Genomic DNA, 60,948 nt, shown 5'->3' with positions numbered 1-60,948 from the left:
CTTTGAGCTTGACACTCTGCACAAGCTTAACAAATGCTGGTCCAGTAGTCAAAGATCTAACACTTTTTTTTCCTCAGAGTACTAGAGAAAGAACTCTAAGCCATATCGGCAGAGAGCGGAAAGCTATGCCAGCACAAAATATAGAAAAAGGTTCCTTCTCATTAAGATTCAGAGGCACAAATGCATGCATACAGGCACACACACCGGCTTAGAGGAAACTCGTTTATTGCAAGCAGGTAGAGTGTCTGTGCCACAGGTCCACAGTCCCTTAGTTCAGCTCAAACAACGCCAACACTGTCCTGCTTTGTATGCAAATTGTAACTTATAGCTCTAGACAACCAGAAATAAACAAAATGCTGACATCAAAAGTGATCAGCCTTTTTCCATGCACGAGAGGAAAGATACAACAGGAAATTAAAAAATTAACAGTCAGCTTACTCCAAACTTAAAATGATTGGTGGCCCACCATTTCATGGATTGTAAGCATATCGAATGCTTGACAAACCCTCTTTCTACTCTTGCCCCATTTTTGCAGCAGAATAGCAGAACTGGGGAGTTTATCAAGTCCTTGACCATCACCATACAAATCAGGAAGGCTGGGTTCACCTGAAGGTAACAAAATGTGCAGACTTACCCTAGTTTTACTCTGTCCTGCTTAATGACAACGTTGCAGTTTCTGACCTCAAGAGGAATAGAAAGCAAGCAGAGTCCTCAAAAGACACGGACTGGACGCATGTTCAGGAGGAAGCATTTCTAATTAGAAAAGAATAATCTGTGGAAATGTCTGCTACATGTGGAAAGCTGGCCAGTGACACAGTTTTACATAAATGCATAGCTTAACAAACTGGCGGGGCACAATGCTTAGGCTGGCGATCAGGCACTGGAAGCAAGCTGCTTTTCACCACCTGCCCTGATCTTTGTCGGTTAACTTTAGTTGCCGACCTGGAGTGAGCCGATCTCACTTTTGTTTTGTTTTTCTAGGAGAAGGTATTTTGTGTGATAAAAAACAGTCAGCTCTTTGGACATAAATCTGTCAAGAGGCAACATGCCAACATCCCTCAGACATATGCAGGACAAAAATCAAATATTAAGTAGTCCTTACACTTTCCCAACCTACCTCTGTGGGTTTCCCCAACATCCTTTGCCTTTCCTATTTGGTATCATGTATGGCTACAACTGGTATTCTGAGGAAAGGGTTAGGCATTTTCTTCTAGGCCCAATTTACCCAGTCTTGAACTGTTGTCTTCACTAAGATGTCCAAACAGAGCATGAAAGGTCGGACTGGACAAATCTCTTGCAGCTGGGTGTCTTAATTCCTAAAGCACAGCCCTAAACAAAGCCATCCATTTGGATCATCCTACTTGAGATCTGCACTTGAGATCCGACAAAGGAGTCTCGGTGCTCCTATTCTAGCACTGGAGCTGCGAGTGCTCCATTTCTGCAAGGGACAAAACCCAGGGAGTTGCTGCTGGATGCCTTCAAGCATACTTCTAAGATCTATGGTTGCTTTCAATAATTTAAGGCTGCGGGAGGAGAAACAAATGCAGTGCACCAAAGGAGGGCTAATGTCTTGCCAAGTCTCACTATGCTCTTCACAGCAAGTGAGCTACCACTCACATTATTTTAGGCAAAACTGAAAACACACAAAATGGTGCATGTGAATAACCACCATTATCTTGGCAGGGAGTAATCACATTGTCTGACATGTTTCTTTCTACTTTTATACCTAGAAAGTGACCGGATTACTAAAAACACAAAAATTTGCCAGAAACGAGATAGCAAAGATTACCTGCTGATCCTTCTACAGCCAAGCTGAGCCAATCAACTTCCTTGTCCTCTACTTAGGGATCAGATAATCAAGATCTACTTAGCAGTAGCTGACAAACAGAACTTCTGTTTCTAATGGCAGCAGATGCCAACTATGTTCAGGAGCTAACACAAGCTAATATTTGATAAAAGGCTAGCAAGCTTTCCACTCCTTTTGTGGAACCTCAATACTTACCACGTTCTCAATACAACTGAGGCAATGAAGAAATCATCTGAGCCAATTTGGATCCTGAGTGTCTTTCTTGGCGTTGCACCTCCCCAAAAAGTAAGTCCTCCCTGTTTTCTAATGGGTGAGCGCTCAGCTGTGTGTTACACCTTGCCTGGAAGAGGGTGACGAAGGGGCAGAGGAGGAAAGTACCAGATACTCTTTACTGCATTGGATTTTCAAATGCCAAGCAGGTATCACAAGTCAAGGGCCTTTATTAATCCTGTGCCTGATTTTTGGTAATTAATAGCAGGAATGAGAAAATTCAACCAAGTGCTGAAGAGTGCAGAATGAAGTCCTCCTCCTCAATGAAAATGAATCCCAGGTTCCCTGATGGACACTACTGCCCCTTCAGTCAGTCATGTATGTTATGATTCTATAGGGGATAGCGAGTTGCTGACAGTGTTGCACCAGTGTTATTATAGACGATGATTCCCTTTTCATCAGAGAACACTGTAGATAAAGCTTTCTGCTCTCGGAGGGCCCATCCAGCAGTTATGAACACACCTAAAAAGTCTTCCATTTTGACAGGGTTAGAAAAGACTTCCCCAACCTGGTGTTTCCCAAATGTTGGGCTACAACTATCTTAATCTTCTAGGTTGAGGAAAGCTAAGTGAAGCTGCTCCAGAACCACTGCCTTTGTTAATTGTTAATGGCCACCAGACAAGTACCTATTATTAAATCTGACACGGCTATCTTCCCAATCAGTTTGTTGTGACCATATTTCTTATTTGTTCTAGGATAAAAGTTATGGAGCTGCCACAACAACAGGGATAAGATCTATACTTGCTAAGAGGTTCTAACAAGCCTTGCCAAAGTAGGAAGAGGGAACATAATAAGTGCAACGATCTTTGTTTCCTCAACAGTATCTCTCCCTACCTTTGGTATGAGATTGTCAGCTGAAATTAAAATATGCAAAAACAGGATCCTTGAAACAGTACATTGGAAGTTGATTCAGACAATCAGTTAATATAGTAAGGCCACCATTCCCCTAACCCCGCCCTTTTGGCATCATGACACTTCCTTTGAAGAACTGGACAAGAATCAAGAATAAAACCTGCTCTCTCTTGGAAAACACACATGGTCTATCTGGAACCAGACAAAGTTGAATGACGCCCTCACTCTTTGCCTCCTATATATTACAGGATTCAAATAAGGAGTCCAGAAGATTGCCCTACATTAGCTTTATCACCTTAAGCACTGCCATCAGCTCAGTTTACCTGAAACCACATTAATTGTATGCACTTAAGAGCCAACTAGTTCATAAGAGATATATGGGACTGTATTATTTTTTAAATAGCGGCTATGCAAGAAAAAGTCAGCCAGATCTGCAAGGAAGAGAGAGGAAAGCAGTTATGGAAGTGGGGGGACAAAATACCCTCAAGCTATAACTGGTGTCAGCAGCTTTCCTTTTTGTGCAAATAGCAGTTTTGGAGCCGAAGGCAGGATCTTTCAGGAACTGCATGTATACATAAGCACAAACCCCTTGCTCCATGGTCACTACCGCCTCTCCTGTTTGCTCTTCCTTGCTTTTTCTTTTCTTTTTTTTAAACAGATACACATAACATGCAGTCAAACATTTTATATTTCATCGGGAGGATGAAAAAGGATACCCAAGTTTAGAAACTTAATGGCAAGGACATTTGGACAAAAGCAAGAAGAAGATAAGCTTTGTAAGCAAACTGCAGCTTTGGGAACACCAAGTCACCCATTCACAGAAAGCAGGATGGGGGCCACCTGGTTTCTTTTTCTTTTTATGCCATCCCTGGACTTCACAGACCACTCCAACTATATAGCTATCAAGCGTCACCTTCTGTTTAGCTCTTTTTCAGATAATTTGATGAAGCCTTGCAACATTTCCATCCCCCTGGCAGGGCCTCAAAGACCAACCTAACATTCTGGATACCACTGAAATGACAATGATTGCAGATTGTCAATGTTTAGAGAAGGCTATACTGCCCAGTGGCATTAGGAGTTTGGGTTTCCTAAAACTGGAAGGGGTTGGTATAAGAAAAGCGGAAGGCAGCTTCAAAGAAGCAACAGAGAAGTTGCCATAATTTTTCCGAACTGCAAACTGCATCTATATCTGAAAAAAGGGGTAGGGGTGGGGGAGGATAGAAAACTGCCTTTAAGCAATCTTCTCCCGACCAATAGCAAATGAATCCATTAACAAGAGAGAAGAGGAAATGCTACCAGCAGCTGCTGGTTGCCGTGGCGACACAGTACGTAATGCTGCTTTCACTAGGTTTCCCCCACATACATATCAAATGCACCAACCTGGTGATGGAGAGAAGGACTCACCCACACTGACACCTCAGCTCCCTCTCTGCCCCCCTCCCGAAAACCAAACCCACACTCTGGTCATTTTAACATCTGTCGTTTTACACATATGCCCAGGTAACAGTGCAGGATCAAAAGAGCTCCTTGAAGTCACATGACGGCGACGGCAGCAGGAGGGGCCTGGCAGTGGCATCAGTTCATCCTTTCTGCCAGACAGTAGGCAAGTCTCTCGTCCTCGGTGCCATCATCAAAAGTGCACGGCCCCAGGAGAGATGTTGAACATGGAGGGATCAAACTTCTGGCCTCGGAATGGGGAGCCTTCAGCATCCCAGCCCTTCTTGAGCATCTCATGGACTTTCTGTAATTGCAACACAGTTATGTTTAGGTCATGCAATATACAGAGACCAGCTAACCAGATTAATCCTGACTTGGGTTGGTGCACTGACTGCCTGTCAGCTGATCATGGCTTCTCTTAATCTTGACTGCAGATCTTGAACAGCGTCATCGGCCATAGTTTGGAAGAGGTTTCTTTCAAAGAGTCCATGTTTACAATGTATAGGGTTTGGAAAACCAAAATGGAGAATGCTTCTGAACTATTCCTTCTGGATATCCCAAGAGGAGGAGAGAAAAAGCAAAAAGGCATATATGCAGCAGCATGTGTGTGCTGAGGCCAGACCTGTCCCCATCATGATACATCATGGCGGCTGAGATAAACCATGAGTTACAATGATATCTGAATGCAGTCACGGTAGAAGTAGCAGCTTACCTTTTTATTGTATCCTAATAAAGGTAGGAGTGAAAGCTGTTGGCTCTCCAGGCCTTGCAGTGGTCAAGTCGGTCCACACAGCAAAGCCACAAGCTTGAAGAACTGTTTGGTGGGGGGGTTTTGCTTACTTAATGCCTTTAAACATGGATTTTTTTTTTAAAGTATACCCATTTCCATTTCCATTTCTTTGCTTCTTCCTAATTTTCTAACTGTAATTTTCTAACTCTGGCATTCCAGGTTAAAAACAAAAAAGGGCAATAGTTCACACTTATTAAAAACAACAAAACCTCTGACATGGTTAAATTATTATACTTCATTAATTTCACTGATTCACTATTACAGTTAACTAATGTATTTGTCTAATTAGCATAAGTATGAAAAATGCTGACTGAAGTATTTTTCATTCCCACAAAAACATTGGGCAATAAAATGTTGTTCTAATAAGGTGAATGCTTTAATAATATATTTGATTATTTGTCTGCTACTTTACTTTACTGACCTCTTCCCCTCCTCCTCTGGGAATCAAGCACCTTCTGTCTAGTTCTGACAAACACAGCTGTGGTATTTTTACATACCATCTCAGTAGTGGGTTAAAGGATACCTGGCCATCTTTCTTTTCTTTCCCCTGAATTTCTCAGATCAGGGTGACTTAGCAGCAGCATGGTACCTTTAAGTGTGCTACTGGAAGTGATCAAAAATAGCAGCAACCAGTGCACTTCAAATGCACTGGAGCTCCAAGCATATTCCTGCCAAACCAGTTGCATAAGTGTGTTTGTGGGTACAAGCAATATGGAGGAACATTCATGCTAGGTAGCAACAGAAAGTGTGCATCAAGACAATTGTGTGCTGCAGATTATACCAAAGAAGCAAAGAAAAAACTAGCAGGACTTACTATCTAGTGAAGAATTAATTATGATACAGCAGGACTTCAGGTTTGCAGGATATATTTTGTTTTTATTGGAAACCTGAGGTCTACCACCCAGAGACAGGTACAAAATATGGGCAGGATGCAGATCCAGGTTCAAAACAGAAACCCAGGGCCTGAAGCTGTTACCTACTGCACTGGGGTGGCCAGCATATACAAATCTATAACTGAATTACTATAGATCAGGAATTCTAACAGAAAACTCTAAAATTGGTTAGCAGAGCTTCATAGGTAACTAATTAATGCTCAAATTTTATAGGTGAGGAGCACAGAGATTGAGATAAGCAATTAGCACATGACCAACCAGAACAGACTTTAAACAAAATCAAGTAACCTGCAAAGCATGGATAAGGACTTAGTCTCTTGAGCCTCAAGGGTGCCCACTTTGGACTTTACAGTGATGTAGGAGAAAACAGTTAAGTGTGTAGAAAGAACCTATTCCTACAAGAACTTCCTTGATTGCTGGAGGTCAGTGCAATGAATCTTTGCTGCACATGCTGACTTCTTCAGAGAACAAACTGTCTTTGGCAATTAATATAGTGTTCTCAGTTGCCAACCTGTGTTTAACATACACCTGTTTTGGAAACTTAGTTTACATAGAGGGGCTGGGGTTTTATTAAGCAGGCATTTACGTTCTGAGTATAATGGATACAAGTTTGGTTGGAATTATTCTTCATAATGTTAAAATAAAACTGATTTATTCTGCATTTTTATCTGGATGTTTTAATGTAATTTTTCTTGATTTTCAAACTACTGGCTTCTGCTTTCTGAATTAGTTGAGCTGAAAAGAATACCAATGCTCAAATACAACAGAAGGTCTTGTTAAACAGATGTAAATATAACAAATGCTAAGATCAACTGATTTACTCTGCATAGAGGCTTAAGGTTAGTAGTGTCACAGCCCAAATGAGAAAACATTCAAGTGGGAATGTAAAACGTGATTTGTCCAGAAGTGGATACTTTCCATATAGCTTGCAGCTCTTTTGCTATGAGCAGAGCTTTACCGGAAATAGCCTGCATGCCCAAGATTATGACAATAAATATCAGTTGGCTACTGTTATAACACACCAGAAGCACCACTGCAACTGCCTCAGAAAAGTTACCCATTAAGATGTTGAGCAAGTACATGTCATGTGGAGTGCTAAAAATAGGATGTAAGAATCAAGCTTGCAAATGAATTAGTTTCTGCAGAAGCTAATTTTATTTTGGTTTACAGGGAAAAACATTCCTCATAAAGCTAGTAATCTGGAAAAGATTCTTACTTGTGGCCTCCCCCCAGTAAGAAGAGGCAGCAGTTGGATAAGTGGGCATTTATAAGTTTGATTTAATTAGTTCTACAAAATTCAAGCCACATTTAGGATATTTGCCCTTGTATCCCCATGAATACAGTTTTCCTGGAGCTGAATTAAAGGATCCCAAAACTTGCATTGTGCAAGTAGTAATTAGGACTTTTGCCTACTAATCTCCCCACCCCATATTTACCCATCTGCCTCACACTTCCCTAAGCAGTCAAGAATGAAACTGGGAAATGCCTTTAAGGATCAAAGCACCAGATTTCATTTAAGCCTAGCAATTGCTCTTACAGAAGGGAACAACCAAAGTGTTCCTGTTATCCAACAGTTCATATTGCGATTGCTCAACATGAAGCACATTTTTAAAAGAACCAAGAAACTGTACAGTCAGCAAGCCAAATTATTACCAGAACACAGCACAGTACAGTGGGTTTTAGGACACGTACCATCTCGTGGCTTTGTGGCTTGCCCTGCAGCTTCTGATGGTAGTCAAAAGATAGTCTGTCAAGTACAGCATGCTCTTCTTCATCCACTGTTGCCATAGATCGCTCCTTATTGATTTTATCAATGTCAATCTGCTCTTCTCCTTCTAAAATGGCACTCCACCAGTATTCGCCTACCTTGCTCAGGTTAATCTGGGAAGAAGACAGACGCAGCATTAGCTCAGAGCCAGACAACCAGCAGCAGCCTGACCTGCTCAGAGAAGGATGGCAGAAGGTGGTCTTGCAGGTAGCCTGGTATCAAGTCATATAACATGGTTGAAGCCATATATAAATTGACATTAGTATCACTATCCCTCCTGTTCTAGTTTGTATTATGCTATCTAGGCTACATTTATTGTGCACACACTTGTTAATTTCCTAAACTTTTGACCACTGAACCTATTTCCTTCTTGGTCGTGACCAGTCTGAAAGTAAACACAATCTCAAGGCAAGTTTTTCATGTCATTTCTGCCCAAAGATTAGCTGGTGGACAGACCACTTCAGAAATGTTTCTTTTACTATATAAGCCAGGGCCCTAATTTCAATTGCCCTCACAGAGAAGAGAATGATAAGAAAGGTGGCTTTGTCCATTTTGTCTCCACCCATTTCCATGTTCAGCTCTGCTCACCACCAGCATGCAGTCCCAAGAGATTATCTCTAGGGGAATGTGATCAACAGAAAAGGATCTGCCTGCTGCTAATATAATCAGACCAATACAATTTTTAAAAGTACATTCCTCATTAGAAGATGCCAGGATCATTCAACAGTCTGGTAAAATGGGAGGGATATTTCAAAGAAATAGAATCATAAAATAGTAGAGTTGGAAGGGGTCATGAAGGCCATCCAGTCCAACTCCCTGCTGTTGCAGGACACCAAGTTACACCATCCCACTCAGATGGCTGTCCAGTTTCTTCTTGAATGTCTCCAGTGTGGGAGAGCCCACCACCTCTCTAGGCAGCTGGTTCCACTATCGTATTTCCTGATATCTAGCCTGATCGAATTGATGATTCCATGTCCTACACTCTGGCATCAGCAAGAAGAGATCTTGACCTTCCTCTTTGTGGCAGTCTTTGAGGTATTTACAGAGGGATATCATGTCCCCCCGCAATTATCTCTTCTCAAGGCTGAACATGGCCAGCTCCGTCAGTCTCTCCTCAGAGGGCAGTGTTTTCAAACCCTGGATCATTTGTGTTGTCCTCTTCAGGACACTTTCTAATTTTCCTGTATCTTTCTTAAATTTTGGTGCCCAGACCTGGACACAGCATTCCAGACGAGGTCTGACTAGTGAGGAGTATAGAGGAACTACTACTTCTCGTGATTTGGAAGCAATACTTCTGTTGATGCATCCCAAAATAGCATTTGCCATTTGGCGGCTGCATCGCATTGTTGGCTCATGTTTAGCCTATTGTCCATGATTACTCCAAGATCTTTTTCTTGTCCAGTTCTGTTGGGCCACGTATTCCCCATCTTGTACCGATGCATTTGGTTTCTTTTTCCCAGGTGGGGAACTTGTCCTTATTGAATCTCATTCTGTTGCTTTCAGCCCAGTGTTCGTTTATCAAGATTGCCCAGAATCTTTATCCTGTCTTTCAGGGTGTTTGCTATTCTACCCAGTTTTGTATCATCTGCAAATCTGATTATCTTTCCTTGTACTTCCTCATCTAAATCATTGATAAAGATGTTGAACAGCACTGGGTCCAGGACTGAACCTTGTGGCACCCCACTAGTTACCTCCATCCAATTTGAGAATATGCTATTGTGTCTGATTAAGCAGCCAATTTTGGATCCACCCAATAGTTTTTCCATCTAGTCCAGTTTTTGCTAATTTGCTTATCAGAATGTTGTGTGGCACTATGACGAAAGCTTTGCTAAAGTCTAGGTAGATTATGTCCACAGTGCTCCCTTTGTTCATTTGGGAGGTTACCCAGTCAAAAAAGGAGATTAAATTAGTCTGACAGGAATTATTTTTGATAAATCCATGCTGGCTTCTGTTAATCACTGTATTTTCTTCAAGATGCTTGCAGATGGATTTTTTAATAATTTGGTCCAGAATTTTTTCAGGGATTAATGTCAGACTAACTGGTCTATAGTTCCCAGGTTCATCTTTTTTCCCCTTTTTGAAGATAGGGACAACATTAGCCCTTCTCCAGTCATCTGGCACTTCTCCTGTTTTCCAAGATTTATTGACGATAATAGCCAGTGGTTCTGAGAGTTCCTCCATTAGCTCTTTTATGACTCTGGGATGGAGTTCAAAAGTAGACTCCTTTGATGGGATCCAGTTTTAAAAGAGATTTAGGTATGCAGAGTGCAGCCAAGCCCAGCTCCTGCATTTTACATTGGAGCAAGTGCAATTCATTCCATAGGCATCACACACAGGTAGGCATAATATAAATGGATGTAACACGGAGGCCTTAGGAAAACCTGCTGAAAGAGATGCTAACTACCAGTTGTTTGGCGTATGGATTAGCATCAGATTTACATGCCTCTGCCACAGCAGACCAAAGTATTTGTCGCATATTGCTCTACTAGTGCTGAATACCTGAAACTTCCAGAAGGAGGCACAGCAAGCTTACACAATGAAAAGTGTTCAAAAGAACATGTTACAACATCCATAGACACTGCCGATCCTCATATGTCCCCACCCAAAAAATCTTCCAAAAAGAAGTTTTATTCATTTGATTACAACGCACGTAACTGTGGGAGTGATTTTCCCACCCTATCTGTAGGGTCAGTGCGAACAACTGTGAGATCAGTATAAACAATTATCACTAGCACGATGCCAGCATGCATCCTCTTGTCTCTGCTGGCAGAAGTGGGCAACTCCCAGGCTTCCATTTAAGTACTACATCCTGAAACCAAAAATACAGAGCAGAAGTGAGCAACTTGAGGCCCTTGGTCCAATTAAATGCACCCTGCATCCTCATTTCAAAAGCCTCCAGGCCTATGGCAAGCACACTCTGCTCCTTTCCTGGCTGTCTACTGAGCAGAAAGCAGGAGGGGCAGAGAGGAGGTGGCAGCCGTGGAAGAAAGTGGAGAAAGGAGAAAAGGGGTCATTTTTGCCCATGGCTTTGCCCATTGCTGGTTTCAGCCCCTAAAGATCACTTACAAAGGAACATGGCCCTTAACAGATAAAAGAAAGCTCATCCTGGATACGAGGTATATATGGAACTTCAACTGTGGGCCAGTATAGAAATGATGAAGAGGAAGCAGCAGCAGCAGCAGAAGAAAAGCAAGGTTAAGTAGCCTTCTTTCCTTCATATTTTCATACTCCAACTCCTATTACCTCGGATATTTAATCATCTTGGTTGGGTTTAATAGGAGTTGTGATCCAAAGTATCTGGAAGGCACCAGATTGTCTATGCCAATGCAGAAACCCTTGCAGGCCCAGCCCTCCATGTTTCCACAGCATTAACAACAAGCACACTATCTCAATAAACTGTACTAATCTTAACTTCCAGACAACAGTTGGGCACTTCAATCCAAGCAGCTTGATTGGTTCCCAGTGACATCATCCCCCATTCCATATAGCCCAGAAACTCAAGACTGTGATTAATTTGCATAGATAATATATAGCCATAAATTATGATGGCAGAAGGCCAAGCATTTCAACTATTATTGAGCTGCAAATGGACACAGCCAATTGGCTCTTGGCTTCAGTTGGTAACATAACCCACTTCTTACTTGGGTGACCTAATAAAACATATCACAAACTGGGAAACGGTACAGAAAGGCATCCAGAGGTTTCAGCACTTTCTCTGTGAGGAAAGGTTAACATTTGTGGTTGTTTAGAGTGAAAATGGCTAGAGAAACATAGCCAATCTGCAAAATGGTGAACAGTGTGGAAAAGTAATTTCTCCTTTCCTCATATTACTAGGGGTTACCCAATAAAGTGTAGATTGGGAAAGACAAAATGAAGTTCTTCACCAAACAGCCTGTAGCCAACTTAGAAGAGTCAAGCGCTGCAGGATGCAGGGATGCCTACTTATAGATTACTTTTCAAAAAGGATCAGACAAATTAATTGATAATTGAGAAACATAAAACTAATAGCCATAGAAATGGAATAAAACTTCTATGTTCAGAGGAAGAACACCTCCAAGTATGCTGGCAATGCACAATGAAGTTGGGGCATTGCTGTTGCAACGAAAACCTTCCAGGCTCCCAAAGGGCATTTCTCAGGCCACCTGCTGGGCTAGAACTGTTGGCGCTATCTAGCAGTGCAGCTCGAAGAGACAAGAAGAGATGAAAAGAGAATCTTGCCTAAGAAATTATTACGATCTCAGCTCATGCATAGTGCTGGAATGGTTTGCACAAAGAGCAGGACTTCACATTTCAGTAACCTAGAAAGAAACTAAATTCCACCAAGTTTCATCTAAAGTACAAAGGAGTAGGAGGGAATGTAGATAAAACAGGTTACACATTTAGCTGCCACCCCTGCTTGATCGGGTCACATGGCTTGTGTACACCTAGGGATAAAGGAATCTGTTCCATGACAGAAAGAAACTGTCTTTGGAAGTGGTCAGCAAGAAAAGAAAACTGCTCTTTGAAAGGCTGCTGGAAGGAAAACAAAAAGTCACAAATTCCATATGCTTGCAATGAAAAGGTTAAAAAAGGTGCACATATTTGTATTATTTAAACAACTTGTTTGTTAAAAGAGAGAGCGAGAACAAGAGCATTTACACCTGGCCATGACAGGGTGTTGGGTTCTCCAAACATGGAGCACTGAGCGTGGAGTGTTTTACTTTGGAGGAACAAGCCACAGGGAGAACCCAGGGCTTGCTGTAGGGTTGTTCTTGCCCAGAATGGATTGTTGTGCAGCCTAAATCCAGGAGAAAGAGTTTACTGTGTATTACAGTGATCAGCTACACAACCACTTGGCAAGTGTGGCAATGAGCATGCCACTCTTCTCACCTACCATCTTGCTTACCAAACTGTGTCTAGCAACAAATTGTGCTGTGACAGCTTGTGCCCCCTCTCCTTCCCCAGCAGCCAACCCCCCACCTTCATGGTCCTTTGCTGCACCCCTTCTCAGAAAGGCAGGTTACCTTACCTGTAACTGTCATTCTTCGAGAGGTCATCTGTGCATTCACATGTATGGGCTCCTTGCGCGTGTGTGGAGCGGTTTTCAGGAAGATTTCAAAGCTGATTAATTAATATTTGGCAGGAGTCAGGCCCCAAACAGGGTTAGCATGAGGGTGGAGCTCCCGCCGAGACCTCAGTTTGAAACTGAGATCGCCATCATGATTACATTTATGACATAGAAACCCACGTGTCAATGAAAGACACCGTAGGGGTTGGCGGTGGGTATGGTGATCTCATTGGTGCCGAAGTAGGAACTAGTTCCACATCCCAGGGAGGATTCATTAAACAGGACCCTGAAATGGCGCTTCCGTTTTTTCTCTGATTTGTCAAGCCCAGATATTTGTCCTGCTTTGTTATTTCATCATGGTTTCCTGTTTCCTTTTCTCCTTGCATTTTTTTAAGGAGAATTACAGGAGTCTGTTTTTTTCACAGGCTGAGTCAGAGCCTTTAAGACAGATTTTGAAGCCACTAGATCAGCAGGGGTGCATTGTGGGTAAGGTTTTACCGACCGATTTTCTCATGCATTACTGCAACAGTTCTGTCCTAGAGCTCTTTTTCCAGGCATCCCTCTCTATTCTTCCTGGCCTGATTAGTGAAGGTCTGGCACTGGGGACACGCGTCAACTTGGTGTCCTTTGCCCAGGCATAAGAGATACAATAATTGTCAGTTGAGGGCATTTTCACACCGCACTTCATACACTTTTGGAAGGCTGGTCACTAAACCATCAAGAAGAGGTAAGCTTCGACAAAGTTGGAAACAGAGTTGAACAAGAGGATGACAGTAGATATATACATATTTGGGGGAAGTTGGAGGGGAGTGGGAAGGAATGCAGAAAGGATTTAAAAAAGAAGTTATGAGTGAGATAAAGGATGGAAGGAAATCAAAAAGAGATTTAACAAGTAGAAAAGTTGAGGTAAAATATTTTTCTGAAGACAGCAAGAGAGGAGAAGCCTTGAGGCACAGTGATCGGCAGCCAAAAGCAAACTGATGAAGGGCAGGAGCTCAACCTATTTATACCAGGGATGGGGAGAGGTAGAGCTCCTGTCAAAACCGTTCAGCTAGGAGAATCTTCCCGAACATGGGCACTGCACAGGGGCAGCACCCATGTGTGTGATGCACAGAGACCATGAAGAAGTTTTTTCTAGCCCATGTTAGTCAGCTGTGTGTAATTTACAGAAGTAATTTTTAAAGGAACTTGTTATCCTGCCAACTTTGAGTGTTCAGTGTGTTTTTCCTCACTCCCCACCCCAAAGCAAAGTTTTCAAAACAATTCCCTTAGAGAAGGACCCTATAAACAAAGTTACTTGTGCATTACTTTGACAGTGTAGATTGTCCAATCCATTACCTCGGTGTCATGTGTTAAATTTATTTCCATTTCATCAATGGAAAGGGGTCTTTCCACTGGCCAGAGAGGCCCAGGAGGAAGCAGAGGGGGCGAGGCCAGCAGCCTCTGAGGCTTATTAGGCCATGCTCAGCGGAGCGTTGTCCCTTGTCTGTGTCCCTTAGCTGCAGCCCAGGCTGCCCGGGGACTCTCTTTCCTTAGGTCATGTTTGGGTTTTGTTTTTGTTTTTAAATAGACTGCTCTATTTTTCTTGTATTATTCTGTCTGGGAGGACTAGGAGAGAATAGTCAAGTAAGGGTAGTGTAGACAGACAAGACAGGAGAAGAAGTTAGGGCCTGCGAGAGGTGGCCTGTGTCAGGCCAGGAGACCACCATGGCGGGAGCCACAGGTGTTGCTGTCAAATGTGATGCCTGTGCCATGTTTTTCCATCTCTCAGGAACAGCAGGGATGCATTTGCCCTAGGTGCAAGCCGGTGTCCCTTCTGCAGGAGAAGGTGAGAGGTCTGGAGGATGCCCTTGCTTCCATCTGGGGGACAACAGAGAGCGAATGATTCCTGGACATGGCCAAAAGAGCTCTCCAGACCAACCCAAAGCAGCCCTCTTCTGGGCAGAAGAATGAGAGGGGCTGAGTGGGAAACATCGGGGGAGACATGGAGGCATGTCACCCACAGGAGGAGGAGGCCTGCATGGACTCCTGCTGCCGACCTGGAGCTGGGAAACAATTTTTCTTTGCTTGGGGAGACTGGAGCTGATGATGGCCTGGGGAACCGGCTTGATTGGGAACTCCAGCCTGAGGCCAGATGTGGCCAGGGGGCCAAGGTCTTGCACTTGGTGCATAGGAATGGTGTCATAAGTACAGGTTGGGGGACAAGTGGCTGGTGAGCAGCACTTTTGAAAGGAATCTCAGGGTACTGGTTGACTGCAGGCTAAACAAGAGTCAACATTGCGACGGGCAATCAAGAGGGTGAATGCCACCCTTGGTTGCATAGCGAGAAGTGTGGCTTCTAGACTGAGAGAGATACTACTGCCACCGTATATGACTCTGGTGCACCCATAACTGGAGTATTGTATTCAACTCTGGGCTCCACATTACAGGAAGGATATAGCCATGTTGGAATTGGTGCAGCGTAGGACCACAAGGATGGTGGCCAGATTGCAGGGAAAGCTGTATGAGGTGAGACGAGGGGAACCGGATCTTTTCAGAGGAGACTCTTGGTGACATACAGGTAGTGAAGGGGTGTCACGTGGAGATGGCTAGAGATCTGTTTTCCCCTGTGCAGGAGGGCAGGATGTGTTCTAATGGAGCAAAGCTCAAGGAACCAAGGTTCAATTTGCATGCCAGGAAGTACTTCCTGACAGTCAGGACCCCTAGGGTATGGAATGGGCTTCCATGGGAAGTGGTGAGGATGTTCAAGGATAGGCTGGACATGCACACTGTAGGCCCCTTCTAGCTCACTCTGTTTCTATGTTTCTACGTCTTTTTGCTGAAATCTTGCCACTCCAGCTTGGCCTTGCAACTGAAGCTCTCATCTTACTATCACTAATGACCTTGACCAGGCATAGAAGCTGGTGTTTTACCATCCATTCTCCACACTAGCAATAGCTTAACCAAAACCCCATTTCTTTGGCTAGTAGAGTCCACAGCGTTTGCTCTGTGACTTGCAAAAGTGACTTGCTCACCCTGCAGCACTGTGGATCCCACTGCAGAGGTGGATACCAAAGTCCTTATCACCATCCTTCTGACAAAATCCCTATACAGAAGCATCCATGCAAAGCATCACAAGAGTCTGGTCATGATGCATCCCTTGCCCTTGGCAAGGCAAAGGGAACCAGAATGTTCAGGCATATTTTTGGAATGAGACTGAACATCACACATTCACAGAGCTCAGGATAAATCCAGAAGACCAAAACAGCATAATTCTGTTTTTTTCTGGTTCTCCCAGCAGATGTTATTGTGGGGCTGCTCTTGCACTACCTAACGGAACAAGGAGAAGTTGCATAGGCTGAAAAAAGTTTAAGTCAAACACAACACAAAGCAAGCACGCAGGCTTTTCACCTCACAGCATGCCTTTTTGTGACAATCTCATAAGTATCTTGGTTGGTCAAAGGAACAGAACCCTTGGTTATGACTGCTGAGCACAGTATCTTCTTGGCCCACCCTCAAACAGTCAGATACTGGTCCATGAAGAGCTGCCGGTCTCCAACCATGATTCCTCCTTTGTAACTCCAGGCATGCAAAGATGGAGTAAGCCCTATACTATTTACATTCTTTTCAGCGCCAGGTTAAAACCTTTTTATTTAATTGCTATTTTAAAAATTAATATTTTATTGTTAACAGTTGCTTTTTTGTTTCTGTTTTTATAGAATTTTATGGAATTTGTTATTGTTTTATTGTTTTAATTGTACATTTGTGAGCCGTCCCGAGATACCGAGGCATGTGGTGACAGCATATAAAAGTTTTAAATAGATAAATAAACTACATGGGCAATAACATGAACTATGTCAAAACTGCACAGCACTGCCACCTGCCCCTGCAGTCAATAAACTTTGAGGTGGTCCTGGATTCTAATTTGTAGCATACACATCTCCTTTGAAATCTTACATCTTCAAAAGCTCTGTAAAACTGAGTATCATAAAGCCCTTATACAATATATGCTGTGGCCACATTTGGAATATTGAATTTAGTTTACACCATCCCATCTCAAAAATTGTGCATGTAGAGCCAAAAATGGAAAACCAAAACACCTCCTACTTCAATCCGCCCTTTCCTCAGATTCTTATTTTTCAGTTCATTGCCTACTCTGTACTCTTCCTTCACACATCTTTCATTTGGACTTCTTGTTCCCTAGCTTCTCTGTTTCCTGAATCTCTTCTTGCCTGCCCTACAAAGTGACTATTCTGTGACATAAAATCCTCCCAGCCAAACAGACAAGTTTCCTTTACCTCATGAATACAGAACTTCAAATATTATGACAGTTGTGTTCCCAGAGTAGCTGGCATGTTTCTGAACATTCCATGCCAATTTCCCAGGTCACGAGTTCATTTTACAGACAAGAGTTGAACAGAGAACTTCCCAATTCACAGTTTAACCATGAATACAGTTGCTTTTGCAAAATTCTAAAGATCTGGTGGGAAAAGAAAAAGATATGTGATGGAGGGAGCATGAACACATGCACTCACATGTCTCTCATAGTTTAGTATTATGGTAAATGCAGATCTTAATGAAGACAGAGAGACGTATACTGACAAAGGAAGGAAAAATAGCATGCTGCAGGTGAACAGCAGAGAAGCTGAGAAACTGAGAGCAGAAAGAACAGAAAGAATATGAATAAAGGACCAAGAAAATGCTGAATAGCTTTAGGTAATATCTCAGCAGTACCCTCTTCCACTAATAGAGTCTACTATTTTTCAAAATCCAGCTTCTTTAAAAGCAAAGAAATGATAACTGAATCATGAAATGTGTTACTCTTACTATGCCTTTCTCGTACCCAGCCCTATGATGTATACACTGCCAGCTGGCACATTTGCAGGTCAATTCCAAGCCTATAATAAGGTACAATTTAAATGTTTCCTGAAACTACTTTTTCCCTTTTCTCTGGAAATTGCAAATACATTTAATATAGTGCACTTTTACTGAAGTGTCCCAATAGCTAAACCACTCATTATGTTGAGTGGATTGTCAAAAGCCAAAGTTGGTGACTGCAGCACTGTGAAAAGTTAGGCTTGTGCTGTCACCATTCCAATCAAACAACACACCATCCCATCTGTGGCACAAGATGGTCTAGTGTGATTTCGCACTCCATGAACAAGCCTTATGCCTGCACACTTCCCCCACCTTCTCCTCTCACATGTTCCAATTCAATTAATGGCATAGCCATCCATAACAGTGATCTTAAAACTGGAGGAAGATAGTCTCCTGTCAACTATTGATAGTCTCCTATCAAGTTCTGTCTTCAATGTAGGGAGAGGGTTGGGCCACTCCAACTACTGGGGAATATTACTCAGTTTGGTTTCTACTTAGGGATAAGGGAGAATTTTGTTTGGTCTGCATTTCTAGGGAAACTAATCTAATTTATACTTCCTGGATTAAATTGTGCACTAGAACACTATTATAATTTTTCCAAAATTTGTGGCGAAATTCTTGGCTCAGAAACTGAAAGTTAGGGCAAGTTGTGCCCAAAATGTGCACGTTATGGAAAGTAGCACACACAATGTTCATGCAGTTTTAAAAAGAAATCCAGGCTGAAATAAAAATGGACAGAATGGCCTTATCCCTGAATACATGTAGAACTGACAAGGACCAGATCAATTTGACCATCCCTGTTTTTGGTGCACTACCTAATATTAACCTTTAGTTTTGCCAATAAAAACCAACATGTTTCTCATTATCCTGTTCTCTGCTTTGCCAGAGGTCTGTATGCCAGTGCCATGTTTCATACAGACAGTTTGGTACAGTGGTTAGAGTGCTGGACTGGGAACATGGGAGATCTGGGCTGGCCATGAAGTTCACTTGGTGTTTGGGAACAGTCACTCAATCTCAGCTCAGCCCACCTTACAGGTTTGTTGTTGTAAGAATAAAATAGAGTGGAGAAGAATTATGCAAGCTGCCTTGGGTTCCTTACAAAAGTAAGCAAAGCGGGATATATAAATGCAATGTAACAATATTTTCTGGTCTGCACTGATCTATATTATAGATTTAGTAATATTTTTGGATCTATACTGGAGGGGGATCTGACCAACTGCTAAATTTTATGTTTTCAAAATATGCAGCAACAGCCATTGTTGTTCTTGCTCCCAGCCTCTGCATCCTGGAAATTTTTTTATACCTAGCAGAGACTCACTGAACACAGTGTTTCTAATTCTGAATTTCATCACAAGATTGGGGTTTCAAGACCTGTCCAATCCTCCGTCCGCACCTTCCTACATTTTGTTTAAAGTCTAGCCTGGAGCAAGGTTCCAGAGAAATTAAAAACTTGCTGCTTGCTCTTCTGTGATTTTTTTAGTTGCTTCTGCTTTATTAAAATATTTCAATTTTGTCCTCCTTCTATACAAGATATAGCTATCTGGTACATGTCTGAGGTCAAGCCAGAGATATCATGTGCACACACATGCATACAGGGGGGCAGGGGCAGAATTGTGTGTGTGTGTGTGTGTATGTGCCTGCATCTGAACCAAACCTCCAAACCTGGATTGCAAACCACTATGGTTTGTGCTACAGCAGTAATTGAATCTGAGCATGCTAAGGAAGACAGAAACTAGAGAGGAGAGTGCACAAACACAGGGTTATATATGTACCAAGCTGATCTCAACCAAACAGCAAGAAATAACTTCTTTCACATTTAAATAATACAGTTTTGAATTCTGAAAAATAATCTGGATAGCAACCTAACTTCCTCACAGCTTTTTCCTCAATTCACATGCTTCTATAAATACTAACAACTTGCATAATGTTTTTACTCACAGATACCACCCATAATTGTCCTGTCAAATCGTTCCTTTCAAAGCAAATATATAGTGCACAGAAGGGATTATTTAAACTGTTTCCAGAAAATGACAGTAATGTGCCATATCATGTATAAATTTTCAAAAAGGTTGATTGAAAAGATTTCAGATTAAGTTTTTTCCTTTAGTCAACTTTTCACTCAGTCATCATCACAAACCAACCAAGTGCTCATGCTTCCACACTTTATATCATTTCAAGGTTCCTCCTGCAAAACTTAACTGTGGTACAGCTGTCTTTGTCCCATAAGACGGGAAGGAACTCTTCATATCAATACAGAACAAGATGATAGTGAAAACAGGCAGCCTGTTTCTGGGAGCCTGGAGGGGGAACAAAGTGTTGTGCCCAACACCCAACACGGTTATCTAAAAACAGCTCCTATGAATCTATTTTAATCTCAGAGGCTGACACACTAACTAGTGTAATAGCAAAAGGTCTAACACAAAAGCATTATATTCAAGGCCAAGTGTGTGGAGAAATGTTATCATGTTTCCTTGGTCATAGCTTTTGGAAGAAGGGCACTATTGCCCAAAGTGGTTGGTTTTGGAAGAGTAGAAATATTCTAATCAATTTGAGAAATGCACTTTCCTCTTGAAGTACCCCTGGGTTTGTATTGCTCCCTTCCTGTTCAATGGGGCTTTCATCATATCAGAAAACAGCACCAAAACTATTTTGGGGACTTAAAGCAAGCTTCACTGCACATCTAGATGTCTCCTGTTCTTGTCCCTGTGCTCGTAAACAGATGATGAAGCCAATAAGAGAACAACTCCAGCTGAACTTTGCACTCCCCCACTTTATAGGAAGGAATTGGATGGAGGGAGCACAGATAAAGAAAACACTGGGTCTCTGTTGCTGCTTATCCTGTTTTATCTTGTTTTCTTTCAAGTACATGGCTTTTAATGCATCTGAATCACTGGAAGTTACCTTCCACTCAGCCAAGAGGAGAGGGCTGCTGAATCAGTATAGGATAGAAACAGCAGGCACAACTCATCCACCTTCACCCTAACCCTAACCCTGCCTAATTCCAGCCTGTTCCTGACTTGCTCGTGTTTGATCCTGTGTGTGCTAGTCTGCTCCAGCCCTGCTCCTGTGTGTTCTTGCTTGCTTGCTCCAGCTGCTCCTGCCCTGCTCCAGCCCCCTCTTGTCTGGACCACCTTTGTGTGACTGCTTTCCTGGCATCAGACCACTGGACTTTTCTGGACTGTGCGCTCTCTCTCACCTGTATAACATTGGACTGCCTGCTGCCTTGGCCCTGACCCTGGACTGCTGACCACACCGCCAGCCACTAGCCCTACTAAGCTACAGGTATCCCTGGTCCCAGTGTTCTGCCTGCCCCAGCCACCACCCATATCCCAGCCTGTACAACCACAGAGAGCTGCCACCAGAGAAGGCAATACTGCATTAAAAAGACACATGATGTAGACAGGTACAGACAGGCAAGCAGATAGTCTTTTGTACACTGGGAAGAGTTGCTTCTTCTACTCCCATTGCCCCATCAGGCCACCCATATATGAAACTGGAAGTGTTTATTTTATTCTTCATTTACTATGGTTTTATCTTGCCCTCCCTCCAAAGTGTTCAAGGTGGCATACGTTGTCTTTTACCACTTATAACTACTCTGTTAGGTTAGGTTGTAAGGGGGGGGGGGGGACACACCAAGGTCATCCACTGAACTTCAAAGCCTTAGAAGGGCTGATGAAAGTAAGGACAAGAAAAACATACCAACAGTGGAGAATAAGGACTGATCTAAGAACCAGAAGGGAAACAAAGCGCATGGAAATATATGATACAAAGTCATATGGTGTAGCAATTGTACTGAAGCTAAACTGGCAGGATCTGGTTACTGCCTTGATGAGAGACCACAGGGCTTGGAGGAAATACAGAGTATCAAATGTCAAAAAATAACTATCTTGCGTATTCTGTACGGTTAACTGGTAATCTGCATAGCAGAGCTAAGCAATGTATTAATTACAGTCTTTAATAAGAAAAGCTTGGCCCTCCCCCATCAACCTAAAGCCTTTCTAAAATATGTAGAGTGTGCATACGCACCTGCGCACACATTCAGAGGGAAAAGATTAGATAGTGCTTACCAGGATGCACTTTCCTGGTTCCATACTCCAGACAGAGTTCTCAGTGTTGATCTTGTGGGTAAGCGTGCCTTCCATGAGCACCCGATACCCATTTCCCTCCACCACCGCCACATGAATTGAATTACTGCCAATGTCCACAGAAACCTGAAAAACAGAGAGAAACAAATCAGCAAGGCCATTCTAGCCCTCACCGCTCTCTCCTGGGTAAGGACTGAGGACAGCAATACAATCACAATGCAAGACAAAGGAAAGCAATGAGGTGTATTATATATTTCCAGCATTTATATATTTATTTGCCCTTCTATTTGCAATAAAACTTCCAGGGCAGGGCAGGGCCGAGCACAAATTGTAATGACTATGTAAACACACAATGGTAAGCCAGAATTCTGAAGAATGCTGGCTTATTGTGAGTAGAGACTGAAGGTGGTGTGTATGTGTGGTGGGGGGGGGGGGTTCCATGGAAAAAATGGGGGCCTTTTTAAAAAAAGCAAAATTCAGGGTTTTTCCCCATTTTTCCAGCCCCCCCGCACACACATCTATAATCACGTCCACTACTGTCTCTCTCTTCTGCCTATTATTTCTCCCTCAGTCTTTTGCAACCCTGCACAAATTAGGCAACAGATAACCTCAGTTATAACTTTTATGTTATCTACTCCTTCTTCCTGCTCCCATTGACAGCTGAAACCAACAAAGAAATTGACCAGAAAAGACTACCCATATTGAAGAGCACACTTGCAAATAGCTAGCAAAAAAGATTACAATCCTATTTGTGCATGTCTGGGGCTCCAAAAAATAAATGTAAAAAGGGGGAATAAGCAACGGTCCTCCCAAAGTGCCATTTCAGCATCAATGGCAGGGCAGTCACTAATGAGGTCATGAAAACAAACAGCACATGCTTTTTCCTTTTTCTCTCCTTTCCTCTCTCTGTATCTCTCTTTTAATCAGCCCACTGCATTTGAATGGTCTGACATGACCAGTCATCATGGGCAAGAATGACCCTACAACAAGCCATGGGTTCTCTGTTAGCTTGTTCCAGAACATTAAAACACCCCATGGGAAACAGTGTGGATTCAGTTGACAACCAAATGGCAGGTTGTCATTCTGGATGGTACCCCACCATGGCTGCCTGGTTTATGTGATACAAATTCAATCAACCTCTAAGAGTAGGAAGGAAACAAAGGAGGAAGGTGCTTTATTAAGAAACTGAGCTACAACTGCATTTGAGAATTTAGAAAGATACAGTTTTAACAGGTAAGGTGGAGATGACATGCAACAACACGTGGCAAAGAAGTAAACGGAAAACTAGCAACTCATCCAGAACATAAGACTAATAAAAATAAAGGTCAGAAGGATAATTTTCTAAGAGGCATCCTCCATCCTGCCTCACATCAGAGGAAACGCTTTACCTACACTGCTGCCACAACAATAACTGAATGCCTTCGTCAAAACTAATGCTTTATTGAAATGAAAATGCATGCATGTATGATGTGTATGATTTAAGAGCTCTATGCAGGTGACTGATTGATTTGCTCTAATTTATAAAGAACAGGTTTTTAAGGAAGTTGGAAAAATCTATTAAACCGTTAGAGAATGGAAGAACTATGGAAGAATGGAAGAGTCATCGGGTGAACCTGGGCAATGGATATGGATTTTATAATTGTATAATTTTGTTGTATTTTACATCATGGACTCAAATTTTGATTTTACTGTGTGTTGCCATGGCTTTCTAACAATTCAGCTGGTAAATTTAATAAGATTATATACAGAATGAAGCAGCAACAGTTAAAACTCCAATCTGATCACAGATGTTCTGCTTAGCGTTCAACTGGCTTCAAAAGCAATCCTATGCTGGAAATGACGGGAGCTGGAATCCAACCAGATCATCAAGTTCCTCACCTGAACTAAGGTTTGCAACTTTTGTGTACTACTGAGACTATGGGTGTGTTTCGATGAGTCTATTTACAGTATCTTCACCCTCTCTCATTCATAGAACTATCCTGCGGAGAGTGAGGGGGCAGTCCAAAACCACAGTGCTCTTCCATGTTTTCCCACCACTTCTGACATCTTTTTCCTCACAGCTGAAAATCCACTGGGTAGGAAAAGACAGAAGGGCTACACAGTCTCCTTTGATTGGTAGCTAAGAGCCCACAACTAGATGTGTCTCACGTATACTCAGAAGATAAAGAGTCCTAAATATTAGCCTGAACCAGAGGAGGAGGGAAAGCACATAGCTTTGATACACATCAAGTTCACAATCTAAATAGCATTTCCTCAGCTGATCAATTGTTGAGAAATCACAGAGGGTGAAGGAGCATATAGTTACAGTTCCTTCCAGCCCCCTCACAAATGTCAATCACAACGCACATTCAAAGCAGGGAAGCAAACATAGCATTAAAAAAAAATGTTAGAGATGCTGGCTGTGGCATAGGCCTAGCTAGTGCTACAACCAAATCAGACAAGTTTGATCTCAAAATGCAAGTTCAGTTGCTGAAGCATCAACAAAGAAAATTCCATCGGCACCAGAAAGCTCAGAACTTGCCCCAAACAAACTAGCGTTTCATTATCAATTTCTTCACATAGAAATGCTTCTGCAGACATCCAGAGAGAGCATGAAAACAAATTTTAAAAATACTCTCTCTAAAGAAAGATGCAGATGCCATATATGCACAAGATGGCTATGCTTCCTATTTGCAGGCTTCCATAGAACATGCACACTAGGTCGGCTAGATTAAAATAAAAAGGAGAAAACCCCAATTACTCACTGGTGTTCTATTGTACTGAGGCAAAAGACCAATCATTACTGAAATGAGATATTAACTCAATTTAGCTTGGATACCATGTATTAAGTAAAAAGAGCATTTTAAGCCAGTTCTGTTTTCTGATTACGAAGATTCGTCCTTCCTTCAGTGAAACTGGGCTGCTGCCTGGCAGATGGATTTATATTCAGGGAAACAGAAAGTAAAATGAAATAGAAAGTAACATGAAGTGACTACAACAGTCATCATCAAACAGTGGCTTTCAGGGACGGTAGGCGTACTCATGCTGGGCTGCTCATTTTAAAAAAGGACTGCAGGTGAAAAATAGAGCTGAAGCCATACCACATTTATTTCTGTCCTTTTTCCGTAAGCTAATTGAACCGTGCCTCATTTTGCCTAGCTCTTCTGGACATTTTAAAACAAAACAGAGGATGCGTAGCCATTCTGATGTTGCTGGACTAGAGATGTGAAAGTATGAAGAAAAAATTAGGAAAAAATAAGGTTATGCCCCCCCATTAACCTTTTTGCCCCCCACTCCAACTGAATAGTTTTGGATTGTTAAATATTTTCTTTTAGAATGGTGAACAAAATGTTCAGAAAAAGGGGTGCATACATTGCTACCTAAACTTTATGCCCTCAAAATTATTTGTAAAAATTACACAATTAGAACACTTTTTAAGAAGATTTAAGATGAAACATCCCTGGACTTTTTAAAGCTGGGGGATTTTTTAAATTTCCAAAACAATTATTACATTGATTCCCTATTAAGCTTATTAAATTCTAATGCACCTTTTCCTACCAGACATTTAGAAATGTTACAAGTTATACTCAGCTTCACAACATGTGTCATTTTGTTGCTCACTTCTCTTTATGGAGTAATTCCAAAGTGGGGTACAAACAAACAACATAGTAAAATTCTACTTGCTACTTATTTAATTTCTATACCACCCAACAGCTGAAACTGTCTGGGTGGTTCACAAGAGCACAGATAAACACAGGAACAGAGTGAGTCAGAAGGAGCCTCCTGGGCCATCTAGTCTGACTCCCAGTTCCAGCCGACTTCACTCATAACATGACTACCATGTGCCTGTCCCTCCTATCCTTAAACAGCCTCACCACTGGGGCTTCAATCACCTCTGGTGGAAGCCCATTCCATGCCCAAGGGGTCCTAACCATCAGGAAGTACTTCCTGGCACCCGAAATCTTGGTTCCCTGAGCTTTGCTCCACTGGAACACATCCACTGCAGGGGGAAAAAACATCATGACCCACCTCTGTGTGGCATCTGCTCACGTACCTGTATGTCGCTAACAGGTCCCCTCCGAGTCTCCTTCTCTCAAGGCTGAAAAGACCCAGTTCCCTCACTCTCTCCTCATATGGCTTACCCTGCAAACCAGCTACCATCCTAGTGGCCCTTTGCTGCACTGTTTCCAGCCTTGCTATATCTCTCTTATAATGAGGGGCCCAGAATGGAACACAATGCTCCAGCTGTGGGTGCACCAGAGTCATACAGAGTGGCAGCAACACCTCTCTCGATCTAGAAGCCACGCTTCTGGCTATTCAACCAAGGGTGGCATTTGCCCTCTTGGCTGCTGCACCACACTGGTGACTCATGTTTAGACTGCAGTCAACCAGCACCCCGAGATTCCTTTCACAGGTGCTGTTCTCCAGCCACTTGTCCCCTGTACTTAAGATGTCCATTCCTATGCCCCAAGTGCAAGACCTTGCACTTATCTGCATTGAACTCCATCCTGTTGTCCCCTGCCCACTCCATAGTCTGCCAAGATCCTTCTGCATCTGGAGTACTGCTCCTCAGTTATGAGGACAGCTCTGACCAAAAAAATGTGCATGTAACCCAACAGAGTAAAATTATCCTGACTGGAGTCACTATATGTTAAGCGTCAATTAATGCCTTTCCAACAAGAGAACTTTTCTGATATAACACAGTTGTGTAAGCTGAAGCTGATGTACAAGACGAAGTGTGCTCAATTCAGCTGCCTTGAATTGATGGAGGGGAAGAGAAACAAGCCATTTTCCAGACTGGAAAAACACACACCACACACCCCTTGGCTTAACTGATTCTGTGATAGCAGGAAGTACAAATAAGCCTCTCCTCTAACCACTTCAGTCAGTATGTCTGCCTGAGTACATCTCTCAAACTCCCCTTCACTAATAAGGCTGCAGTAGAGATCGGCTTCTCTCAGGCTGACAGAATAAATTGCATCATTCTCCTGTGCTCCCCTCAAGGAAAACCCTGGATCATGAAGAAAAAGTGTGGGGGGAGTTCTACGAGTCAGGAACCTTGTGCAGATACATGCTAATAAATGTACATGACAGAGAGAGTCTCGTATCTATCGGGAAAAGGCTGTTTCCTTCTCAGCAACCATCACCCTAAGCATAAACATGCTAGACATTCTTATTGGAAACCCTCAGAGCAGTACCTGAAGGCAAAGGTACTATCAGATTAAGCCGTTTTGACTTCTGAGTTCACAAAACATTAACTGATTCCTATTTTTTTGCGACGAACAATAGCCACATGGAGCAAAATGGATTTTGCTTTAGATACAAACATTATCCTGACGTTAAAAAAAAACCTCCACAAAGATTAGCTATGCTGATCCATGGGAAAGAAATCTGGAATCTACAATTTGGCTTTTATTAGGACCAACCAAAATTCCACAATATTGCACAAGCTGCAAAAAGAATCTTCAAAAAGGATCTCGCTTCAAACACTGGAGTAAGGAAAGCATTATGGAACTGCAATTCTTCTCTATATGTAATGGTCACATAAAGACATTTGGGGACAAAATTTCAAATTGACAATATGACCGAACAAAAAAAAATCATCAAGATTCCTGTATATCTCCTTTCCGAAAGGATTTATAGTCCACGGTGCACAAATATTTCATGGGAATGGTTAATTCAAGCACCAAAGATAATGATTCCACAGCTTTCTGGAAACTGACATCTAAATTTTCTCCCAAGGATGATTCTCCTCTGCACTCCTTAATTGCATCTGCTATTTGGGGAACACTTTAGGAAGATACATGCCAAGGGTGTTTATGAACTCCCCTTACAGAACTTATGTTTGTAAGCCGTCCTGAGATACCGAGGCATGTGGTGACGGGATATAAAATTTCTAAATAAATAAATAAACTTAGCAGACTTTCCTGAATGGCCTCCAGTTTCCATTAAAGAAATCAAATCACTGACTGATCCACCTAAGCGAGAAAAAGCCCTGGATATTGATAATATTCCTCCAGAACATTTGAAAAATAACACAGACTGGTGGGCACCTCCTCTTGGCTTCACTGTTTGCTTGCTTATTGACCACTCAGTAAATTTTGCAAAGAATGGAGACAGACAATAAAGGCAGGTTGTTACCTGTAACTGTCCTTCGAGTGGTCATCTGTGCATCACACATATGGGTGCTGCATATGAAGCACCCGTATGTGCTGCATACGCAGCACCGAGGGAATGAACCCCAACCAGCAGAAATAATTCAACTGCTTCTTACATGCAACTGGTTTTCAAAAAGGGGGGGGTACTAATGAGAGGACAATATCTTTTGATTTACCCTTCCCATTCAAGACAAGAAAGATAACAAAATAAGCTATTTGGATTGTCCCATAGCAAATTTATGGGTGCAGGCAAAAACTGCAGGTAATCATGAAGTTATCCATCCTCATTACTTTTTGGGGGAATACTTGCCTAGCAATATCCTTTCCCTTAACATCCAGCCTGATTTAGAATTGCTATGAACTCAAACGCTTGCTTACTTCCTGGTGACATGATTGTAAAAAGGGATTACTCTATTGTTATTTCAGGATCACAGGTAACCTGCAGAGATCTCTGCCTGCACCTACTATCTTCCCCTGTATCAGCGGCATGTGACATGGATGTGTGTCTTTATATACTTGGACACCTTTCTTGATGTCCACCAAGGTGCCCTTTCCATATACCTTTTCATTTTAGTTTAAATAATAAATAAATAAATAAATAAATAAATGTTGTTTAAACAACTTATATGCCGCCCCATTGCATGAGCCTCGGGGCAGCTTACAATCATTAAAATCCCATATAAAATACAAAAAATTCTTCAAATAAAATACAAAAAATAAAATAATTAAATAGTGAATCCACAATGTTTCTTACTGGAAGGTATGATCACTTTAAACTGCTGCTGCCTTTTTAAACTTTGTTTTATTTTTGCTATAAATGACTGTGGACTACACATAAGACTCAAATACATTCTTGGGAAACAAAAATGGTTGCGAACCAATGCTTCCCTTTGTAAGAAGCCCTAAAACAGCTTTAGAATGCCATATGTGCCATGTATCCAAAACAGTTGCCTACCTCTACCCTGTAAATGCCCAATAACCCTTGAGATGGTCTGAGCAGGCCTTGCTTATTATTCTACAACCAATGTCATGTTGCTGGACCTTCTCAATAGTGGTACCAATCCTCTGGAACACCCCCCCCCCATGTGTTGAGACACAGATGCTGTGGAAAGCATTAAATGCATCTTGAAGTCATACCAGCTTTTCTATCATTTTTCTCTGACTTGTAGTGGATTATGACACTAAACCATTCTATTACTACTTTATTGTTGTAATACTTCAGTTTTTATTCTATATTCTGCTTGCACCATTTTATCATTGATTTTATATTGTATTACAATGCCTTCTAGAAGTATTTGCCCCTCTTTGAGTTTTCCACATGTACTACAACCTTCAACTGAAATGCATTTAATTGACACTGTTACCAACTGATGTAAACAAAATACTCAATACTCTGAAGGGGCCAAATATTTTTATTGTGGCAAAAATTTAAGCAAATGAAAACAGACTGGCACGTGCATAAATATTCACCCTCTTTGCTACAACATGTCTAAATAAGGTTTAGCACAACCCAATCTCTCCAGAAGTATGTATACGATTCCAGTGCCACCTGATACCAAATTAGATATACCTGTTACTAAAAGGTCCCAGAGCACATTAAAGAGACTATTTAAACAAACATGACCATTAAAGACTAAAGAGCTATCAAAGCAACTCCAGGATAAAGTTGTGCAGAAGTACTTTTCCTCAGCAGCAACTGGGAAACTGGTCAGGACTGAGAGCAAGATGGATAGGGTAAAATACAAATCAAATCCAGAGATAAACCTGTTTCAGTCAGCATGAGATCTAGTCTGGGATGGAGGTTCACTTTCCAACAGGACAATGACTGTAAGCACATAACCAAAGTAACATTGGAGTGGTTTAAAACCAAGAGCTTGAATGTTTTAGAATGGTCCATTCACAGCTCAGACCTTAACTCAACTGAGTATCTTTGGCAAGTCTGCTGCTGGATATTGTTCATCAGTGCTCCCCCATCCAAACTGACAGAGCTGAAACAGTTTTCCCTGGAAGAAAACAGCAGGATCCAAATGCTCAAAACTGACAGAGACTAATCCAAGAAAATTCAGAGTTACAGTTGCTGCCAAAGGTACTTCTACCATGTAATGACCTGGGACATCAATACACAGGTAGCCAAGAAGTGACAGTTTGTGTTTCTCAAATTTCGTGTCAAAATAAAACTATTTTACATCTTCTCAGGATTCAGTATCTTGTGTACACCAACCAGGAACAATGCCAATTAAATCCATTTCCATGCTATGTTGAACACCACAAAATGTGCAAAAGTCAAAACCTCGAATATTTCTGCAAAACACTGTCTCGTATGTCTTGTGAGCTGCTTAGAGATTTTAGGTTACTAAGTGGCATAGAAATAATATATTATTATTTATAATATATATTTATAATATAAAAATATAATATAAAAATTAGGTGTGGCCCTCTGATGGACTGTCTGAAAGAGTAGCACAGGTCAGCATCATTCTCCTCAGCAAGATGAGATGAAATTAAGGTGCTATAAGGTATCATGTAAGCAAAATATTGGGGAAAGAAGGAAGCTTATCAGCCACAGGTGCATACATTACCTGCCTGCCTTTCCGAATGTGCTTGGGCACTGGAACTTTAATCTCCACATCACTATAGTCTTGGGACCAGACATAATTCTCTCGCACTGCTCCATTGTAACTGTCCGGATTTGCCTGGAATTGCTCCTGTTTCCTGGAAAAAGAGGCAAGAATCTGAGTATTCAGTGGAATAAGACAGAACAGAAAACAAACATATAAAAGTAAATCAGGAAAAGCTGCATGCTACAGCAGAGTTTTGGATGTACCATCATCCACCTAAAAAAAAACGCCAAGAGCCTCAGACAGTCTGTCCACATGACCTGACATCCTTCTTAGGATATGCTTCTCACTGCTACAGTTAACCAGAAAGCCACATGACAACTTTTTAGTCCCCTTCTCCCACACATACTTCCAATACTTACCAGGCAGAGTGAAGCTCTACAAGGCTGACAGATTTCCCAGGTTAAACTGAAGGGTATCAGCTGTCATGCCACCAAATGGCATTTATACTAAGATGGCTTTGCAGAGCTATGACTAGTGATAACCCCTCTCTTGCTGAAAGCAAGGAACAAGAGCAACCACTAGTGCCAAAAGGGAGTCACAGTGAACATTTAGAAGGCTGTTGCAATCTCATTAGGGCACTAAGCCACACTACCATGGCCACCTGACATACTTTCTGAATCTAGTGTAGCTTGGAGTAGGGAAATCTCCAGGCAAAAGAAAGCTAAAAAAATTATGAAGCAAAAGGGTTGCTGCTGTGGTCAGTCTTGGTAATGTAGAAAGCTCAGCATTTAAAACGGGGACAGGACAATACATTCCAGAGAACACCCTACAAGATGGGTGAGCAGAGGCTAACTTTCCACTCTGCCTTTTTTAAAATGACATCTGGATTTGCTTCTACTACACGAATGTGCTGAACAGGGTGACATATGACCATGGCAACAGAAGATCAGAATGGAATGGTGGACACTCAGTGCTGCCCTTTCCAGGTCCCTGGAAACGAGGCACATTCTCCTTGGCCTTGTAGCATTCAGTGCCAACACATAGAAGCAATCTCATTTTCCACAGAACAGGTCTCCTCCCACACAACCCAACAGCAGCCAACAAGGAAATATCCCAACAATTACTCTAAGCAAAAGAGCATTTGGACAGACAGAAACAGAAGAGCTGCCTTATTTTCTCTTGGGTTACTCCAGATCAATGTTACAGACTTTGTTTCACATATACAGTCTCAAGAAATAACATGTATTTAGACAACTCAGAATCCTACCAAAATTTCCAAAAAACCCTTACAAAGTGTTTTCAATAGCAGAACAGTATAGTCTTGAGGAGTGGGGGAGGGTGGAAAAGCTAACTGTACAGTTCTCCTGTAAGATGTTTCATTTCACTAACATTTCTAACATATAATCCACATTTTAGGGAAAATTAGCTTAGTTAATTCAGAAGAACTGTAGGTGTTCAACCTCTCAGAAAAAACAACCCACTTATGTAAATTACACATGTACAAGATATTTAAAACAGGGGGTTTCCCTTAGTCAAGGTCTACAGACATAGAGATATCTGTGTTTACATACTAGTTCTAAAAAGCTGAAACTGAAGACAGATTACCACATCTAGTTATAGAAGAATGTGGATCTTATGTTAAAGTCACATTTTATTTATTCCTATTTATATCTTGCCCTTCACAAAATTCCAGGGTGAGTTACAGCATGAAAACCACAACACTAAAATATAATAAGCATAGAATAAAACCAGTAGTACAACTATTTCTAAGATTATATTAGTTGTGTTGATTGTTTCTTCATGGAATTCACAGAGTTCCCCATCTGGTCTGCATCCAAATACTGACCAGACACAGAGCACCTGTTTAGCACATGATATGCTGTTGGTTTATATGGCATTCATCATTATGGCCAATTCGAGATAGTGGGAAAATCAGAAAAACAAATGGCACAGCTATTCCTGAGCTTGTAAAGAGTAGAGCACATGGTGTACCTCAAGGCATTTTACTCTGAAAAGTATAAAGCCTAGAACATTAGAAGTACTGAAAGGACCAAAGGTTATTACGAATATTATTATGGGTTAAAAAATGTCAAAAGTTTTACCCCATTATCAAGACTATAACAGTGCGATGTACCCCCCCTCGCCCCACCAAAAATAGCCAGAAGCAGAATCGCTTTCTATTTGAGGGTGACTTCAACTATCCTCAAAATAACTAGATGGAAGCAAGTCAAGGATAACAAATTCAGATGATTACAAGATTACCAGATACAAGGTGAGTATATTTTGAGATATTCCGTCATGGAACTAACTAGAGAACTGAGTCTTGATTTAATCTGGAACAGCAGACAGAATCTGGTGAGCCATGTAAGCTCACCAGAACTGTCTGGAAATAGTGCCAAAAACACAATCAAAATTCAATATGAATAGAAAATCATCCAGGAAGCCCAATCCAGTCTTACTTAGTTTCCATTTTGTCTTGTACCAGTCCCCGTCCCCATCCTATCTTGTCTTTTCAAGACAGACACAGAGACTTACAATGGAAGCTGATAGTTTGGAAGCTAAAGTCCATTCAGAAGCTTGAAAAAGACTTCAAACCACTATGGCAGAGGCTTTAAAATGTGCAATAAATGGTTTTTAATTAAAATAAATAGCATAGTTTAAACAACAAACATGTGGAAATTATGAAAGACAAGGATGTCTCCCTTAGGAAATATAATTATTTTCTGAATGAAACTGGAAGGGGTGAGAAAGAAGCTAGCAAACTAAAAATACTTCCATAATAAAACAAAAGGAGGACAGTGAGAAGGAAAGAATTACAACCATTACCAGACACTCCATTTTATTTCTCTACTTTTGCTTTCCATTCCCCACCTCAGTCATCAGCACATGCACCCATGAGAATTGTCAGACCTCAATTAACTGTTTGGGGGTTTACACCCACTCCCAGGATATTTTTCCCTAGAGGCTTTTCATACTTCCACAAAACTTCAAGGTTCACCTGTGCTTGCTGATTGGTCTCTCAAGCGTGTGGATGGCAACATTTTAGCTACAGCAGGTTTGACTCTCAGATAATAAGTTCACTATTAGCATATCTATCTCTTTATTATAGTAATTATATAACTAAAATAAAGATATGATAGACATGCACCTTCAACCCTGAATAAAATTACAAAATGTTTTGCTAAAGATAGAACAGAGCCTTAGCAACACAGCATTTCCCCCAATTTAATTCTTCTGACAACAAAATAGAAAGCAGGACACACATTTCTTCACAGACATTTCAAAATAGCAATACATACGTCCTTGCCTGAAGACTTGCAATCTGATTCAGCCATCTCCAACCCAGAGTCCTCCAGATGTGTTAGACTGCAGAACCCATCACACCGGCCAGCATGGCCATAGATACTGAAGTTCAATATAGGTTGCTGTGAAAGATGGAAGTTACATCCAAACACATCTGGAGGGAATCAAGTTGGAGATGACTGAAAATACATAAAAGGGAAAAGAGCAGGAAAAACAGAGAATAAGAACTGCTACTAGATCAGATCAATAGGTGTTCAGCATTGTGTAGCCAATGAGCGGGCTCTATTTAACTTGCCATTGGACTATCCTATGGAGGGGTCCTCCTTGGGGGGTTTTCCCTAACAATTTTGTCATACTTTTAAATCTTGGGATTCTCCCAAGCCTGTTGATACTACCAAGTTGTGTGTGGGTGGTGCCGTTTTGTCTATGTAAGGATTCACAAAGATAATTGTGACTGCTATTAATATGTACAATGTTAAAATATGCTTCAAAATTCAAAAGCAGAGGCAACAGGAGCATTAAATGGCATAGGGAGAAAAGGGGTACTGAAGCAAAATTAAAGACAAAGCCACAAAACTGGTAAAATGGAGAATTTCCACAACAGAGAGAAGTAAACCACAAAGCTGATCTCCTCACATCCACTTCAAGGCACAGGTTTTATTTAACCCCTGCTCTTTATAGTTTTAATGCTTTACTGTTTTAAACGGCTGTTGTTAATAATAATAGTTAGAGAGTTCAGCAACAACAAGTTTACATCAACCTGAAGCATGCTTATGTAAATTTCCACAATAAAGCAAAACGGCAATATGACCAGATCTTATGAAATTTGCTGGAGTCAAACAGTAAGCAGCCTGCATAGAGAGAACAGAGCAGACAGAGAATGCCATTAGGGTTTGTCATCCGAGAGAAGAGGGAGAAGCACACAGTTCCTTACTTGACATGCTCCCTTAAAAGTGACAAGTCTCCGAGTTCCTTAGTTCCTGTTGACATTTCATGTGCACAGGCAGGATGAGCTAACAGAGTGCAGCAGCCAACAAGCACTGTTTGGAGGAACACGCATCGTAATATCCAGGGACACTGAGATCCCAGAGACAACGGAGCCAGGTCTGCTGACAAGAAAGCAGGCCACAGAATACATGTGAACAAAATGAGTTACGGGCAACTAACCTGTGCTATGCAGGTGTCGTCCAAAATGTCAAGTATCTCGCGTTTTCCCTGACTATTGATCATGCTAGCAGCAACTGGTAGGAGTTATAGCCCAGAACATCCCAGATGGTGAAATCCCAAGCAGATGGTGAAGACCCCTGAGAGGCTCTATCCAGACATAGGGATTGGGCAACAGAATGACAATTGACTGCGATGTGAAGTACAACACCGTAACTTCATATCTATACTGACAACTGGATCGGAAAATCCAGGAAAGCACTCTAAAAATGTCAACTCCTTTTGCTTCACCAGTTAAAAGGATGAATTCATTGCTACAAAATGAATTAAGAAAAGGATGGAAAGTAGCAAGAATCTTATTACAGCACAGTTGAAATACTATTTACAAACCTGAAATATCCCTATCTCAAAAAGATATTAGGCTTCAAAAAAGGCAACTAAAATTATCAAAGAGCTGGATTAGTTTTCCTGTGGAAAAAATGGTAATAATGGAGGCCTTTTGGATTAGGAGAGTCAACTTGGTGTGGGAAGGTGGCATAAAACATAGGGTTTTTAAACTTATGAACCAGTTGAATAAAATTTGTTTTCTCTTGTAATAATTAAAGTTTATGACTATTCACTTAAAATAGCAGGCAGCCATTCACTTAAAAGGGCAGACACATACACAGTGAGTTAAGAATGCCTAATATGGAATTTACTTTCACAAAATGTGGTGACAGCCAATACCTTAAGGATCTACTCCTATGTATGTTTAGACAGGAAAAAAAGAATCCTACAACTCCAGCATTTCCCAGCCAGCATGTTGCAATCTTAGGACTTTCTTCTGTCTGAACATACATAGGAATGTGCCCTAAATAGCTTTTTAAAGGACAAGTGGGACCTGCAACAAGTTCAGGATTCCAGACACATAATTCCATTCCTACTCTCCCTTGGTTTTCCATTTCTTCCCTCCCTAGCACCCAATAGCCAGGCATCATTCCATAGCAAGTAAGCATGCTTGGCCCTCACAGGGTTGGTTCCCCCTCAGCCCCCAATTAGCAGGGGATTAATATGTATTTTCAATATACTTTCTATGAACCCTACTATTTCCCTGAGAAAGGAATTATCTTCCTCGTTTGTGGATAGTGCAATTATATAAGTAAAGGCACTCAGCCCCAAACACTGAAAACAGGTGGAACTGTGGTTGTGCATCCATATCGATAATAGGTCTAACCAATCAGCATTAAACATGACCAGCTAAAGGAAACCTACTGGCCCAGAGGAAACACTATTCTGAATACCACTTCCTGAGAGCAATAGGCATGGCTCTCTCCATCATGCCCTTCTTGTGAACATAGATTGCATGGACCTTGATTTGGTCCATCAAGGTCATAATTCATGTTGTGGAAAGTCAAATTCACTTTTCCACGACCTCAATGTTTACATGCTTGCTAAAAATAGTCTTGGTAGAAGGCTTCACTATGGCAATATCTCTATTGCATAAAAGAGATAAGGAAATGCACATCTAGTCTACAGTAGTCATTAGAAAAGATCTGATACATCAAATCTTGGGTTGCAAATTATACCCTACATTCCTCTTACCTTTCCAAAATAATTTGTCTCTTTCAACAGTTATAGATTGGGACAAATATTTACTGCCATGAGTAAGATAGGTTTTCAACCAGAGATTACTGTACACATTATAATGAAGGATTTTTAAAGACTGATCTAATGCTTAATTTAAGGAGCACATTTTAAATTTATCTATCCTTAACAATTGTCGGACTTTCATCACATTTAAAGATCACCACTGTTACAGGCCTATTTATCTTTTTTGAAAAATCACACTGATAAAAGTAATTTAATTTTCTTGAGACCTCAAAATTGTAGCCTGTACTAGGCGACTGAACAAGTTTTAATCAATAAAACTTAAAGGGTGCTTAGCATGTTGTGCTTAGCTATTCATATAAGTCTTGCTTTGCATGTGGGTGACAGAATTAAAGCTGTTTTCATATTATCTTCAAGACATGACAAATTGACCACATGAATCATCTTAATGAAGTTGCTGATTATGGGGATTTCATACACCAATGGGTGAGAGGCTCAGTTGCACCAGAGATGGCATATTGTCCCCACCCACCATCAACTCAAGTGATTAAAAAATATATTGCACAGCCAACTAGAAGCATTCTAATATCAGGAACTTCACTTATATAGGAGATTTAAATGACTATACCTTGACGTATTGATTAAGTTTTTGGTCTCCAAGTCTTTTAGAAAATCATTCTTCTAAGCGTTTTTCTCACACATATACTCTCTCACTTACACACAAGGTAATGCTTACTGCAAAAATAAAAGCATCTGAGAGACGGTGTGGTGATTAGAATGTTGGATTGAGCCTCGGGAGATCCAGGATCAGGCTCTTACCCAGCCATGATGTTCACCAGGTGACTTTGGGCCTATCACTGACTCTTTCCCTAGCCTTCCTCACAGTATTGTTGTGAGGATGAAACAGAGAGGAGGACCATCACATAAGCCGTGTTTGGTTCCTTGCAACAGGGGAAAAAAGCAGTATATAAGTAAATGGTACATCACGCAATGACATGTTTAAAATGTGAAATGACATTTCAATGCTTCTAGCATAAAGCATCTAATTCTAGGTCATGAGCCTACACCCTGCATGACTGCAACCATGTCCCTTGGGAGGGGGAGATGGGGGGGGGCAGGTCAAGAATCAAAGGTCTCCACTCATTGACTAATATCTCAGTTACTGCTCCCGGTATATTATGCTGTCCTTTACCAAAGGTATTCCCCAGAACAAGAAGGAAGTTAATCTGCAGTATTGTTAGAGGGACTATGTGAAAGTAAGAATCATTCTGTTCCACTGCCTTCTTTCCAGTGCTGAAAGGTCCCTACCATGGTTAGAAGCTTTAGTGCAACTCTGAGCACATATCCAACACAGTTTAGCATCATCAGCATCAAGGCTTACCAATATATTAGTAAGTAAATATTTGATGAATGCATTCACAAAACGGAAGGACTGCTAAAATAGATCAGAGGTTTGGATTGACCTCTGCTTAACAGTATGTGCCACATTCCTCAGGCATCAGTCCCCTTAACCGCCAACTTCAGTGGACTGTGGTAATCACTAAAGATGGAAAACAGGGACACTCACATATAAAGGGGAGCTTTCTGCATTTAATGCAAAACCAGAAAAACCCCAAGGGACTAAAAAGGATTTTGCATACATGTTGCTCTTATGTTACTTTAGAATCCTGCCAACATGAAGAAAAAAACCTTAGTCTGGTCTATAAACTGTTAATTATAACCCAGCAGATTCCCCCACCATCTCCCTGGCTCAAAAGAAGCATGTAGAAATCTCTCTTATTGACACTAAGCCTCAGGCAGAATTGTAAGGCAGGGAGCTGATCCCCTGCCCTTCAAGGATGTTTGGAAGTGAGTGCCAGGTTGTGAGAATTCCCCCATTCTGTGTGTGGCTTGGAGAAAGCATGAAGAAACACTCATTGCCATCCAGGCTTAGATGCAATATATGAGTCCAGGTCCAGCTTGCAAAGCGTAATAACAAATGGGGCGGCGGGGTGGGGGGGGGGGGGAAGTACAAATGGGAGAACCGGTCAACTCACACTCAAATCTCTCTTGCAGACTACCAATATTTTCTTTTGTTTTTCAAAGGGTTCTGAAATGGAGTAAGGATAAATAGGGTGCTGGAACCGACTTTACAAAAGTTCTCTCATTGGATCTTCATTTCCATGGAGACAGTTGTTATGGCAGCACAGAACAAACCTGGCTGATTCCAGCTTCCTAAAATGCTTGGAGACTTCAGGAGCCAAAAGGGCTAGAGGACAAACAGTACAGGAAAATGCGGAACATTTCATCTCTATAATGCACATGCACTCATTCTCTCCCCTGATTATAATGGATTTCAGAAGGATAAAGTAACACACTTGAAGCCTTGATTACTTTGAGAAGCTACAGCTAGGGCTGAAACACGGCAGTTTGCTTTTCAACAGGCATTAAGAGCCTATGCTAACCACACCAGGCCTTCACTATCTGCAACATGGTCGTTCTGCAGATTTACAAGTTCGAGTTCATCTTGAACTGAACTGATCATGAAATACAACTAGTCTTATTCCACCACACATTCGATTATATTTCACCACTTTCACGGATTCAATAAAACTGTTTGCATTCAGTTTCCAATTTCCAGTACACCTTGTAGGGTCTGTTCCACTCACGCCTCTGACTACTCAGTCAAATCTCTGTCAACCTGTGGAACAGGGAAATCTCTTGGGCAACTGTCTTCTAAATCCCAGTCCCATCTGCTCCTTGGTTAATTGAAGGATTATGGAAGATGGAGCAGCAGGGTCTATCAAGGCAAGAGTGGTGCCCGAGAGTAAGCCACAGTAGTTGTTTGCTCACTAACCCAGAGAGGTCCGCTTGGCGCCGCCATTATTTGCTTTTTGGCACTAGGCGAAGACCTTTTTATTAAAAGTTATTTTAACTGTTAATTTATTATTATTGTATTTATAGATTTTAATATATATAGCTGAGATGGTACCAGTTTTTAAATTATTGATTGTACTTTTATGTTTATTTTGGATGTTGTGAGCCGCCCCGAGGCTTTGTTGCAATGGGGACGGCATAGAAATGTTTTAAATAAATAAATAAGCCACAGTAGTTGTTTGCTCACCAACCCATGTGAGTTCCCCACAGACTATCAGAGGCTCTGCACCTTGCCAAAGGTTGTTTTGCCCTTACTCCTTCTCCTGCCATGTATCCCATAGACTTTATGGCACAATCTGTCTCATATGTTTGTCCTCAACCAGGGGAAACCTTTCCAGCTTCTTGCCCTGCTCCACTTTTCTGCATACTATTTGCACTTAGCATTTGTGCTTCAGAAGTACATAAATGGGTTTGAATGTTCATTTCTCTCACTCACAGGAGCACAACTACTCACATTCACCTAGCTATTTACTTTCTTCAACAGTTCAGATCAATATTCCCTTGGTCTGAATTGAAATCCCACATATCAATTCCACTCTCACTGTATATTTTGAACTGACACTTCAGACCTTCCCTGTATCCAGAAATCCAGCTAGAAATCTTGGGGCCAACAGGGGTATTTACTGCAAAAATTGGGTGGAGTGGTTCCTCCTATTTAGAAATGCAGGAGATGGATAAGCCCTTCTCTGAAAACAGCAGAAGTAAGAGGAAACCTTTGCTAGCCCAGTTATCATCCAGTTATCAACCAGATGTCTCCCTCCTTTAGATAAGCAATAAAGTGGGCAGTGCTGTGCAGCTCCAAGCATTTCCGAATGCAAATTTTCTGCAGGCAGCCCAAATTGGCTTGGACAAAGTTTCAAGTCTATAGTTGCTTTGGCAAATTAACTGCTATATCTACCAAGAGAGAAGGTGCCATACATCCACATCAACACTCCTCCAGGCCTTCCTGTCCTCCACCATCCCTCGGAGTCCACTCAAACTCACATCCACTGCCCTGGTGACTCCATCCAGCCACCTCATCCTCTGCCGTCCCCTTCTTCTTTTGCCATCTATTGTTCCCAGCATTAGGCTCTTCTCCAGGGAGTCCTTCCTTCTCATTAGGTGGCCAAAGTATTTGAGTTTCATCTTGAGCATCTGGCCTTCTAAAGAGCAGTCAGGGTTGATCTCCTCTAGGACTGACCGGTTTGATCTCCTTGCAGTCCAAGGGACTTGCAGGAGTCTTCTCCAGCACCACAATTCAAAGGCCTCAAATCCTTTTGTGCTCAGCCTTCCTTGTGGTCCAGCTTTCACAGCCATGCATTGCAAACAGCATCTAGAGAGCCACAAATTGCCTGCCTCTGATACGAACAATTAGATTCTGGAAGTCTGTTTGGTTGATTTGGGATTATAGTTTTGCAAGGATTCCCAAACTACCAGATATTTGCTGAGTGGTATTGAGAGAATGCTTTTCTGTCTTGTAGCCCACTGCATGGATTGATTTGGTTCCCACATTGTTTTATACAAACATTAGGCCAAGGATTGACCCATGCCTGGGCTAGCTACCCACCCGCCTGTGAGCATGGTGCCCACAAAGGAGTCGCTGATGTGGTACCCACATGCACCTGAAAAAGGCTTAACAATTACTTTAATTGTTTATTATTTTCTTTGCGACTAACAATAAAAGGATTTTTATGAAGAACATTTCACTTTCTAGCAATTTACAGAGATTTCACCAAAGCAGAGGAAATAACAAAATGAATATCAATTGGAAGTTTGGCATCTAAAGGCCATCTCCCTTTTTATCAAAAGATATAAGAGAGTAAATGTTATGACCTAAGGCAGCTGCACTAGCAGCACTACCACCACCACCAAACAAAGCAAAACATTAAGGAGGTCCCATAAAGCATCTTTGACCTAAGGGATAGTTTTCACTCTGAAAAGGCTGAAGTCCCTTGCTTTAGGGATTAGCTACCATCAACTGTTCTGCTGGATGAATCACAGAAGAGAGAAGGATTTATACAAGGCTAATACCAGACAGCTGATTCTGTTTAAGCTGAACCCTCCCTGTCTTCCTCCACCAACTGCTCTGCTGGAAGGGCTCCAAATTCAAATGCATTTTGAATGCATTTTATATTGTTTGCGATTTTTATTCTGTTACTTGTAAGCTATTTCAGTTGAAATTCTATCCTGAAAGATAGTATATACATAATTAACCAGGATTATAATTTGAATAATGTATCAGGAGTCCTCTAACAGGGAATTATCTTTGGAGAAAAAAGGCAAGATATGCAAGTGGCAAGTTATGAGCAGAGGACCTTTAAGGCATGGTGCCAAAATTAAATGTCAAAATACTGTAAATACTGTAAAATAAATACTGTAAAGAGTGAGAGACCATGATAAAAAAACAGATCTAGGCAGCTGCAGAACTGGGAACATTCCACTGGGAAGCACCTCTGGGGCATGCAGGAAGTGTGGCATGCCTCTTAGAGAAAAGGAAGCCTTGGGACAGAGTTGGAGAGCTTCAGTTTAGGAGAATAAGCAGCTGATGGCATCTCACGTAAGTCCAGGAGATGTGCTGCTGGTCATCCATCACAACAGTGTCACTTAAATGACACCCTTCAAAATGACAGAGAAAGAGTTACTTGCACTTATTTCTGCAGCAGATGTAGGTACCTGTATCCTCTTCTGCACTGGAAGAGGTCTAAGTCTCTCTCTATCTGTGCTAAGATCTTTGGTACTCAGCTATGAGGTAAAGGATCATCGGTGGACTCATGCAGCTAAGTGACATCATCTTGCATGCAAAAGTAGGAGACAAAATTGAGTGCTTTCAATCACTTGGAGCTATGGGTCCTGCACAAGCATGCCTGATTTGTTCTTAAGGCAATAATTATTAAGCCTACTAGTGTTACATTTGCACTAGACCCTAGGAAGTTCACTGTAATTCTAACCACCTGTCAAAGACACTGGTCAGCTGAATGAGAGCAGATATGGCAGTGGCCACAAACCCAGAAATGCTGAAACTGGGAGGAGAGGGTGGGAAAATGTCACTTTTAAATATAGGGTTCAGCACTGCTCATACTTATCTGATGGTAGTGGCGATGATGGGTGGGTCTGTGTGTTCTGTCTTGTTCTATTTTTGTCTGAGTGCCTCATGATAGAGGAGGGAGATGAAAATGTTAAAACCATAAACACATCTGATGTCCACTCCTATTTGTACCCTGATTGCCTCTCTTCACACCCAATGATCCATAAATTCACTCAACCAGCTCCCCACTGGTGAGTGTAACTTTTATCATAGCCAATGCAGCATCAGCACTGCCATGTTTCTTCGCAACCTATGGGGAAAATAAGGACTTTTCCAGTCAGGATTGCTGGAGCTTGGAAAATTCCTCGCTGTTCAAGATGTTTCTGAGACTTAGCACAGAACTAGAGGAAAGAGAAGGGGCTTTGTCCCACCAAAGGCAGCCAGCCTTAAGCACAGAAAGATGTGGAACAAGAACTACTCCTTTTTCTGTGAGGAGGAGAAGCAGATTGTGAGGAAAAACTAATTTTGCCAGGTTAGTAAGGCTCAGAGCTAAGGTCAGAGCCTCTGATCCGCAATGATTTCATTCAAGTGGTCTAGAAATAATTTCATAAATAAAATAAGGTAATTCCCTGCCTGGCACATGACTTACTTCCTCCCCAGATCACAAGCCCTGAATAGGTACAATAGGAATTAAGTCTTCAAGATTCAGGTTGCATATCTAGACACTTACTAGAGAATAAGCCCCATTAAAAAGAGCAGGATACATTTCCAAGTAAACATGTACAGAATGACACTATTACTATCTTTTCAGAAGAAAGAAGTGGGCCCCCAGTAGCACAGAATTAGATTAACTACAAAAATATTTTTACTAGGAAATGGCTAAGTTACACAAGGGTTTTATGAAAATTGTTTTAGATGTATCTGCCACCCTTCTGTAGACCTTCACCAAACCACAACATTGCTAGCATGACAGTTCAGAGAGCAGCATCCTTCACACAAAAACTAACTGGCATTTATTTCAATGGTCAAACATTCTCTCTTTGACAGTGGCCCATTACTGTAAGAGAAAGAAAGAGAAGCCCATCAAAGTAATTAACAGTGAGGTCAGAAATACTACAATGGACCAAGATAGAAGAATTTATAGGTGAAACTTTTATTGATAGATAGGTAGCAATGGAACACATTCAATCCAATGGTCCCCCACTTCTCAATTTCAGCACAAGCCAGGGATACTGCCAAGTAACAGACACCCAGACTTCCTCATATAAGAGTGTGCATATACCAAGTGGAAACAAGCCCACAAGTCCGCAAGCACTTTTACTAGCCCAGTGGCGATTGGTGGAGGAAAGAGAAAGAGGGAGGAATGTCTATGCTGAGCACAGAGGAGGAGCTTTCATCCCACTTGATTTCTATACTACTCATCCACCTGCATGGCCCTCCATGTATTTGTCCGTGCAATTCCTAGTCACCTAGAGCCAGAGGTCTAATGTATGCCTATAATAATCCTCACAAACCCAAAAGGTCAACTCAGGCTGACTGCATTGCCACATTTAAGCCACAAATTTCTGTATTGGTTTCCCTGAATACTCCTATTTATACTTGTTATTGTTCTCTTTTGTATAGCTCTGGCATCTTTGTCAGATACATGAAATGGCAACCCATGCAGAATGGAGAAAATATATACCATACAGTGATGTATCTACTGCTACTGTTTTGCTGTTTGACCTTTCAGGTCCAATAGTGTTTTTCCCCTTTTCTCTAATTAGAATGCCACTCTGCATCATGTAAAAAGGTCAAACCTATACCACAAATTTGTTAATCTTAAAGGTAATAGAAGATGAGTTTGTGTGTGTTACAGTAAATGCTGCCCCTCTAAAGTCCTTAAAAGAACAGTGAGTTACAAATACATATACCTTCAAGAAAAATACATTGGCACCATCTACTGCTGACAAGAAGAACTAACAGAATGAAGGAAATGGGTTCCAATAGAAACCAAGAACAAAAAAGAACATACAATTTGCTTCTGAATCATGAAAGGTTGATTAAATACCTTCTCTTACAGGAACAGTACAGGCACCACTGAAATATTAAACATTTTCACCATAGGGCATTTTCATGAAAGATGCTTCAACTGGGCCATGTGCCACCAAGATGATCAGTGACAGGCCGGACCAGGCCAGTCCCACAATTAGGCACTGTGAGGTGGCTGCCTCAGGCAGCAATTGATGGAGGCAGTGGGACAATGTTGGCAGACAGAGCTGTGTGTGTCAGGTGACCTATCTTGCTGCCCACAGGTGTGCTGGAGGATGTTGTCCTATCAACAGTATTGATGAGAGATTCAGCTAGCAGTGCAGTCAACTTCTGTACACTAAATGGCAAAGTATACCATCCTGTCCTTGGTTCAGACTTATGGCTGGAAGTCTTGAACTAATACCTCCTCTTCGCATCCTATCACTCTTGTGATGTTCCAGGGTCACAAGAATAGGAGTTGAACAACCAAGGAATAACAAATGCTGATGAGTGCCATAATTTGCCAATGGGTGGCAGAGGTTACCACTAAATACTTGACTTAACCTTAACCTAATATTTAACCTACTTGGTAAAAATATTGCAAAAATACATGCACAACCTTTGCATTTGTTATATTGTGCAATAAAATATTGAAAAGAAAAAAATTAAGAAAATTAAATACATTAAAAAGAGCCAACTTCTAGAACAATGCTTCCGATTTCAGTTTCCAAAATGGATTCCATCTGGTTGAGTTTCTAATCCAGAAACCACACCAGAAATACAAAATGACAAGTCTGGGGTATAATCCTGTGGAGGCAGATTCTGTAATTATCCAAGTCAGAACAGCCTTTATATTGATCAACAGTGCTGCCACACTTGAGTTATTTGCCAAAGTAGGTTATAGTAGAGCCCTCTTCCCACCTTTAACAGATCTATATACAGTTTGGATATTGGTACCAGCCAAAAGATCCATTTCTGCTTCTTCTATGCCAACAAAATCTCAGCAGAAAACCAAACACCAGAGGCACTTTCACAGCTCCCTCATGGCAACCTTCTCCCAGCACAAACATTCTCTCTGCTATGGAACTGGCAATGTACATTCACAACACATGGTTGGCTAGCACTTCAGGCACATGCCAGTGCCAGTCACATATGTCATTCAACCTAGATGTTAATCTAGATATACCCCACAACCTCTCCATACATGTTCATGTTTCTGAAGTGTCTGTGTTTTTAAAGCATTTCAGCATAAACAAAATTTAGTCACACACTTACATTTCAGTGGTTAACTCTCCAGGCAAGTATTTCAGACAAGAAACACTTTACGCTCTGGACAGGATCAACTGTCCAGCTTAGACAAACACCATCCTATTATACCTGCTCACTTCAGCCGATTATCACAGCAGCCTAAATAAAGTATGAATGATGCTGCAGAAATGACTTCAGGAAAAACAGAGGTGGGTGACTTTCAGGGGAGAGAAGATGGATCATTTAACTTCAGTCTCTGGCTTCTCGGTGGAGCTCTGATCAGTGACTGAAGCAGGCGGCCAGATGAATTGCTTGCCATATGTTTCCAAACAAATTGTTTAATAGGTCACTGTGCAAACATTCAGCCCATAGAAAGTACCTCCAGCCCATATGCTCCTGGTGTCAGAAGAAGAATAATGAAGGCTACCTGATTTCGAGTTATTAATGGCAGAGAGCCTACAGTAACAACTCAACTTTACTGACAATGGTTATTTAAAATACCACCTCTGACAGAAAGAACAGCTCTGTGCAACCACCAACTGAAAGCTGACCTGCATTAGGAAGTTGAGGCAAACAAGCAGCAGGCCATGTGCTTTTAGGAAATGCATTAGATGCAATGCTTATATTCAAGAACTTGTTGGACAGAAACATTTCAAAGGTTGTGCAAACTATACAGAAGTTAGAATTAGCACTGGAGGCTAAGGAAGACCTGTCTGTTTAGGGATGCACACCAGCACTAATTTCTAGGCAAGCCTTTTTAGATCTAGACAGCCCAAAATCATGTAAAAGGGGAACTTATTTGAATTACCCACTTCTAAAGCCACAATGCTGCATTGACGGGGCTTATTTTGGACAAAAATATCCTAAAGTATCTCCAATTCAGTCAGCATTATTTTAACCATTTTTTATTTAAACCAGTCACATACTATTCTCTTGCCTGCAGCAACAGAAGCAGCAGGAGAGATATAAATGTAGGTGCAGCCTATGTTTAAACTTGAGTTTCATGTCCTCATTTTCAGAGTTAAGGACTCTGATCCCAAAGCAAATAACTGCAAGGCAGAAGAACACCCCCTTTTATGGGAACGTGGAAGTAGCTGTCGTATATCCCGTTTCTTTTAGAAGAAATTTTGTGACAGAGGATTTTCCTTTTTTTTTACAAGGATATTCCTGGTAAATATCATGAGGAGCCCTATCAAAATAAATCCCTTTTAAAAGAAAGTAAAGTTTAACAGCTAGATATCAAACCTCTGTGCTCCCAAGCACCTTGAATCGTGGGACAAACCAACGTACATGGAGAAGGGGTGTCTAGAGCACTGTGACAGCAAACAACCCTTGCCATTTCAACCCACAAAAGTGCACAAGCACACACTGGCACAAGTACAGCTATTTTAAACAATGAAAATCATGTGCACGTTTGGAGTGCAAGAAATTAAAAAGAAAAAAAAACTATGAACCAGTGACAGTCCTTCCGATATATCATTTGGGCACTTTGAAGAGACTTTTACTAGCTGTTCCATTCGAAAGTGCTTTTCTGTGAAAAGCAGAAAATAATCAGTAAAAGAAGCAAAAAGACTGCGGTGAGTGCGAAAGGGTTTGCAATTCCAATGGGGAAGGCAACCACAGTGAGCCCTGCCACAGAGACCCCTGGGAACCCACAGGAGGACCAAGGAGACACAAGCAGGGGAAAGACCCACAACCAGCCCCCGTCATCTGTCAGGCACACCATGGGTTGCTTCACAAACAACCTACCCTGGGCAGCTCATTCTCAGAATGGGTCATCCCAATGTGCTAATTCACAGGCTAACTTAGCTCCTGCAGTAAATACTTCATTATGTGCAAAGAAAAAAAAAGCATGCTGCCACATGTATTAGGCCCATAGTTGTACTAATATGTGTACTAATGACATGTTTGGAATCCATCCTGACAGGCAGCTAAAAATAGATGTGTTTCTAAGCAGAGGCTGGGTCATCTGAGAGATCACTGAACTAAGCTTCTATTGTAGGCTTCTAGAGGGCTCTTCTGAATTGAATGGGTATCTTGTTTCAGAGTCTACTAACAACATTTAATTTATTTTGTTTTGTTTTTGATAATAGTCTTCATTTGTCAAACATATGCCAATGAACTGCCGGTCCCAACAACAAGGGAAAGGCTTTTGGAATTCCAAGTTTGCAGCTCTACTTCTGGGAGTCACAAAAAGCTTCCAGGCATGCAACCTTTCTCAGTCACAAACGTTCTCACAGGTGTGTTGACCCTGCTATTCCAGTTCAAACTAATTTTGCTTGGAATCATAGCTCCTGCCATTCTTTCCAGATGAGCTCTAGTTATCCTCTGTAGCCATAAGCATGAATGCCACAAATACCCCTACTTTTCCTTTAAAGGCATCTACTTCCTCTATACCACACTCAAAAGAGCAACATAATGCATGTCAATCCTTATTTCTGAGAGAGCTGAAAGTGAAGTGGTTGGAGTGCTGAAACGGAATCTATGAGATCTAATCCTCACTCACCAAAGCTTACTGGCTGATTTTGGACTAGGCAATGTCCTTCAGTATAACCTACCTCACAGGGTTCTTGCAACAGTAAGATTGAAGACAATTATGTAGCCACCTTGAGTCCCTTGAAAGGAAAAAGGTGGGATATAAATATGATGAATGAATGAACAGACTTCAAGACAGACTCATTCTTTCAGCACTAAGCCAATGCCTAACTAGATCCACATAAAGGAAACTAGCTGGATTGCCATATTTTCTCATGGATCAAATCCCACTGTTGGCTCCAATAGATGCATTCAATTCCCTGCAGAGGAATCTTGTCTGTTGCAGAGCACCAGATGTTGATTCACAAGTCATGAAGACATACAAGGTCATATACTAGCAAAATAGAGTAATTAATTCCTTAACTTGCAAACTCCTCTATGGACTAGAACTTTAATATAATTTTGTCAATCTGTACATTTGTTTGTTAATCTGTTTTGGTCCAACTAATGATTAAAGAATTTTCCAGTCCTGTAAAATTTTGAAAGAGCAGAGCTTCTATTTACCCCTTGGCCTACAGCAGTCCTTCCTAGCCTGCTGTCATCCAGGCTACAGCATTTAGAATAAAATGTCTGGTGCTGGGAGGCACATTTTAGAAGGAAAATTAAGTGCTTGCAGAGTAGAGCGACCAAGTTGATGAGGGACCTGGAAACCAAGTCCTACAAAGAACTGCTGAAAGAGTTCCTTAGACATGCTTAGCCTAGGAAAAAGATGATTATGGAGGAAAGTAACAGCAATATGCAAAGCAAAAGTAGCCACACAGGGCAGGACTGGAACCAACAGGTAGAAATTGTAGAGAGGTAGTTTTCAACTATGTCCTGAAATATCTCAAGGAGGTTTTTTTTCTTTTACTTGTGACATGTATCCTTGGTCCTGGTGGTGGGGAGCACAATGAAATAATTATTTTTATTGTATATCAATTTTATGTTGTATATAAAATGTTTTGTTTGTATTTTAGATTGGGGTTTAATAAAAATAACAAAACAAAAAAAGGTAGTTTTCAGCTAAACATATCCTAATAGTGAGAGATGTTCAGCAATGGCAAACTATGGCAAGTTCAACTTCACTGGAGGCATTTATTAATGAAGGTATGCATATGTCCAGACATTTATGTCCTCCTTCAGGCCTTCTCCTCTGAGAGAGATCCCATTTTTATAAAAGGTCTGCACCCAGTTTTATAAAAGGGATGGGAAAAATTTTCGTAAATAGATAAACTGAGAATTCGCCTAGTCAAATACCATCCGTCAAGTTATATTGGGAACAGTTATCCACTATTATTTCTCCCCACTCCACCCCAGTTTTACCACTACCTAAGTTTCAATTTTCTTAAAATCAGTGGTTTTTTTTTTTTTTTGTTTATACTCAAGTCCATGCCTGTCACACCAGTTCATATACTCCCCAAATCAGCTATAACAAAAGAATGAGAAAGGCAACGGAGTTCAACCACATAGGTAAACATCAAAATGAAGGAGGAAGTGAGAATCAGAGTTAAACAATGTAAATAAAACACAGAAGGCAGACTGTTCTGTGGCATATGCAACACTATTTTAAATATTATAAGGCAAGTATATGCAAAGAAAAATCTATACATTGGCCAAGTGAGAAGGAAGGCACTCAAAAAGGAATCGAACTCAAGATATGAAGAATTATGAACAATACCGCTTGTCAAGGCAGATGGTAATGTCTGTGCTCAGAAGTGGTGCAAATAACAGTCCCTCAGTAACCAGATGGCAATAAAACAAGCAATTCCTCCTTGTACTCTGATCTTTCAGAAGCTGGATACCTGACAATCAGACAGCAGCAAGTCCAGTGAAAAAAGATCACTGGGGAAATGTGTATGCCATCTCCTTACATTCAGGAAACTTGGGGATTTCTTACAAAACTGCTTGAAGGCATCATGTCCCACACTGAAGTGTAAGACCAGAAGGAGTAGGAGGAAAGACTGCATCATACCGATTGCATAAAAATGAGAAATTGTATGCAGCTGCAAGTTAAGCTTGCCTTGTGGGCACACAGCAACTAAGAAACCTATGTGTTGTTTGAGAGTGGTCCAAAAATCATGCTTCTGTCACAGCCTTGCTGAAAACTTCAACAGGAAGAGCACAGGTGAGCACAAAGGTATTTAAGTTTTGGAAGCTTCAGAGACAGACCACAGGGTCTGTACCATGACTGGCTGCAGCTCTCTAGAGTATCAGGGTCTTTGGAGATGACAGAGATTGAACCTGGGACCTTTTGCCTGCAAAGTGTATATTCTACCACGGAGCTACAGGCTTTCCTCAACAGTGACATAGCATACATATTTACCACTAAAGTCCTTCTCTTTTCAAAAATGGTACAGGTGCTCAGGGGGAGTGCATAACCCAATAACTTTTAACAGCAGCTCCTGAATTATAGCCATACGTTTGAGAGGGGCTAGGGAGACAGAGATTCTCTCACAGTAATTACTGAAAACACTGATATTAAAGCATTTCTGAGAAAAGACTAAGGCTACTTAGCCACTTCCCTTCAACAAACATACCAGGATCTCCCTCTGAGTAGACATGCATACCATTATACTGCAATTATTCCATTTTCACTAAACAAGTGTTTGTACCAGGATAAATTTGATTTACATTAATAAGACTAAAAAGTATGTAGCAGTAGTTTTGGTTAACACTCTTAACACAGAAAGGTATAGATAAACACAGGATTGATTTGGTCAGTTCAAAATGTGTGCTTATAGCCTTCAGCCCAAGTGACTCATTTCTACACTTGTACATATAGTATGTCCCACATAACCTTTCAACTGTGCAATCTCATGGCAATTAGACTGCATCTAAAAGGCCGTATGTTACAGGGTATTCATCTGTACAAAATGAGCTGCAATAATATAAATAAATCCTGTGTTTGATCCACATATAAACTTTATTAAAAACTTGAATAAAGTTTGAGATGGCAAGTTCCCCAGAACCTGAAACATGCCTCCAATGAGGCTTGGAAAAACAGGTAGGCTAAATGATCTATACCGAAACTAGCTAAGTGAACAAGGTTTTTTAGCCTTCAGCTGAAACAGAGATGGAAATATTGCATAGTTTCAATTTGCATCCTTCTGTTGCTAGAAGCTTACATTGTTCATAGCATCTTGCCAGCCAGGCTCTCAGCATTGAAGTCTGGAGGGAAACCTCAGAGCATTCACAGATCCTTCAATGTGTACTTAAGGCTATGCTATCCATTCAGTGGATTGCCAGCACCACCTAATGGTAAACACAGAGGTCTGATTCAGACCATCTCTGCAGACAATTTTCACAAGTCCTCAACTGGCAACAGATACCTGTAGGGTAGCTCAACGAGATGGCCTAATTGACCAACAGTCCTTAAATTTAGTGAATCGACGTCTATTATTGCACAGATCAATTCAGATATACCACCCAATACATACATTTGAAGAAGATAAAATGCCTTTCCCACTCTAAAATAAAAGACTGAATCAGCAGGTCAATAGTAGACCAAAGGAGCAACTGTGTTGGCAGGACTGCCTTGCTTGCCAAAAGAGCAGCCATCAAAGCTTGCTTCATACAGGTGTTCACAGTATTTTTAATAAACACGTGAAGCAACCTCAATAGTCAAAATGTGATCATGGTTTGTACAGGACACAAACTGGAGCCCGGTTTATAGTTTACACTCTTCAGAACTATGTGAAACACAGTTTTCCCTCAAGCGTTAAAATGTTCCTTCAAGTTTACAGTTGTTGCGTGTTTGAAAAAACAGCTTGCTAGAAGCCATCTGGCACATTGGACATTTGAGGTACTAGAGCCATAAGAACCTCCTGCTCTCAACAGTAGAAATTAATGACATTGTCTACAGTGATCGACAAACCTCCCAATGACAAAAAGCAAGACGTAGACCAACGCACATCAGAATAGCAGCTCCAAACCTAGCTTCAGAAAGTCCCCCTTATTTCTCTGAAGTTCTATACTTGTCAGTCAGTATGCCTTTCCTAGGGACACAGAAAGCTGCCTTATCCCAAGTCAGAGCATCAGTCCGCATACTGACCAGGATGTCCTGGGTTTCAGGCAGCATTCCTTCCAGACCTGCCTGAGGATACCAGGCACTGAGTATCTCTACCAATTAACTATGGCTCTTCTTCCAGTTTTCCTATACCACATGCCCAACAAAAAGGAAGCTCCCAAAGTGAGTGCAATGCAACCACAGCCTCACAGATTTATTCAGAAATTTTAAAAATACCTTATGAATTCTGAGCTAAGTCGCCTTCAGCAAGACAGTGCATATATCTAGAAATTATTAGATCAAGTGAGTAAAAAACAGTGCTCTAATTACCACCAACACAATGAGAAGAAAACAAACAGGGAAAATTGCATGCTTTTGCTATATCAGTGTTCAAGGGAGCCGGTTGCCCACCGTGCAGGTAAATGTGAAATACATTTACCATTCCAAGCTGAGTCATTATGGCTGAACCTTGCCACTTAATTCACTTTAGGCAAAATGTTCAACACAACCAGAACATTGTAAAAGCAACTCACCTGGGCAGTTCTGCTGGCTGAGCTTCTAAAGGAGCAGCAACAGGTACCGATGGCTCCACTACAGCATTAGTAGCTTGTGCGTCTACTTGCTCCTCTGCTACCACAGCCTCCTGTGATTCTGCAGCCTTTGCATTATCCAGTGCAGAGTCATGCTCTACTGCCGAGTTGACCTCAACCTCCTCAGCTACAGCAGGCACCTTCATCTTCTCTCCTGCAACTGCCAAGTCCTTCTCTCTTTTCCTCAACTTCTCCTCCATTTCATGTTGTCTTCTGTCTTCATCTTGATGGGCCAGATGTTCAAAGGTTTTAAATGCCTGAAAGGGGTACAGCAATCAAGCAGTAATCCAATCATTAACCTATCAATAACCATAAGAGAACTGGCAAATAAGGCATCCCTTTCAGGGAGATGCCATATTGCTCCTTTTACCAGGCTGCTTCATCAAGGCCCTTGAAAGCCAAAGTGTCTACATTACAATTGCTCAAGCTTTTAAAGTAGGGTCAGGCCATGATGCCAGTATCTTTGGAATATGAGAAACCACTTACAAGTTGCCCACCCCTGCTTTACGGTGCCGCAACATTTTTATTGCATTTATATCCCGCATCTTTTCTTGGTGTAAACCACCTTGGGTTCCTCACAAGACCTTCCTCCTTTATCCTCACAACTCCCATTGTGAGATAGCCTAGCCTGAGAGCCAGTAAATGGCCCAAAGTCAGCCAGTGATTAGAACCTGCTGGGGTTCTCACAGATCCTGTTCTGGCTCTCTGACCACTGCACCGCACTTGGCTCCCCGACCACTGCACCGCACTTGGCTCCCCATACTCTTATTATGGGTGCTTGCTAGAAAAGACTAATACAGCCAACCCTCCAGAACAGAAACAAGGAATGGACACTCACAACTGGTGGCCTCCAGAGGCATTATATTACCTCACCAAGGTTCTGCATGAGGAGGAGGAGACTGTCGTCCAGCACATATGGAGGCCACCAGGTTAAGGAAAGATGTGTCATCCAACAACATTATCGTGCAAGAGATGCAAACTCCATTACAGGTATGCAAAGGAAAATGCAGGTGTTAATAGAGGAATGAAGACTAGCTACAGTGCAACAAGAATACGGGTGAAGCAAAATACTTCAGTGGCACTCCACCTATAGCGGGCTTGCCTTCATTTCTAACTGGCATTTATTTGCTTCCATCACCCAGCCAAATGAGATCTTTAGCTAATACATCTCCACCCTTCTCCTAACTATAAACATACAGGGTCAGCTGTTTCATAAGCATAATTAGATCTAAATATTGAACCCATTCATGGCACTGATGCTTTTTATAAAGCAGCTGGCAAAAATAATTTAGTCAGCATTCTAGAACAGTCAACTACTCCATAAATAGACTAGAGGAACACAGGAGCTTGGTGCTATCAAAAACTCCATTATCACTCTAAATATCAGATTTCAGTCTGAAACTGTATTACCAAAGGCATATACAGGGTAAGCTATGGGATGTAACCAAAGTTTGGCCCAATATCAAATGACAACTTACAGTGTTCAGTGAATGAAAACAGAGCCCGAACTATTTTTCCAGGTTATACCCAAGGAAAATTAAGATTTTGCATAGGACAACAATCCTGGAAAACAGGTGTAGGACAGAACTGATATGAGGGCCAGTCAATGAAAAAGACACACCAGTCAGTTCAAGAATTCTATGACCATTCCTCTACTTTTCACCAATAAGTTCCACTCTTCCTCCTTTTGAAAAGTAAAGGAGTCACTTGTTCATTCAGGATTGGGTTCAAGACACACATTTGAATTTAATTACACCTTTGAAGCCTGAATACCACTTTTAAACCCAATTATCAAATATAAATTGTTCTGTGTTAAAAATATCAAACCTGGTCGGTTCCTAATTTGGTTAAAGAACTCTGTGTAGTTGTAAATGAGTTAATCTAATGAGCATTACTGGAAAGTGGTAGCAGAAAGAGCAGGTTAAATAGGATAAAAAATAATCAATTCAAATGCTTGTAGTCATCACCTTAATTCAGCATTTGTCCCATATCTGAAACTTCAAAAACATTTAAAAAATATTTTCTTAACATAAACAAGTACACAAAAAAAGAATGTGAAACAGAGCAAACAAAAATGAACAAGGTGAACAAAGTTGCCAAGGAAATTCTATAGATATACAACCTATACATTCAGCCCTCCAAATCTATCTTCCTGCCTTTCAACACTCAACGTTTAACAACAACAAAATTAATCTAAACAACAAATCTTCCAGTCACCTCAAATCCACTACTGTCTTTTTCTGTTCTGAACTCTCCTCAGATCCTATTAATCATGCTGAGCATAATAAAATTTCCATTTATCATTAAATGCTTCTAACTGTCTTCTGTTTACATAGTTAACTTTGCCATCACAGCATATTCTGCTAATCCATCTCTCCATTCTTCAATTGTTGGGGGCTCCAATGATTTCCATTTAGAAGCAATTGTGATATTGTTGCAGCTGTCATATACTTAAATAACTCTAGCATATTCTTTGAAAAGGTGTCTGGCACTATATTCAAAAGCATATTCTTGGGACTCATGGTAAACTTAGATTTTCTGCATTTCTGCATGTTCCACTTTCCAATATTTCTCATTTTTCATTTTTCTATCTCATCACCACATATGATAGAAAGTCCCATGCAACCTGTTACATTTTCCATTGTAATTCTTATCTATTTTTTCCAATATCTTTTGGAGTAAAATATTTCATCTACACAAAATAAGGCAGAAAGCAGCAGCTTTGTAGCTGCTTCTTCAAGTCTCTATTCCCCAAAAGTCCTTAAAACTCATATTTTGCATTAAGGATTGGGGTTTTCTCCACTCTTTTTTGCTACAGTCACTCTAAATCCCAAATATTGTTAGTATGATTATACTTTGTTTCAAAGCTGGATATGAGCAGCACCTTAGAGGTCACAAAGGAGATTGTTTCTTAGTAATAATTTTATTTTAGCTCAACCATAGCCAAAGACCTCTGGGTGGTTTAAAACACAATATAAAAACAATAAAACACAATAGATTTAAAAACTGATAGATAAAAACAGATCTATTTCTTAGTGATGAATAAGCTGGGAAAATCAGAATCTCAATCATGTTTTTGGGATAACTAGGATCTTACAGAGGAATCTTTGCTTCATTGTATCACTGATAGCTGTATTAATAAAAAATGTTCCATTTCTAAACATGTTCTGGAAAAGAGAAAAATACACTTACACTCCTCCAAACAGTTACAGCTGGTGCAGCTTAAGGTTATCCAGTTTTGCTTACTCTTACAATGCAGATAAAAGAAAATGTGTGTGCTTCTATAGACTTACAGGATATACTTTATTTTTCTAGAATCTCAAGCTCCATCAAAGTAGTTGCAGAAAGGTTCAAACACACACACTGTGAATTAATACACATAAGTCCAGCATGGGAATTTGTTTTCAGTAACAGAACTGAGCTCACACCCCTTCCACTTTTGGTTTCCCTCCCAAACACCCCAAATTCAAAAGCTCATTTTGGAGCTTATCTTGGAGTCAGTCTCAGAATCAAGTCCTGTTGTGTTTAAAAAGTAAACCTAAGACTGCATTGCTGAGGCAGGGGAAAGAAGCTTGCTATCATTGGTTGTAGCTACCTTTTTTTTTTTTTTTAAATGGCAGTTAAAAACCCCTTGCAAATCTACAGCAGTCATCCAGAGATCCACTAGCAGCTACCCATCTGAACTTTTATTTAGGTCAATGATGCCTAATTTCTCCAAGTTTAGTGAATAATCCTACAGCCCTGAGGAAGTAGGATCAAGGATCGTGCTTCCAAGGAACTTCCTGCCCAATTGCCTGCAGCTAGGGAAGTGGGGTGGGGTATTATAGAACACCTACAAAATTCTAACAAGAATTGGGATTACAGGGGAGTGGAGGAAGCAAACAGTAATGGTGCCTCCCTTCTGGATTGAAAGACAGGATAGAATTCAATTAAATATACAGTCATGTCATTCTTCTCCAGCCTGGTGCCCTCCAGATGTTTTGGGCTACCTCTGGCATCCAGCCAGCATGACCAATTGACATGAATCCTGGGAGTTGTAGTCAAAGCTAAATTTGTTTTGTGATGGTTTGGTGACAATATATAAATAAATCTGCTCTGAAGAGCACTAACTGGAGAAGATTGTATACACATGAATGTACAAACACACACTCCAACTGGGCATCAGACTTTCTAGTCCACAAGATCTGAGTTTTTTCAGTAGCACCTTAAAGACCTGTAAAATACCCTTTAAAAACTATTCCCTGGTGCAGTTTACTGTAACTAATAATTACAGACTAATACAACAACTCTTCCGAAGGTTAATGTGATTGCTAGTATTGGCCTAGGTCTGGAAAAATCAAATTCATGAGCATCTTTAAACAACACAGCATCACCAATCATTTGAGAATTCTCTACTAAAACTACATTGCAGGGTTTGTGTGAGAAATAAACCAGAGAAAAGAAAAATATGTAAGCTAGATTGTATTCCTTAGATAAAATGGATAATTTAGAAAAATCATACATAAATAAACATGGCTTGGAAATGCATGATTTGACAGAATGGACCCCACACCTGAATCTACCCAAACAGATTGAAGGCTTTCTCCAAGTGCAACATCCAAAGGAGGCTCAGGTGTAGTAACAAGGAAGAGGGTCTTCTCAGTGGTGTTCCTCCAAGTATGGAATAATCTCTCTACTGAAGCCCACCTTGCAACAACATCATATCCTTCTAGCACCAGGTTAAGAGTACATTCTACTCCCAAGCATTAATGGTATATGATACAACAAGTCAGCTGTTTTAACTGCCATTTCAGTTGTGTACTGAAACCAAAAATAGAGGTCGGGGCATGGCTGGCACATGCTGAAGTTGGTCTCTTTTCTGTCTAAATATGCATAGGTTTGCATCATAAATCATTCGTAAATGTTGTGAATTGAAATTTGAGGTTGCATTTAACAGTGTCCATGTTTTATGAGGTACCTTTACAACAGCAGCAGCACCCGAGAGGCATTGAAGCGTCGACTGAGAGGGCCGGCCGGACTCACCTTGAGGGTCATGGTCTTCGCCACGCCTGGAGGGAAGCCAAGCCGGTCCGTCGGCTGCAGCAGGAGACGATAAAAGTCGGTCTTGCGGTAGAGAAAGCCGAAGAGGATGTTCAGGAACTCCTGGACGTTGCCCACATGCTGCAAGATGCCCAACAACGCCTGGTCATACATGTCCGTCATCGCGGCGGCGCGCTCCATGGAGCCGAACGAGGGATGCTACCTGGGCGAGAAGGGCCTAAGCCGCGCTCCGAGGCCGGCGGGGACAAGCCGAGGGAGGGCAAAGCGCCAAGGCCCGACGCAGCGCAGCTACCAGCGGCCGGGTCGAGTGGGGCCGGGCCCGCACGCTCCTTCCTCCCTAAGCAACGAGCCCCGAGATGCCAGAGCCTTCCGCTGTCACGGTAACCCTGACAGTGCAGCCAAGCGGATCACGTGACCTGGCTCTTATTTCCGGTCCCTGACAAAATGTTTCCCTGGGAAGCTTCCGGTTTAACGGGATTCGATCGTTCCCCCCGCGAAGTCCCGAGCGGTGGCTAGAGTGCCGCTCGTGCCCTGCGGAGAGGCGGGGTTTAGGCTTCTCTCCATGGGCGGAGCAGGCAAGCGAGGCTCCACGTGTGACGCAATCCTACGCAGCTGTAAACTGGGGGGGGGGAGGAGAGAGCTGTGCAACTCCCAGCATGCCCCAGTCAACACAGGCTCGAGCCTTGCCGCTTCATAGCTCTGCCATTCTAGAGCCAGTTATCCGGAAGCAAGCCCCTCTGTCCTGAGGGAAACGTGCTTCTCTCTAGACAGAGAGGCTTGCACTGCCTGGGGCATGCTGGAACTTGTAGGTTTCGTCCTGTTCATTCTTCCACGTGGTTGTACCCTCTATTAGATACAGATGAGCGGGCGAGCTTGGAATTCTGATTCTTTCTGAGTGACATTGCGGGTTTGATTTTATAACACAAAGTCAAATATAAGCAACCTTTTTCTATAAGGATTTATCAATTGTTTAATTTTACTGTTGTGTTAAGTAGAGTTGCAGTCATGTGGCCACCGTTAATATGCAGGTGGAATAAGGATAAGAGGTGGATAGGTTGGGGGTCAATAGATTTATGGGTGCATTTTGATTGTCATTGTGTTTATTTCATTGTTTTTAATGACATATTTTAAGTGGTTGTTTTTTTGTAAACCATTCCAGGAGCCATGTATGGCTGCTGAATGGTACATAAAAGCAATAAACAAACAAACAATGAAAGTAGTTAAATGTTAATAGTAGAACCATCCTATATTTCAGTTTGGCGATCTCCGCTGTTAGAAAGGAGAGAATTGTAGATATTTCTATGTGGATAGGGAGGTTCGATTGAAGATTGGATCTTTTCCTCCAAGGACAGAGCTCTCCCTGAGTATCCCAAAAGACCTGAGGCTCAAGTTTACAGGAAAAAAAGAAGATAAAAAAGCACAAATATTTGATGTCAGAATAAAACACTAGGCAGAAAGATTCAAGGAGAGGGGTGGCAGGAGGCAAGACACATGTCTGCAAAAAGCTATCTAATCCCAGGGAATCACCTGCAACATACCCACCCTTTCCTTGAACACCAGAGCACAAGTCCATAGACCTCTCCAGCTATTTCTTTCAGCAACTAAGTATCCCATGACTTATTATTCCTGAATATGGATGTTTTATTTAGCATCATGGTCGGTAACCAGGATAGCTGCTATTTCATCTATCACCACATCCCATTTGTTTGCCCCAAAATGAATGCCAGTCAATTGTACTGGCTGACACTCAAGTTAAATACGATTGGGGGAGGGTCACTTCTATTTCTCACTTTTTCCCCTGTACCATGATTTGCATCCAATGTTGATCCTACATAACGCAGACCCACTGAAAGGAATGGTTGTTCTTAATATAGCAGAGTTGAGCAGATGTGAGGCTTATAGGAGGCAGGGGGGGTTGTTTTTGTTTTTTACAGAAACCCAGAGATCCTGAAGATACAAAATAGTGGCTCAGTTTGGGAGACATACATTAATACATTAAGGAATAAACAGGGTACCTCTGAGTACATAGCTGGTCTAGGATTTTATGATTGGTAAGCAGAACCAAGTACAAAAGTCATTTGACACAAAGATCCACTCTGCATTTCCTCTAAGCATTCTTTTTCAACAATGAACTTGAGGGAGCTTCACAGGGTTTCAAGTTATCATGTTAGACAACTGGGAGTCAGAAACCATCAGGGATCTACTGCAAATCACCTATACAACACAGCACTCATTAAAAAAAAAGATTTGGCATAATCACACCTGTGTTCTTTTCTAAAGTAAAGGTAAAGGTTCCCCTGCACATGCATACCAGTCGTGTCCAACTCTGGAGCTGGTACTCATCTTCATTTGTAAGCCGAAGAGATTGTCTGAAGACGCTTCCGTGGTCACGTGGCCAGCGTGACTTAATGCTGAGGTACACAGAAAGCTGTTCCCTTTCCCACTGAAATGGTGCCTATTTATCTACTCGTATTTGCATGCTTTCAAATTGCTCGGTAGGCAAGATCTGGGACAAAGTAGGAGGTTCTCACCCCATCATGCAGATCCGAACTGCCGACCTTCCAGTCAACAGCCCTGCAACTCAGTGACTTAACCCGCTGCGCCACCTGCATTCCCAGTTTTCTCTACACATCCATACACATAATCAGACTTTTGATATTACAACAGCCTTCCAATCTTTCTTGCAGGAGCTTCTTCTCCTTACCAGGAAGGATTCCCAGAGTTTTTTGGAAATTTATTTTGCTTTCAGCTTCATTAATTTTATGCATGGGCTTTCTCATCCAGTCATGTATCTACTTCTTCCCAAATGTACTGAAAGTTGAAAGGATTGCCCAAAATGCTTCTACCAGATCCAGTGCATGATATTAGAAAGTATTTCCCAACCATAAGACACCCTACCCCACAAAACAAAATGTCTTCATCAGATTTCCTTCCTTCAATAAATTAAGGGTCCTCCTCCGATGAAAACCACAATCTCTTTTGTCCACAATGCAACAGCCCTCCTGTGACTGTAGCTGTCCATTTGCAGATGCCACACTTCAAGGAGGATGTTGAGAAGGTAG

General features: G+C 41.4%; 1 protein-coding gene across 1 annotated transcript; it reads right to left on the bottom strand.

Moving 5' to 3' along the window:
* Nucleotides 1-208: 208 nt before the first annotated feature.
* NUDCD3 (NudC domain containing 3) lies at nt 209-58,315 on the bottom strand. Its single transcript, XM_044437371.1, has 6 exons — nt 57,869-58,315; nt 52,790-53,103; nt 30,523-30,655; nt 21,789-21,932; nt 7,742-7,930; nt 209-4,670 (listed from the first exon to the last, which is right to left on the bottom strand). Exons 1-6 carry the CDS (start codon nt 58,064-58,066, stop codon nt 4,560-4,562), a joined length of 1,089 nt encoding a protein of 362 aa, XP_044293306.1. The 5' UTR covers nt 58,067-58,315; the 3' UTR covers nt 209-4,559.
* Between the last annotated feature and the right edge of the window lie 2,633 nt (nt 58,316-60,948).

The sequence above is a fragment of the Varanus komodoensis genome, unplaced genomic scaffold, assembly GCF_004798865.1.
Source record: "Varanus komodoensis strain SLA01 unplaced genomic scaffold, ASM479886v1 scaffold30, whole genome shotgun sequence".
Taxonomy (NCBI): domain Eukaryota; kingdom Metazoa; phylum Chordata; class Lepidosauria; order Squamata; family Varanidae; genus Varanus; species Varanus komodoensis.
Note: the sequence above shows the minus strand (reverse complement) of the source record. Positions and strands in the feature narration are given on the sequence as shown.

Coding starts and splice junctions, on each gene's coding strand:
- NUDCD3 (XM_044437371.1), bottom strand. CDS start 58,066: ATGGAGCGCGCCGCCGCGATGACGGACATGTATGACCAGGCGTTGTTG. Junction 53,104..57,868: donor CGAAGACCATGACCCTCAAG/GTGAGTCCGGCC, acceptor TACCCCTTTCAG/GCATTTAAAACCTTTGAACA. Junction 7,931..21,788: donor AACCAGGAAAGTGCATCCTG/GTAAGCACTATC, acceptor TCTTCTTCCCAG/ATTAACCTGAGCAAGGTAGG.